This window comes from Colias eurytheme, chromosome 12, assembly GCF_061535395.1.
Source record: "Colias eurytheme isolate Ceu_HAF_F1 chromosome 12, ilColEury1 Martin Lab GWU primary, whole genome shotgun sequence".
NCBI classification, from domain to species: Eukaryota; Metazoa; Arthropoda; class Insecta; order Lepidoptera; family Pieridae; genus Colias; species Colias eurytheme.
In genome coordinates, this window is record NC_142991.1 from 11,124,629 (window position 1) to 11,196,717 (window position 72,089).

General features: G+C 35.0%; 3 protein-coding genes, 2 long non-coding RNA genes and 4 other non-coding genes across 10 annotated transcripts; 5 read left to right on the forward strand and 4 right to left on the reverse strand.

Moving 5' to 3' along the window:
• Positions 1–10,847: 10,847 nt before the first annotated feature.
• TRNAG-UCC (transfer RNA glycine (anticodon UCC)) lies at positions 10,848–10,919 on the reverse strand. The gene has a single exon. It is a non-coding gene; the product is annotated as a tRNA-Gly (tRNA).
• A 13,007-nt stretch (positions 10,920–23,926) lies between these two features.
• Positions 23,927–24,000, reverse strand: TRNAN-GUU (transfer RNA asparagine (anticodon GUU)). The gene has a single exon. It is a non-coding gene; the product is annotated as a tRNA-Asn (tRNA).
• Positions 24,001–24,253: 253 nt separating this feature from the next.
• On the forward strand, positions 24,254–41,161 carry LOC149904267 (BTB/POZ domain-containing protein 19). Of its 2 annotated transcripts, XM_090107813.1 has the most exons (10): positions 24,254–24,684; positions 33,449–33,605; positions 33,926–34,088; positions 37,984–38,117; positions 38,763–38,922; positions 39,344–39,470; positions 39,739–39,816; positions 39,898–40,015; positions 40,280–40,452; positions 40,854–41,161. In XM_090107813.1, exons 1-10 carry the CDS (start codon positions 24,509–24,511, stop codon positions 41,029–41,031), a joined length of 1,464 nt encoding a protein of 487 aa, XP_089963939.1. In that variant the 5' UTR covers positions 24,254–24,508; the 3' UTR covers positions 41,032–41,161. The 2 variants fall into 2 exon arrangements, with proteins under 2 accessions (XP_089963939.1, XP_089963940.1); XM_090107814.1 differs by lacking the exon at positions 40,280–40,452 and having other exon boundaries at positions 40,854–41,047.
• Positions 24,707–24,778, reverse strand: TRNAE-UUC (transfer RNA glutamic acid (anticodon UUC)). The gene has a single exon. It is a non-coding gene; the product is annotated as a tRNA-Glu (tRNA).
• Positions 26,855–27,831, forward strand: LOC149904269 (uncharacterized). The gene is made up of 2 exons (XR_016457352.1): positions 26,855–27,003; positions 27,363–27,831. It is a non-coding gene; the product is annotated as an uncharacterized LOC149904269 (long non-coding RNA).
• TRNAG-UCC (transfer RNA glycine (anticodon UCC)) lies at positions 34,161–34,232 on the forward strand. The gene has a single exon. It is a non-coding gene; the product is annotated as a tRNA-Gly (tRNA).
• SmE (Small ribonucleoprotein particle protein SmE) lies at positions 34,448–34,936 on the forward strand. The gene has a single exon (XM_090108039.1). The coding sequence runs from the start codon at positions 34,535–34,537 to the stop codon at positions 34,820–34,822; it is 288 nt and encodes a 95-aa protein (XP_089964165.1). The 5' UTR covers positions 34,448–34,534; the 3' UTR covers positions 34,823–34,936.
• Positions 36,397–37,442, reverse strand: LOC149904272 (uncharacterized). The gene is made up of 2 exons (XR_016457328.1): positions 37,095–37,442; positions 36,397–36,694 (listed from the first exon to the last, which is right to left on the reverse strand). It is a non-coding gene; the product is annotated as an uncharacterized LOC149904272 (long non-coding RNA).
• A 459-nt stretch (positions 41,162–41,620) lies between the features above and the next one.
• SA1 (stromal antigen) lies at positions 41,621–58,850 on the forward strand. The gene is made up of 17 exons (XM_090107728.1): positions 41,621–42,377; positions 42,707–42,877; positions 44,110–44,314; positions 44,643–44,868; positions 45,131–45,254; positions 45,415–45,593; positions 45,892–46,111; positions 46,475–46,726; positions 47,067–47,438; positions 47,979–48,143; positions 48,845–49,021; positions 49,443–49,599; positions 53,399–53,529; positions 55,475–55,645; positions 55,963–56,166; positions 56,435–56,567; positions 57,813–58,850. Exons 1-17 carry the CDS (start codon positions 41,901–41,903, stop codon positions 57,869–57,871), a joined length of 3,423 nt encoding a protein of 1,140 aa, XP_089963854.1. The 5' UTR covers positions 41,621–41,900; the 3' UTR covers positions 57,872–58,850.
• Positions 58,851–72,089: the final 13,239 nt, after the last annotated feature.

Consider the following 72,089-nt stretch of genomic DNA (forward strand, 5'->3'; position numbering starts at 1 on the left):
AAAGGTTTATAAGTGACCCAGTTGACATTAATGTTTGAGCGGGAATAAAATATAATAAATATTTTTTTATTTATCTTGGAAGCTCGTGTCTGGAGATAGTTCGGTTGAACTATTTAACATAAATACGCTATTTATTATATTACAGGCAGAATGTATTTCCTAGAATTTTCATTTAATGTTGTTTATACATGTTTTCGTTCTCTAGTGTTTTTTCGTTATATTCATAAACAAATTCGTTATTACAGGTATATTAAGAAGAGCTGGAACGTCAACACATTTACACATTGCACATGTTAGGCCGGGAGATACTGACACAAAATTTCGGGTCATTTGTAACAGGATGGCGGTCTAGAGGGGTCTTAGTACGCAATGACAAAAAGAAAAATGATGGTCAGAACGCTGGTACCGGCGGACTAGTCGCGTGGGCGTTAGTCACACTCGTCGGATAAATAGCGAAAGTCCAACGATTTGTAAAACAAAAATTTTAGAATTTACCGATAGCCCTTAAAAAAGATGTAGGCGGTAGTGTCATGCCATACAGTTACGATGTGATTTACAGTCCGCCATACCGACGTGAATGCGTTGATTTAAAAAAAACAATTCAACCATTTGTACCGGGCTCACTTTTGCACAGGTAACCATCGTCGTGCAGCCATTTACTAAAATCGCCATGCCATACTTTTCGGACGATTCCAAATGATCGCCATACCGCGGAAAATCTGCAAATTTTTGAATTTTTTTTTCTCGCCAAACGATTTGTAATACCCTACATTTTTTTTTTCAACAACTCCTGAATGATTATAAATAGAAGTGTGATAATGCCATACCTGTGGGAGGTGGCGAATGTGTATAAGATTTTTTTCTTATTGTAAGATTTTATTCGTAGTTTGAACGATTTGTAGCAGTATGGCACTAATTTTTCCCTCTATTAAAAGTATGGCAAATATAATAATGGTCACGTTGCATCATATACTTTCCAAAAATGCCGAACTTGTACAAATCGCCAATTCTTTTCATTTTTTTTTTACGTCTTGGCTTAAGTCTTACAATCATCCGCCCCATGTTTGCAATCTGCGATATTTTTTTCTAGGTAGAATTGTATACAAACAAACAGAATATAATAATCCCATACTGTAAAAAGTTATTTTACGTATTGTACAGTCGTATTTTTGAAACGTGACGAATAAATTAATTTTCAAGTATGGCAGCACTTTTTCCCCCTACTAGAAGTATGGCAAATATAATAATGGTCACATTTTATCAAATACTCTCAAAAAATCCAAATGCAATACTGGTACAAATTGTTTGGCGAAAAAAAATTTTTTTTTGCAGATTTTCGGTGGTATGGTGGCCATTTGGAATTGTCCGAAAAGTATGGCATGGCGATTTTCGTAAATGTCTGCACGATGATGATTACCTGTGCAAAAGTTAGCCTGGTACAAATGTTTGAATTGTTTTTTTTTAATCAACGCATCGCGTCGTTATGGGGGGCTGTAAGTTACACCGGAAAAGTATGGCATGACATTACCGCCTAAATCTTTTTTATGGGCTATCGGTGAATTCTAAAATTTTTGTGTTACAAATCGTTTGACTTTCGCTATTTATCCGACGAGTTCGACTAACGCCCACGCGACTAGTCCGCCGGTACCAGCGTTCTGAGTTCTGACCATCATTTTTCTTTTAGTCATTGCGTAATAAGACCTCTGTAGAACCGCCATTCTGTTACAAATGACCCGAAATTTTGTGTCAGTATCTCCCGGCCTATGTATGTGTCATATTTTGCAATTGTTTATAAATACAGGGTGATGTAATTGGTGTAGTACGAATATCTAAAAATCTATGAAGAATTTTGTGATACAGTAAATGGAAGAATTATAGACTATTTTACAGTATTTAATAAAATCATTTAATTTTTTGTTCATTTTCATTAGAAATGTCAATTTTTATCACCAAGGTGGAAATTTGGATGATAAGGATCTTGTTAGAAAAATATAAATTTTGACTAAAATCGGCATTTTTTTTTTCAAAAATCAAATTACTAATTAATAATCAGAGTTATCACGTCATTATTAAAAAAAATAAGCCAAACTATACACAATTTTTACCTACTTGATGCAATCCTCAAAGATCATGGACATAGTGTATTGCGCCTTCCACCATACCATCCAGAACTCAACCCAATAGAGTTACTAAGGGGCATAATTAAAGGGCAAGTAGCATCACAAAATGTGAACTTTAACTTGAAAACTGTGGAAGAATTATTTAGAAAGGAAGCAAATGCTATTAGTCTGGATATGTTTAGTGACGTTTGGAGAAAGACGCGAGAACATGAGGAAAAATATATTCAATTAGAACCAAAAGTAGATAATTACACTGACTCATTTATAATAACATTAAGAAATTCATACAACAAAACATCGAGTTCTTCGAGCGATGAAAGTTACAGTGAAGTAGAAGATTACGATTATGATTAAATAGATTCTTCTTCTTCTCTATAGATACTGCTTTCTTAATTGGTGGTAAATGTTAAAACTGTTAAACTGTTATGACGATTCAAAAGTGCTTCTAGAAGAAGTCTAATTGTATAAATGTTTGAGTTTGAGTTTAAAACCAATAGTGTGAAAATTATACAATAAACATGTAACACATATTTGTTAGCGCGTATTGGTAGGTATTACGTACTTACTACAAATATAATATTTCTTAGATAATATCTTTACTCGACCAAAGTCAGGAATTTAATTATTATTTGATAATTGAATGATTATTAATACTTTTATCCAATTGATTATTATTAGAATAAATAATTAACTTCATCAATTGATTTACTTTTAAATTATAATTTTAAAGGTAAATTATGAGAGCTTTCATAAGTAATTATATTTGCATATGTTATAGTCAAAGTCCGATACACAGTCTCTTCGCGGAAGGACTGGTTTATCCTAGGTTTGGCCAAAGCCATTAGGCAATCCCCGAAATACATTTCAATTTCGCCCTTTGCCTGAAGTATTTTTAGTTAAACCCAGGAGCTCCTAACTTTTCAGTCAAACGTCGAAAGTAAATTATTCTGTTTCGGTTTTGGCCTAGTCAATCCTAGAAGCGACTGCAATTCTCGGTCAAACGTTGATCTGAACATGTTTAAACAGGTTCATAATGTCTCTCGCGGACCGCGGTGTTCCTCTTGCTCTTCAAAATTATGCAAATGTCGAAGGTCTAATGTATTGTGCAATTCTAAATGTCATAATGCCTCACCATGCCAGAATAAAGATTAATTTTTCATTTTAATTACCTAAGAAATTATTAAAACAATTAACATTAAAGTTAATGCCTCACCATGTCAGAAAAATGATTAATTTTTCATTTTAATTACTTAAGAAATTATTAAAACAATAAACATCAAAATTTTAAAAATGTTATTTTTTTATACTTAATCTTATACAAACTAACCTCCGTATATTCCAAAGCATTTATTTATTTATTTTATACTTTATTGCACATCGTACAAAAGGCGGGCCTAATGCCACACGGCATTCTCTCAAAGCATCTCAAATATAAAAGTGAAAATCACGTAAGCTGACCAATCAGGTGTCAGAACTGGCAGAGTTAAGCGGTTCTTAAGACTTGAAAGCTGCTTAAATGATAAAATGCTTCCAAATATACGAAGATACGACACTTCATACCTATATCGGAGTTTGACTCGTCAATCCCCGATTTAATAAAATTGTGTTTTGACGTTTGCCTGACCAAATTAGTCTCTCCCAGGTTTGACGAAAATTGTTTAGTCAAAGGCCGAAAATTTACATTTGTTTGGGCTTTGACTAAGTCATTCAGTCTAACCTGAGGATTGACCAGTCCAACCTAGGAGCGCCGGAGCTTCGGAGTTTGCCTATAACACATATATATATCTACAACGCACCCATTTTACAATTCAAGTCTAAAATGAAACTAGAGTCGCATTTATTTTTGAACATACTGTAAGTGAAATTGCATAAGTGTGAGTACTGTGAACATGCCAGCTTTCCCTAATTGACCGATACGACGAATTTGTAACAAAAAATGAATTAATATCAATAAGTTTTTATGAATCAGATTTTCTGCTATCTAGGTAATCATGTTATACATATCAATAAATTACCAATAACTAAAATCTTTTTATTTACGTAAAGCGCTGCATCCAGATTTTCGAAAGGTCGCATATAACGTTGATTAAAGGGTGTTCTCCCTGACCTCGTGTCTGTATGTACTAATATAGATAGAGGACCTGTGTTTCAGCGATAACGGGCTTAGCCTAGTTCCCAATTAAAGTGAGCTATACGATGGATAGTGGCTAGTTAAACCCGAATTTTAATAAACAAAATGTGGTCTATGGCATAATGCATTTATTAATATTTAAAGCTTATTGATTATAGGTAATTTTATTGTTAAAAATTCTCTCTGAAATGTGAAATTGCAGATAAATGTTCGTTTTATAATGCATTTTGTTAAATGTGCAATGTTCAATACTGCATAAACTGATAACATAATCGCTATCAATTTTAAAGACAAAACAATGTAAATAATTGTTTGTATAAAACATGAATCCATATTTTTCAGTTAATAACAAACTAGCTTCTTAAACTATCCTAAAAATGTCTTGCACAAGTCGATCATTGCCACCTATAAAAACTAGCTTTATCCCCTAAAAGTCATTCATCCAAACCATGCTATTATCTATTAAAAAAATAGTTACAAAAAGTACGCGGCACAACCCCCGAGCCTACACTTAACGTTTTTCCTTCACAAAGCTTCTCTCAGTGGGTTGAAGTATCTGCCTGAACGACCCGCCTCTGAGGCTGTCACACCGCGCTTTTGATGTCGATGGTATTAGAGGATGTGGACGAATTAGTTGCTATATTGTTTGTGGAACTATGTTTTGTGTACGATGCTTCAAAAGCGCTCATAAGAAAACCTATGTATTATTTAAATGAATGGCCAAATGCGAGCGTAAATCTCGATGACGGGTATACCTACATATTCGGCTATATGTTTAAAAGGTTTAACGTTTTTATTAAAACTCAAAGAGGTTACGGAAAACACAAAAAAGGAGCAATAGGGCAGAGCAAGTCCGCTGAGCAAGTGTTGAATTAATGAAACTATAATTTTCTATAATCAATTAAAAAATACATTCTGGATGCTGTACTTCTCTATATTTTGTATAAGTCAAATAAACAAAAAATAGTATAAAACGATTCTAATATTTAAATAGTCATAGGATGCAGACTATTTTGTAAAAACTAAAATAAAAGCATTTTTTTTTTACTTTAAAAGACTGTACGTAAAAAATGGCAGAACTAAATCTAAACCAACAAACGATATTTAACAAAATCAAAAGACTCGGTAAAAACAGAAATGTCGATATTATCCTCTTTGAATTTAGACGCCAGAAGCTTTCCAACTCAATAAGCAACTTGTAACGTCTGTCTGTCTGTCTGTCCCTCGAGGCTAGTTAGTCTTTTAATAATAATTTCAGTTAAATGGAATGTTAACGTTAGTATGAAAAATCGCAGCTTTGTTTTGTATCCGAGTCATTAATTGCTATGCTTTGGTAGAGGCGGTATAAATTATGGCGTACTCGCATTATTGTACACGGAAAGTAAGGAAAATAACAACGTGTTTTAGAAAAAAAGTTATGTTTTTAATATTTAAAAAACTCTGAATGAAATCGATGATCAAACTTGAATAGAACTAGAAACAATGCAACTATACGTACTTTTGAGTACTAGCTATTTAAAGCGTAATTTTCAGTAAATATAAGTCGTTTGATAAGTTTGAATGTCATCTATGAGACTATACTACTACTATGTATATATATCTATACTCAATGTAGTTAGAAACAATATCTGCAAAGCTACTCCAACGGTAGAACCAGTCAACAAATCAATTGCGGAGCTCTTTCAAGCTATGTCTACTTGTGTAGTGAACCCGAGGCACGAGGCGCGAGGCGGCCACTCCGCCTTCCCAAGCAGCTCCCGTTTACAGTACATTGCCAAACACAAGTATCGAGTGCGTCCACTCGCAAATTGCTTCAGCAAAGCCCGAACCGAATCCTGAATAAAAATATTCCAATTTCACACAGAACGCACTCATTGACGGAATAAACATAAAAACGAAAAACGTTTTTTGATAAATTCGCCGATTCGCTGCAATACAAGTATAAGTGAAAACCGTTCTATTACGTGGCCGGATCCTTTTACAAAATTGAACTATCAGTGAAAAAATATTTAGGATTGAAAAAGGGCGGAGGGAAATATTTTTTAAATGTAACTCTAAGCTCGAACGGGCAATAGTTTTAAGTGGGCAGCCGAAGCATCGCAATCAAAACGGGAGCGGCACATCAAAGGTCTGGTAATGGCTTTTAAGCGGGGAGGCGAGGGGGTTGGAGTGGCAGGGGCGAATTGTTGCGTACACTCGTTTTTGTTTCGGCCTCGTTGTCTAATGAAAGTCACTTGTGCAGTTCTCAAAGACTAGCTATCGGCCGTGAGCGTGTGCGGGCGGCACCGGGGCGACGTCGTTAGCTGGAGCTCTCAATGCCGATACGTCACGGCACAAACGCGCTGCCGGGAGGAGCTCACTCATACCGATGTATTCTTTCTTACCTGACGGTTTATATTCAGCAATGTCAGATACACTGACATAAAATTGTTTTAGAACGAACTAAAGCCGTAAAAGTATACTTACTACAACTAACAAAGTAACAATACAATGCAAAATCAATATTTACGAAATTAAATACAAATATAGTATAGTCATCAACTCATCAACGAATTTATTAGGACAACATGTATTATACTGGTGTCTAAAATAAATTATATAAGCTATTTTCATAAGAAGTAGAGTTAGAGAAAAAGGTAGAGTATGAAAGTTAACCGTTTCATTGTTTTTTATTTTATTCATTTCAGAATTTAATATTGATTTTGCGTATTTAAGCCATCTCTCGCTCATAAGTTTCTTCAAAATCATCAAACTAATAAAACAAAATCAAATGAACACAAAATAATAGAACATTGTACTTCAAAAATATGTATCAAATGCTACATGCTACGTACACATTTCAATCTAGCTGTATTGCATTTATATGCAAATGAAGAGACTGGAAGTTTTATATTTTGTAGCGTATGTGCTGAACATATTCTCGTGAAATTTACATGAATAGTAAACGTATACCTAATCATAATGCTAAGCCTAATCAATGGTTACATTTTAATTCAAGTCGCAAAAACAGTATTTTATATTATGTATACACTAGATTTCCGCCCGCGGCTTCGCCGGCGTTTGCAAAGGAAAACCCGCATAGTTCCCGTTCCCGTGGGATTTCCGGGATAAAAACTATCCTATATGTTAATCCAAGTTACCCTCTATATGTGTGCTAAATTTCATTGTAATCGGTTCAGTAGTTTTTACGTGAAAGAATAACAAACATCCATACATCCATACAAACTTTCGCCTTTATAATAGTATTAAGATTAAGATTACTTAACATTAAACAGTTTTTATCGAATCTCAATATAAAGATTCAAGGGATCAAAGTTGATTTTTCAGGAATTAAATTATTTTTTTGTCCCTTGATAATTTAGTAGTTCTATTTGTGAAATAGTTTTAAATCAATCCTGTAGTGAATCTATTTCTATACTTTAGAAACATTAAATATTACAAAAAGATCATTTCTTATTTCTTAACAATACAGAAAAAAACTAATAACAAACAATCAAATATTTTATAACTTTAATATTAACAAATAATTTTACTTTTTAAGTTCTACAACGCGTTTAATAAAGTCCAAGCTGATTTATCCACTTCTGAAAAATTCTAAACTCGTAAACACAAGTATTACTTATAATAAAAAGTCGAGTTTTGTGAAATCAAAGCGACACAGCTCACAATGACCTCCCTGAAGCCTACGAGTTGTTTGCGAGAAGAAATTAACTTTCAAGACATTCGTACTTATTCTGGTTATCTTGAGTTTAATATCATTTTTAGTTGAAAACTTCAATTAAAAATTTTATAGCTGATTAAATTTTAAAATGAAGACAAGTTTGATACAATTTATGATACGAAATTAGTAATAACCATCACCTTATTTTTATTTTAATAATCTCAGCAATGTACCTACTTCGAAAAAAGAGATGAGTTAATTTTAATGTTTCTTCAAAAAGAAGAGCTATTGTGTTATAATATTTGCAAACTCCGCAACTATACGGAATAATATGGACTTAACTAGTTCAACCAGTGGCCCGTACTTTATAAAGAAAGGAAAAAATAAATTGATTAGTTTCAATCATTATCCATAAGTTTACAAGAGGCTCAACGCATACAAATAATTAAGAATTAATTAACACCAACTCATTGGAAGCTGCAATGTTTAAAAGTGCGTAAATAACTGAAAACAACATTGGTCCAAAGATTTAAAACCCATCCAATTATAACTATTTGAATCTGAAGAGCGTCGATTGGTTCGAAATTATTAATTGGACGTGATTCTTATTATCATTTCGTATCGAAAACTCGATAATTGTCAAAACCGTCTGCGCTCTCCCATATTATTTGGGATATTCGATTTAAAAGTTAAATCCTCGATATTTTTATTGCACTCAGACGATTGTGGCCATTGAATGCAATCAGAAATATTAAAAGACTATGCTGCTTTGCGAGATACATTTTTGTGTCGGAATACTCGTTTAGGTAATTCACTTAGTTTCGACGAAACAATAATGTTAATTTGTTCGTGACGGTATCGACGTCATTCGATTAATTCGATCACATTATTTTGAGGGAATTGCAATTTTGTCGATAATCCCAGTAGGTGGATGCATTTTCGTTAGTTGGTAAGTATAGTTTAACATCATGAAATGTGTTTACTTTATATTTGTAATGATAACTATTTATAGATAGATACACAAGAAAACAATTATTTTATATATGACATTATTATAACTTTTGTTGTTAAATACTTACATGATATCTAAGCATATATATAAGAAAATCATCCATCAAAGTATTGCAGTCTCGCGTAATTTATTGATGTGCAAATTATCTTTTTAAGTTTACACTTTTTCCAAACGTCCTATTGTCAAACAATACTCTATCTTCATATTATCTAAACACCTATTGTACTATGAACACCATGTACTGTTTACAACAACCCATAACAAATATTAAAAAGCACAAAAATACACCCAGAATATTCTCTCAGGCATCACGCGACCCACATCCTTTCAGCTCATTTACACTATCTCTATTTGCAGTCGCAATGTTGGAGATACCATCCGACATCTTTGAAACTTTTCTCCGCTATAAAATCAGCTATGGAGTTGACAATATGATGATATTATGGTTGAAAGAAAGTTTAATGAACTTGTTATGCATGGATATAAAAGCTGCAAAACATGCGTATTGAATAAACAAGACATCTGGGAAAATATGAGCAATTTATTGAAAGATTGTTGAGTATGCAATAAATTGACATAGCAATCGTGTTTGTAGATATGTTACACCATTCTACCTTTAAAAAGTATAAACAAACCACTAGGATACATTGTCTATCGTACATCCCTATTGTAGACAGTCACTGACGCTTGTAACACAAATATACCTAGCTCGATGGTTTATCTTGTTTTGTAACAAATATTATCCAGGATATAACATAATTGTCCCTTGAAATCGTATATTTGCAAAATAAACTGCACGTGTTACTCTACCGTCCAAACGGCGTCACTAAACATGAAAAATGTCCAGTATTTCGCAACCTCGCGCCCCTGTATGACGAAGCTCGGCCATTTGTTGGTGTCCGGGCATATGTCCACAGCATGATAAATGGTGTGGCTGCAGAATTGATTGTAGCCTGGCGATGGTGCAGGCGTTTAAGGATAGTTTAGGACCTAGGTTTTAGGGGATTTGCATCGAGTAACTATATTGTTGGCAAAGTATTTATGAATAACTAAAAATAATAATTTTTTTATAGCACATTACAAAACGAATATTTAAATGGTAAACCTGTGTGGCAATTGTGGCATGTATGGCAACAGTTATTTTTCTACGACTATGCGAATTTTCTTTTTTATCATTTTGAACGAAGCTGCGAGCACAAGGTAGTAGACTATATAAAACCACATTTTCCACTTAAACTCATTACTTCCCAATATATTATTTACTACATCATTAACTAAATACACAAATACATGAAGCGCATAATATCCTAATTCTTAGGGCAACAGTACACAATGCTGCAATTAGTCGCAAATTGCGCGGAATCGGGTCGTATCGTTCGGAAATTGTTTTCACTCAATATTAGCCAAAGCCCAAAACCCTCTGTAAGGGATTCAATAGGGATGGGGACTGTACAACGATGGTATAATGGTGTTAGTGTAAAAATTGGGCATCGTTACACTGTGCTTAAAAATTGGTTCAGTATTATCTTGTATTTTTGGGAAATTGACTGTAACAAACTAAAATCATATACAATAATATTATTATGTATAATGTATGTTCAGATATCCGATATAATATAATATATGAAATGCTGAATCCCTATATACCTAACACGTTTTTCAATAATTCATTTCATACAATAAAAGTCTCTTGCCATTTATAGAGGATTTTTAATTTGTGATTTTTAATTACATACATGAGCGTACTGCTCCCGCCATCTAGTGTCGAGTAAACGTATTAAATAAATTTTATTAAACAATATAATCTTTATTTTCCAAACGATAAAAAATATGTAATGAGCATTATGCCAAAAATAAATTAAAAAAATAATTATAAATGAAAAACGAGTAAGAACAAAAAATTAAAAATTAGCAGCAAAAGTGTGCGTCGGCCGGGAATCGAACCCGGATCAACTGCTAGGAAGGCAACTATGCTGACCATTACACCACCGACGCCGTTGAATGAAGTGTCGAAATTAATGATCATATCCGCATATGCGCATTCTAATAAATACAATTATTATTTATTTACAATATAGCGTTAAATAATTTCCTACATTATGTTCACATGTTTTACAAAGTAGGTATGTCTGACGTTTTCAACTAACACATCGATAATAATACATACTAATGGTACAAAGTATATATAATATTATACATACCTTACTGGAAAGTACTATTTCTATAAGCTGTCGTATCCGAAACATATTTTTAAATGTTAATACAGATACCGTAATAGGTAGGTATGGTTCATAATAAATATAAAAATGAAAATGCAGTTTTTTTTCTCCAACTCGATTCAATCGACTCCACAAAACAAACGAGTGATAACACAACCTCCCAATGCATCAAAGTAAGAACACTCTAAAATACAATACAGCGAAAGTTCATATGTCAGTAAATAGCGGGCTAATTAATGTTGCAAGTCTTAACCCGCGGCCGCTGCAGACAATACCTCACATCTGGAGTGCGCCGTAATCAGAGCTAATAGAAGCTTTGATGTCGCTTCAAAGGGAGGCTTGAGACACGACACGGCGCGCCGCGGCCGCGGCTGGCGACGGACTTTTTGTAGCATATTTTTTGATGTGCATAGCTTATTGGCTTATATTTAAGGTGTGGAGCGAAGTAATTTTACAGTAAAATAAATATAGGTTTAAATATACGTAAAAACATGGAAATGTTTCGCTGAGATAAAGTTGTTATGGAGTATGGACATTTTTCATTCAGCACATTATTAGGTTTAAAATCAGGGAATCCCTAATATAACATAGCTCGCTCAAATCATTTTTATAAGAGAGCATTCATATTGTGTGATCTATAAAATTATAAGTTAATGTAATACATACCTACAAAAAAGACAAATATTGAGCAAAAACGTCAAGAAAATATCGTAAGATATAAATATTTAACTATTTAACTATTTATTATTCATCATAATATTATTTATTTAAAAAAAAGCTCGTTCTACACTAAACTAGCCTTACATCCAAAGGTGCCCTGCAAAAGTTGAAGAGCATAAGCGTCGCGGTGCAATTGTTTTCTTTCTGAGTTCCGCGTCACCGCGCCGCCGCGTCACCGCCGTCACCCGCGTCATCCGCGCCGCCGCCTCGCCGCGTAATAGATTCTTTTGTGAGCAGATCGGTCCTTCCGACCCACCGTTCGTGTACAACGGTTAGGTATTTCACTTTAATTGGATTTATTGTTGGCATTCTATTAATGGAATTGTGTTCGACAATTATTTGGTAATTTCGTGGACAAACAAAGCGGCGTTGGGAATGACGGGCGATGCTTAATTAAAAGTAGGGAGATAATTGGTTTGATGAAAAATAATAGTATAGAGATAAATACAAAATGAATCATGAAACTCAGAAGGATAATACCTATTATAAATTTGTTATCTTAATCTTAATTGCTACTCTTTCACGTAAAAACTACTGAATCGATTACAATGAAATTTAGCACACATATAGAGGGTAACTTGGATTAACACATAGGATAGGTTTTATCCCGGAAATCCCACGGGAACGGGAACTATGCGGGTTTTCCTTTGAAAACGCGGGCGAAGCCGCGGGCGGAAATCTAGTATGTAGATAATTCATATCAAATACGTTAGGTACTTAATACTTAAATAATAAAACAATGATAGTTGTAAGTAGGTATTTAATAATCTGTGCTACTAATAATTAAAAAATATATATATTTATTATAATACCTACTGAATAACTGCTTTCTTGATTGACCCTTTTCTTGCAGAAATATTGTGTCCTGGAATAACATAATGCAAAATATAAACTACACTCTTCAGAAACAAATCAACCGAAACCGCCGGTTAAAACTACATTATTATTTATTAATTACCAATGTATTAAATCCTCGAACAATCTCTATTCACATAAAATCTGGAAAGTGAATAACAAATATTGATTTTGCATCAATAACCTAGATCTATTTAAAGGACAATTTACGGTAATTTGAAACACGAGACATACAGATACGTAGGTAATTAGGTATGCTTGTAATTTTATTAGTAAAGCTATTATTTTTTAAATTAAATTATACTAGTCGTACCCCGGCTGTTATGGGTTAAGTCAGTATAAAATATTGGAAACTTGCTGAAAATGTAGCATCTGATAGATCCACAGACATGTATCAAGATAGACTAAGCGAGTGTATGTACTTCCCGTGTCCAAACTAAGATTATGAAACTTACTTGACGCTGGCCTACACTCAGTCCGCGCTTGCAGTTCGCCAAGGAAAGACGTGAAGCTGAATAAAGTAAAATGCCGAATTACGCCGTTATAAATTGTAGAAACTCCACAGCTGTGAGTGGCCGAGTTAGCAGAGATGTTTCCTTCCACCGGTAAGTAATTTTCTAATCAGAATATGCGCTATTTATTTTAAAATCAAATAAAGAATATCTGTGGAAAACGATCGTGACAAACACGGATACCAAATCATACGAAATGATTCGGAATACATTGCGGCTTTTACTTGGCACGGTAAAGATCGAGTCGTATGATAACAAGCAATGAATAGCGTCTTCTCATTTTTCTGTTCTCATTTTTCTGTCCAATTTTGTGGTTAGTGATGTTCATTTGATGCAACAGTTCTCGATTCTAATCGATTTTATAATAGAACAGAAAAATGATAATTTGAAGGAGCAATTTTTCAGAAAAAAAGGCATAGATTTTTTTTGTCATTTAATACGACTTGACCTAGATCTTTTAAGTAGTTTAATACAAAGGTACTAAAAATAAATATGGACGCCATTAGTTAAAGTGTCATCTTGGGAGTTTTTTAAGAAAACTCTTTATTGCTTAGACTATGTTTGTTTTTTCAGTTTTCCAAGTAACCCGAACATAAAAGAAAAATGGATTGATGCAACGGGACATAAAGATTGATTGATTGACAGTTTCATTACTTTCTTTCGATGGCCTCTCTAGTACGTAGTACACGGTAATTCAATGGGCATATGTAAGAAAAAGCTAAAACACATTAGTTTACTTGTTAGAATATTAAAAGGTTTATAAATTTATTTTATCATTCCTCTGTCTATGGTAATTATCATTTTTCTGTCTTGAATCGATTTAGTAATCGATTACGATTCATTTATTTAATTACCTCTTAGACATAGATCTAGTTTGATCTGATTTCTTTCGATTTACTTCGATGGGATAGGACGATACTAGAATCGCCGCGCGAGTGGCGTCCTAATCGATTTAGCGTAAAATGAAATTACCATCACTAAAAAGCGCTCGTGACGTCATAACGCGTCAAGGTCAGTACAAAAAATATGACACGCTTGGTTTTCATACAGATCGCGGTACTTGCGTAGTCTATCTATGTCTGTGGATAGATCAAATATTTTGTTGAATTGGTCATGTATAGAAACTACAAAACCAAAACTGTTTTACCTATATTTTTAACCGTCTTCAAAAAAAGGAGGAGGTTATGACATATTTCGTCGTGGGTTCGATTCCCACCCGGGGCAAATATTTGTGTGATGAACATAGATGTTTGCTCTGTGTCTGGGTGTTAATTATCTATATAAGTATTTATTTAAAAATTATACATGTATGTTTATAAGCCATCTGGTTTCCATAACACAAGCGAAAGCTTAGTATTGGGATCAGATTGTGCCGTGTGTGAAAATTGTCCTGAAATATTTATTTATTTTTAAATATTTATTTGTATTAGTCCATACGAGACAATATTGTGCTTTCCAATTTTTGTCTATACTTTCAATCACATTTCCTACACCACACAGAATTCCATTAACATGTTTAATCCCTACAGCAGAAATGACGATACACATCCCAGTTCCCAGTTATAATAACCGCTTATTCAAACAGTAACATTTCAGTTACGAGTAAACATCGAATCAATCACTGTCCGCACTAGCGATACAGCGTGTGTTTGCTCGCGATAATCCCGTACTCAATACCTGGATTATTTCCTTTATAGATACTGCGTATTTGCTTACACGTGTTTCGATAACCGACGGTCATTATCTTGTACAAATTTTGCTTGAATCAACTTCCTTTTACGTTTTTAAATCAGATTTTATGGGGCTGATAAGAGTAAGCATGTATGTTGGATATTATCACAATATGCCTGATTTATACTCAATAAAACTTTTATTGGTACCTAGATCGAAAATATTTTGTCGTAGGTGTACTAAATATAGTACTTATTATAATCACATGTAGATTTAAAACATGATTGTTATATTAAACTCATCTTACCTTCTTTGTCGAAAAAAGTAATTGTATTACACCTAAGAACTTATAATTATGTTTATTTTGCCAATTTTTTTTTCTCCTTAAAAATTTGACTGAAATCCTTAAACTTACTCCGAATAAATTTCTGGAACCAATAACGAAATTCAATTAAATCAGAGACTGCGGAGAGGCACAGAACATGCTATACATCACGCGCTGAAAAACACGCCATAGCACTCTACGTGCATTCAATAAATTATCAAACGCCTAAACAATTCCACTGCAACAAGGTCCATATTAACCTTGAACCATTAATTTTCCAATAAACACAAACGGGACGCCGTAAAGCCATCATCGTGCGATCAACAAATGGACTAAATGGAGAGAATTATTATCTTACGGTTGTTGCCTGTTGGGTGACGTGCAGGAAACCAGAAGCGCCTATAACTATCAGCGGCCTGTGAATACAACTGAACAAACAAACACGCACTTAAATTATGATTGCTTTACGTTAGGACGCGTTTAACATGCTCAAATGAAAATCTAATTGTATTAACAGAGATTGAGAAACATAAGTTCATGTGATGAAGGGAAACTACTTAATCTTTCTCCTTGTCTCTACACTTGTATCTGTATTCTGTAATATATTGTACTCACAATAAAAACTTCCGGTATGTAGGTAAAAATATTAGTGTATTTACAGTTATGAAGAAAAATAAGTACACATGAAACTAGTTAGCTCTGTATCTACATTTTTCTTAAGTACCTAGGTAAGTACACGTAATAGAAGTAAAAACTACTTAGCTCTCGTTTGGATCTCTACATGTTACTCTACATTGTTTGTCTTTCCTTTTACTAGATACTGAATGGAAATTGGCCTTGAACGATGATCAGTCTTAGATTACCTTTGAAAAGGTATCTATATTCTAAGATCTTGAATTCAGATTACTGAAAGGACACCTGGATACTTTGATAGCATAAACATTATTTCTATGAATCATTATACTAATTTCTATGCATACCTATAAGTTAGTTTCATGATCAAATCGTTTGTATAGGTACGTAGTATATTATTATTAGTCTGTGGTATTAGGTATTATATTGTTTATGAACGTTGTGTTAATACAATGTAGTACACATAAATTTAATAATTATTGTAGAGAGTAGAGACATCATGAGTAATACCTAATTTCTTTCCATCTAAGTAAAACCGTGATCACATAATAGTTTCCATATTACCAATAACTAATACGTAATTACCATTAATAGTTTAACCACTATCAACAGATCATCAAACTTTATAATAAAGCCAGTTCCCATGAGGACGAGCCCTTACCACCACTACACTGTACCTCATTGAGCGCAGGTAAATTGACCATTAACCTGATATTAGCCAATTCAGAAGTGTTTTACGCTTAAGCTTTGCGCCACTTTCTTCACGAATTATTATAAACAACAACGTTATTTAGATATTAAGTAAACGTGTGAGATGTAATATGTTAGTTTATCAATTTTGTAGATTGTAATATGGAAAATTGTATTTCATATTGAGTTTATTTACTTCAAATAATGATGTGTATTCAAAATTTTCATCAATAGGTACACGCCTGTCGATATTAGTGATGTTTATGATTACGTAAGTAAGTATATAGAACAAAATTAAATTAAGTTTAGGTACCTACCTACAATAATTTTATGAACTGCAGTATCTAAACACATAATTTCCAGAAAAGGTATTTGTCTCATAAATCTCTGTGTTAACCTAATCTAGAATACATTTATAAAAATATGCTTATCCAGAAAGTCCAGACTATAGAAAATCTTCTAAGTATAAAAATTAGGGCATTCAATCTCGAAAAATGCAGGCGTTTTTGATTTCGTAATGAGTTATAATAGTTGCTGAGAAAATGAAAACAACATCAGACGAGTGTATTAAATTTTAATATTCAAAATAATTTCCACTAAATGGAAGCAAAATCTAACGATCTGCATTAATTTCAACTGTTATTGCTTTCGAAGTGCATTTCTGCATCGCTAAAACCCGTTACCGCCTGCCGCCATGTTGGTGAAAATTAACACAATATGGCGTCAGCGTTCCGTTCGGATACTCTGTATAGCATTCTTGCAGATAGCACGTTCGAAGGACTGTTGACGGCCTGCAATTTCCGAACTGTCACTCCGCACTTCCTGAGATCGGGCGACCATGTCAAATTGTACATTTGGAATTATCCATACATCTTCATGGAGTGCGGTGCAAGTGATATTAGTTCTTATCACCGTTTGGGTAGAATTCAATTCGCTTGAGCATGTTGTACGTATTGTCAAATGCAGGATTGCTATTTGCTATCGCAAGCCACATTTGAGCCTACTATTTCAAAATGGAATTTGAATCTTGATACTGCGAAAATCTATTTTAGTTTGCGATGGGAATATAATATGGGATTAATCAAATTATCTTTTAGTTTCCTTTTACTTGAGAACTTGTTGTCCAGCTGTTTTTTTTAATGATTTCATTTGATACTGTATTCTCTATTTCTGAATTTCCTCATAAATTCATCCGACGTCATAAAGAATAAACGGTAGCAAGATGAAATTAATGTTTTTTTTAATGATTTCATTTGATACCGTATTCTCTATTGCACGCCTCATAAGCGAAGCGTTTGCACGCCTCATAAGCGAAGCGTTGAGGTGGGTACTACTTGTATACGTAGTATATATTTATTATTAGTCTGGTCTGTGGTACTACTGTCGCTTCGTGCAAAACATCTGATTTTTCAAACTTAAAATGTCTCTATGTATCATACATTGCACTTGTAAGATAATACATACACACACATATTAAGAAAAAACACTATTTTTAACATTCATGATATTTTTGATGTCATTTTTGTTATTTAAACTAGTTAAAAAACAGTTTAAAAAAGTTCTGTCTTGGACGTCCGTGTGTCTGTATGTGCGGAGGATTTTCTTGTTAACACGATAGCGACCGAAATACTTTACTAATCGAGTCTTTTTTTTTCTCTTACGCTTGAGTATGCTCAGGAATAGAACCCTTTCATTTTTCAGGGTCTGATTCGATGTGGTTTAATTGTTATTAAATAAACAAAAATAATAATTAATAAATAATTATTAAAAAAAAATTATGAGGCGTGCACTTTTGGATTTTCCAAATTATTTTTCTGAATTCCCTCATAAATTCATCCGACGTCATAAAGAATAAACGGTAGCAAGATGAAATTAATATTGAAAGATGACTAGTCACTTGATACTTAATATCTCTTTGGAAATTCATAACCACATATATTAGCTGTGTTTTACCTGAAAATAAAACACATATTAAATACTTACCTATATTTGAAGCTTACTTCATTGAGAAGGTACCTAGCTTTTTCCGCCTATTTTTCCCTCTCTTTCCGTTGTATGTATGCTATCTCTCTCGCACACCTCTCCACCAGGTGGCGGGGCGCACGATAATGTCGGGCGCTGGATGTTTTTCATTGAGTCGAAATCCACAACAGGTGGACGTTAAGTGTAAGCTTCAAATATAGGTAAGTATTTAATATGTGTTTTATTTTCAGGTAAAACACAGCTATTAAACACTTGACCGTAATTTGAAGCTTACTTCATTGAGACCTGTTTGTTACCCACCTGGTGTACAATATATGGACGCCAATGTGAATTTGAATACATAAGTAATTACTTATTTCTTTATTTCAAAGAGTAAGGTGTGCAGATAGCATACCTACCAATAAATCACACAAATTTTTATATTATATAATATATTAACAATCCCAGATGAAAAGTTAATCAAATAAGAACCAAAAAGTTAATCATAATGATTAAAAGTATTAGAACTTATGAGATTGGTTCAAGCGTACCTTAGTTAACCTTTTGGGCTTGAAAAGTTAAAGTTACTACAATTTTCACTATCTTTAGCGTAAATCTGCGAAAGCGCCAGTAACGACTTTCAATTACGCATTTAGATGTTACTTACAAAATGAAGCAACAGCTGATCCCGACGAGGCAAAAATAACTCAAACCTTTATTTATTCAATTAGAACTCTGTAGAAGCACAATTGAATCATCTTAACATAGAATTACCAACTGTCTCAACTCACACAGTTTTAACCTAACCTGCTACAAGCGGACAAGAAGAGAACTTGGTCCTTACTTTTGGGGTCAGAAATAAATTTAAAAGGTCACCCCTTGAATAAGGCAATAAAATATCAAAACAGGTAAACGGTTTTAATTATAATACAGATTTTTAACATCCAACCAAACCGTGCGCTATTAATGTTTAGAGCCAACGCCACCAATCATAATCTAAACATGGCTAGTACTTTCAGTACAATGCATGAATTATTTATTTAAAACTGATAGGTCATAAACTCTGTACTGGAAACAAATATACTGAACTTAAGAGACTAAAATGATAAGGAGCTTATCTGTGTCCCAAAACTGCAATTACTACAGCCAAGTACGTTACTTTTAATCAATTCGGTTTTAAGATATAATTATGATTTACATAAGAACTTATATACCGAAAGCCTCGGGACTACATAACGTGACTTATCTTCTTATATATAAAAATGAATCGCAAAATGTGTTGGTAAGCGCATAACTCGAGAACGGCTGAACCGATTTCGATAATTCTTTTATTATATTCCTTGAAGTACGAGGATGGTTTTTATGTAGAGAAAACGTAAGTACCACGAGCGAAGCCGGGGCGGACCGCTAGTTTATAATAATAGTGTTTGTGCACAACACTAGGCAGTCAACAGCTATATGAACGTCAGATAGGAAAAGAGCCAAATTTATCCAGTCAGTAACAAAGGATTTTAACTATAGTTACTTTATTCTAATTCAACCAACTACTACTAGCTACTCCGTATGTCTTTTGGATAGACGGAGGCAAATAGGATTTTTATTCCAACTATATCATTTGATATTTTGAAAATGTACTCCACATTTTCATACCGTCAGAGTCATTTTGCAGATTATAGTGGTGCAGCACTGAACACTGTCTATTAGGTGGCTGATGCTGCTGACCGGGCCTTCAGTTCCGCTTTCCAGAATACCTTCACCCTTCTAGGTGTTACTACTACTGAAATAGCGGTACTCTATCGCGTCGTTCAGGTCTCTAACTGACTAGGATTTCTCATATTATCGTAACAACCCTTGCTCGTTCTAACGAGGATAAATTATCGCCAAGGAATTCTGCTGCAGGATAATGGCAAGAGAGATTATAAGCTTAACTATGCATTATTATGTTAAGGAATATGGTGGGTTTTGAATACTATCGTCGTCTGAAAGTATCTCCTTTCGATTAACTGCATTAAGGATGCAGATCTGATCCCATCTTTGTTCCGTAGGAATGCTACGACAGTCTAAACGTTACACTGAACAAAGAAAATTGCCCTGAATATAGTCGGTTGTTCCAACATCCGTAATATGGCTAGCCTAAGGTTAGTTATCCCTTGATTGTAACTGCTACCAATGGAGGCATTGCTCTTGTGTTGTCCACAGTTGTGCGAGTGCAAAAATGAAGAACTGAGCTCGTGGGGAGCTATGTCGAATGAATCTGTGTTAAGATTATGACAGTATAGGACAGTTAGCTGTGGATGCGAAGACAGGACATTACTTTATTCATCCGTAAACACGCGAGGCAGCCACGGACAGCGATATAGCAAGAACTAAACTAGCAAAGTTTAGTTCGCTTACCAGACTTTGTCATGTTTTAAATGCAGTATATCCTCTGAATAGCATTGCATTTATGACTATTGATAAACTTAATTCACCCGTAAACACGAGAAGCAGGCACGGATAGCGATATAGCAAGAACTAAACCAGCAAAGTTTAGTTCGCTTACCAGACTTATATTTTAAAAGCCGTATAGCCTGTACATTTCATTTATTGCCCCCCCCCCCCTCAAAGCAAAGAAATGAGAAGTCATTTGGCAGAGCTTTCTCGTTAAGGGTAGGGGTTCCAAGTAATATCTAATAATAAGAGGCTTTTGTTTGGAAAGATTGACTTTCCGTTATTTATCCTCTATCCTATGTAACTCAACAGTCAGTATTCTCAGCATTCGTTGAGTACTTAAACGTTTTACGTTAATAGTTGTATATAACTTTATTATACAATATAATAATCCTGGTGGGATGACAAAAAACTTGTCTAACAAACGATTATCCTAATCCCTCAGCGATTTATTGTTTGAGCCCCGAAGAAAAATCTCATGGGTGCAATAATGAGGTCAAATGGGTTGAAAAACGAGTCAAATAAATTGCCTACAAGACCGGGCAACTAAAATAGGCCTATGAGAGGTCAACTATACGTAATCAATCGTCATTTGTTACATTCAATCGCTTTGCGATTAAAAAATCTCTTCCGATGTTTGTATATGTAAATTGGTCGGCTAGTGCCATTTAATTACGATACCAAACATACCGTTGACACAAGGCTTGGTGACAATCCTCGAAACCACCGCCACAAATCATCTGCGAGATGATATTTGATCCGACTCGCCTTCCTTTGTTGTGATTAGGCTTTGCATTGGTAAATACAATTTGTTCAATTCCAATTTCCATAATTGGTAAACCAATGGTGGTTTCCTGATTCCTGAAGCGTAAACTTTTAGGATACGAAGTATCAATTTCATGCGCCCATTATTTGACGTATCTAACCTTTATTGTATTTATTAGGTCATTTACTATACTGCCCACTGTGAAGTAGATTTCAAAACCTTTTTCTACCTACCTTAGAAGAGTGAAGATCCGATACGGTCATATCCAAAACTTCTTTCGTGGGTCCTCGTTGACAAAAGCAAATATCTATGATCATTTTAATGATCAATCCTTTGTATATTTGCACCAATCGCCATTAAAGCCCCGCGAGGGCTGATATATATTTGCACCATTTCCCCGTGGGGACGGTTGTTATCAAAGCCCCGCGAAGGCTGATATATATTTGCACCATGTCTCCGTGAGGTACTGTTGTAATCAAAGCCCCGCGAGGGCTGATATATATTTGCACCATTTCTCCATGAGGGACGGCTGTAATCAAAGCCCCGCGAGGGCTGATATATATTCGCACCATCTTTTCCGTGAGGGACGATTGTAATCAAAGCCCCGCGAGGGCCGATATATATTTGCACCATTTCCCTGCGAGCGACAGCTGCGCGAGGGATGTTTGTAACTAGAAATAAGTAGGGCCTGCCAAAAAATGCTTAAGAGACACCCTGCGAGGGTGAATTTGACCTGGCTAACCCCTGCGAGGAGTAGTGGCCACATTTATGTATTCTGCTTCGAGCAAGAATACACCTTAGTGCTAATATAAAAATAGCAGTAAATAATCATTTAAATAATATAGCAATTAACAAGGTCCTTTAACTTATTTTCCAATGTTAGCGACATTTAATAAATTCATAATTCAAATCAATTCACTAAATTTTAAAATGAACTTCGATTCATATTTATTTTTGTTCATGCAATCGATGTAACATTTAGTTGCTTTATATCCGTTAACATTCCTTACGAACGCAACCATACCGTCGTAGGACGTTATATTTAATTGCACAAAATAATCTCCACTCACCCGCAATTTTGTACTTTTTGTCAAGGTGTACAAGTTTATAATATTATTCTAAAACGTTAGAAGTGAATTGTAAATCATTTGAAATAAGTGTATCTAAATCGAATTTATATTAAGATATCTCGATAATTATTATACGATAACCCTTTCAGCACAAGTTCAGTAAACCAAAGAATTTAATTGTAAAATTTTTGGTACTTACTCGTTTTAACAAAAAAGTTGCATCATTTGAACATAGGAAACGTAATTTTCAATCAAATTAGCCGTGTGTAATATTTTCACATAAAAACGGATCAGAATAATACTCATAAAAGGACACGTATAGACTACGGGGATAGTTTTGAATGTGTGGAACATTCATGGTACGTATCTACTATACATGAGCGAATTCCATCATTATTCAGTTGAGCGGTAACTCCCGTACGATTTATAAAATAATATCACAACATGTTCTGACATGTCGTGACTTCTTGGAGCTGACTCATCTCGTTCGATAATTTTTAGTAATAAACTATGATAGGAATTCCGAACCGTTCCTAGCGATAACGACAATGTAATAAAGTCGTAGCAATGGATTGTATGCCTGTAAAGCTTTGAGTTGGCTCATATCCATACTAAGTATTAATTGTAATTTTTCCACGAAAAATTCACTTGTACCCTTGTAATAAAAACACATTATTAAAAATGAAATAAAATATTAAAAATATCTATATACAAGAGAGGGTATTTGAAGTCCAACGATTATACCGTTGACTTTAAAGATTTTTACTCATTTTTAAGTAAAATATTATTAGAATAGATGTAAAAATAACTCACTGTACCGATCCGACGGGATACACTTTTTAACACTTTTAGCACTTGCTTTAAGCAATACTTAATACTTAATAGCACCAAGGTTGTAGTCTTGTAGACAACCTTCTCGCGGCGGAAGCTAGACGCCAATGAAAAACATCCAGCGCCCGACATTATCGTGCGCCCCGCCACCTGGTGGAGAGGTGTGCGAGAGAGATAGCATACATACAACGGAAAGAGAGGGAAAAATAGGCGGAAAAAGCTAGGTACCTTCTCAATGAAGTAAGCTTCAAATTACGGTCAAGTGTTTAATGAATAAAAGTATGTATATCAAAAAAGATAAGAAAAATAAAAAAAGGCCGCCCCCGGGTGGGCTCGAACCACCAACCTTTCGGTTAACAGCCGAACGCGCTAGCCGATTGCGCCACGGAGGCACGTGATAGGTGCTATGAAATTATAAATCAAATTACGCCTCAACTAATTCACTACGTAAGAAAAGGAAGGTTATAAAATTAAGTTCATTCTGTCTCACCTAAACCTGTTTCAAGCTTTTATGAACACGCTCAATCTCAGCACACATTAAAAAAACTAAAACGGTGTTCCAAAGTTCCTTAGAAATTTAAAGACACAGTGTATTGTTGGAAAATGAGTTTAGTAACATACAGAGTTGTTTGAAGGAAGCTAAGTTATGCGTTTGAGGTTATGTTGACAAGTTATGTTGATAGTGTAAATTAAGTAAATAGCTAAATAAGCGGTTTTAAGTTATCAATGAGTGTGTATTGTGATAATTGTGTACTTGTGAATGAGTTTTAATTATGGTTTCAGTGACAAAACAACGAATGATAGTTTAATTTGTTTTTATGTCATTTTCTCGGAGATAAAATAAAAACACAAAACAAAATAAATCGTTGTTTTTAATGAATAATTAAGTGCATTTGTGAAATGGCAAACCGAGTATCTAGTACTTGCTGTACTGCATCCGTGGAACGAGCCGGTTTACCTGGCTTACTTCGCGATTTACAAAGATTATCAGAAGATCAAGATTCCGCAGACATTGTATTCATTTTAGGGACCGCCGAGGAAAAAGTCTTCGCACACAAAATAATTCTCATAGCAAGGTAAAAAATATAAAAAAAGATTTTCCCGTACCGGGAATCGAACCCGAGCCTCCTGGGTGAAAGCCAGGTATCCTAGCCACTAGACCATACGGGAGTTATTGACTGAGTTGAATTTTTAAATACTAATCGAACTATTATTTTACAATTAGTTATTACCAACATACTAGTTGTTTAGTCCGGCTCCGCCCGGGCGGACTTTATTTTGCAAACATACTAATCCAAGCGAAAACGATTCATCATAATTGATTTAAATTTTAAAGCAAACAGATTTAAAGCCGATCTTGAGTCATAGGCAACGTACAATTATAATTTATTTTGATTACATATTTACTGGAAAATATAAATCTTTCTCATATATTTTCAGGAATAGGTATAGGAACGTATTTATTTAAAAAAAATGTAAAAAAAATAAGCGGTCCTAACTCCTAGGTAATACGACCCGGAGCAGGAGCGGAGTCTAGTTGGGGCGATGGGGCGTTGGGGTGAGCTATTTTAGTTTCGTTGATTATTTCATTTTGTATAGGCCATAATATGCATTACCTACGTTAATATTTTTTTAATATTAACGAGGCTGAACATTACAACCGAATCACTATAGGTGCCTAGAACTGTCATATAAAACTAGCCAAACGCAAAAAAATATACAAATGGAGAAAAATAATAAGTCAGTATTAATTATTAAGACGAAGTTCGTCTCGTTGGTAAGCTAAAAGCGAAAATATTTCAAGAAACCAACTTTGGTTATCATTATAGATAAAGTTTTACCGTTTAACATATCAAAATCCCGCCGGCAACGCCGAGTTTCATGAAATGCAGTAAACTTTAAATATTTAAATTACGCGGAACTTAATGGTAACAAATTATCACCTTTATGAATGCACATTAATTTGGCGGCATGGTGTTTCTCATGCAAATGAATCGACTCGGTGACGGCGAAACTTATAATTTGCCTAATGAAGCGCACCTCAACTTCACTAATTATATAAGAGGTACATTTATTAATTATGTATACATCTTGATAATTTATTATTCAGCGCTTTGTTTGCGCCCGAATGAGCTCACTTACTGGCTGCAGCTTGCCGAGGCTCAAATTCTAATTACACGTGCGCCATCTTGTTTTCCCGTTCTAATCGAACGTTGGTTCCGCCCGCAAGATGGCGGTAAAATCAATGACTGTATTCATTATTTTTTTCAATGATATTTTTTTGATAAATGAAAATCTAATTATAAAAAAATATAAAGCCAAGTTCACTCATTTATTATAAAAATATACTTTTTAAACTCATTTAGGTACTTTCAGTACAATTCACAAAAATCTTTTATAATGGTTACATTATTAAGTAAGTACCTAAGTAGTTACCTAATTAAATACTGTAGATAAAAATTTCAATAACAAAACAAACAAATATAGGAATAATCTATTATAAAAAAGAGCTAAAGTGAAAAGAAATGACTTTATAAAAATGGATGGAAGTAATATCAGTAACAATAACTTCCACAAACATTTTTCGTTTCAAGGCGGAAAATATGTTAAGTTAAGATCCCCTGTTATAGAATTATTCCGACTACCAAAAAATAGGGTCCGAGATGGTCTCGCAAAAGCGCTCGAATACAATTTGCATAAAAATGGCCCGTAACATGTGGCGAAAGAAGTTTCCAACTCGGTAAAGTTATGCGAAAACTTTAGTATCCCCGTATTTGTGAAAGATATCGGAGAATAACTAAATGCTATACACAGCGGTGATGTCTGCAACTATGTTATAATTTATTGGAATAAGTTTTCTTTTTGTCCGGTTTTATTAATGACCATGTTTATCTGATGTTGGAAATGTTTAGGTACTAATGGTATTTGTTATGTACAAAGTGTATAAATAATGACGATAGGTACTTACATAAATAAGAACATTAGGTACTTATCTTATATATAAAAATGAATTGCAAAATGTGTTGGTAAGCGCATAACTCGAGAACGGCTGAACCGATTTCGATAATTTTTTTTTATTATATTCCTTGAAGTACGAGGATGGTTCTTATGTAGAGAAAACGTAAATAGGGTAAACTCACCTAATTATGTGACTCACTTAATTCGGAGATACAACGTTTGGACTCTTTTATAGCGTTATAGGAGTAAAATCCAATACATTAAAATTAACCCTATGGTATGGTAATAAAGCTTCTTTTCGTGTACAAACTTTTGTTAAAATCGTGCGGGTGAGATAGTAAGAATCACGAGATTTGTCACTGCGCCCGCCATGTTTGACGTTTCACCGGTAGCGTGCAACTGTGCTGTCATTATTTAATTAATTTTAAATAGAAAAGGTGAGTGTAAGTTCATGATACTTTGACAATTAATTGTTAAAAACATATTCTTGTTGATACCGATAAAGGTTTTAGTAAATTTTCATTTGTTTTTGCATAATACCTTATTTCCTGGGTTCAAAAAGTTAACGATTTTCAAGATTGCAACTCAAAACAGTGTCACCGAATTAACCAAGCAAATTTTTTTTATTTTCAATTCGTGTATAAATAATTGTTTTTAGTACGTATACGTTAGTCGTTTAAGTCAGAAAATATTTATTTTTACTCAGGTTTAAAAGTAGGATCGCTTTCAAGCATTTTAAAAAAGTCCGTTATTTTTTTTATCACATAATTAAGTGAGTTATTTTTTTTTATTTTAGACAGCATGGAGGAAGACAAAAATAAAAATAGAAAGTATAATGAAACAACGCTGACATCCGCAATTCAAAATATTCTGCAGTCAAAAATGAGTCTGTACACTGTTCACACAAACAATTATAATGTCCAATATTAATTTTTTATGGTTCCCCTCTTTTGATAATTTCTCATTGATAAATAAATACATAATTATTACTTTCAATATGTTTATATTTTTATTAATTGTATTTTTTTTTACTTTTGTGTTAAAAAATAATAAATACTCACTTAATTCGGTTATAACAGAATTAGAGAAGTACTATCACCGAATTATGGTGATTGTCACAGAATTAGACAAGTCATCGCGGTTTGATTAAGCTCATTTTACGCTGAGTTAATTCATATGTGTTAAGATTACACTTGCTCCATTTGATAAATAGAAGATTGATTAATGTTCCTATTAAAAATAAAAATAAAATTTATAAAGTTTAACCTGTTTTTTTTTTCATATTCTGTTTTATCACAGAATTAGATGAGTTGACTATATTATGTACCACGGGCGAAGCCGGGGCGGACCGCTAGTACATAATATATTTGAGATTTCTTCAACATAATATGTTAAGCTGTAGGAACTATTTGCTCGCAATGTAAAAATATTACATGGTCAGATTTGAGGTCAATTTCAATTTCATCATATAAGTACCTACTTATACTTATTCATAATTCAAAACAACCTAAATGAACGTTTCTTATGTGCCCATCAAATTAGTGTTATTTTTCCTTTACAAGTAGATAGACGCTTAATTATCAAACTTATATCCAACAAAAAGGTTTTATTAGCGAATTTTCTTGTAAATGTACTGAAAGCGTACACTGTGACGTCATCAATCATTGCCCCTCTCCCCCCACGTCCCGCCCAGCGCTCCAAAAGAGTAATTAAGCAAAAACCACAACTTTACGTGAATATAATTTGTTTATGGACGCTTTTATTATCCTGTGATTTAAGTGCAGATTTGGATAATAGGTTAATAAATTATGTAAGTACCTGAACTTTGGGAAAATACAAAATAATGTCTTATAAGGGTATAACTACTATATTTTTTCACCAGGAAATTTATAAGCACAGATTGCCATAGTTTAAAAAAAATATCTTTATTTCACAACCATACATGATACAATTACAAAATAAACAAAACGATGGTCTCGTACTAGACTATAACACACTATACATAGTGTGCTATACGTGCTATAGTATTACCGGTACCGAATACCGATGTATAGTACAAGTTACAACCAAAGTTAAGTGTACAAGTGTTCAACTACCATACATATATTTTCCCACTCCTGGACGCCTTACCTGGACGATTAGAAAAAAAATGATACTTATGTAATATATTTGCTAATCTATAGAAGATATACCTAGGCTGAAACAACATCAACGATAGAAGAAACAACAAAAGCCGTAATAGATTTTTGATCAAAAATTTTATCTACTTAATTAAAAAACACTCTTCTTTAAATAACTCACGTTTAACATAAATAATTAAGCATTAAATTAATTAAATTACTGATCTAGTGAATTGTCCAAACGAGCGGTTTGCGTGAATCGAAATTGCTACGTGTTCCTGGTCGCCTGGTACATACCTACTACACGCGCTGATTGGGTTTGGGCTTTGGCAGAACTCAATACAAAATAATTAACTTTATAAAATATGTCACTAAATGCTCTCCTGGGTCCAGCCCGTTTAGAACTTTTCAAATTTTTAACCTCTATTAATATTATTATTTATCTACTAATCCAAACAGTCGAATCATCAAATCAGTAATTGCAACGTAGATTTAGATTATTGTAAAAAAATAATGTTATCTGAGTTCCTTTTTAATTTCTTATAACTTTCCCTTATATTTTCGGAGATATTATGCCATTCAATATTCTTTATTCGGTACATTGATCGAATTATCATCTACAGTAAAATCACCCTAGATCCATAATTTCATAAAGCACGTAATAGGTTGGTGAATAATCTACAATCTACACGTTTATTTACTTCGTGCTTCATAAACAATCACGGCAAAACCAAAACGCAAGCGAATTCAAAAACAATTACCGAAGCAACAAAAAGCAGTTGCTCGCTGTATTTGCATAAGCATTTCTTGATAACCGAGTAGTTACAACGGGCTACAATTTACATACCTAAATCGCTGGCAGCCAGAAATGGTTTACTTCGCGCTGGAGATTTTATCTATTTTACAACTTTTTCAAAGTTTCATAAAATTTGACGGCATTTTAAGGGATTTCAAAGATAAACTGTAAAACCCTTAGAGCATTAAAAGGTAAAACTTCGCTCAGATTAATGAATCCCTACCTATCAAGAAAATTTATTAAAAAAAAACATAACACAGTAGTTACAAAGAAAGAATATAATATCCAAATTATTCTCGAATCTTCAGAAAATCAAAAATAAAATGCGACAGACGTCGTCGCTATAAAAAAATGTCTGTCTGTATATGTAAAAACGGAAACAAGCGCAAAAGTCGCATACTGATTGCCTCGACTCCTATAATTAGGATAGAAACATCAATCATCATTACTTCAGCAGTATTCGACTGAAAACCGAAGGAACGTTCATTACTCCGCCTGTAATTTGTAAAGCTTCAATGCTAAATTACAATGTTGGCAGCTCACATTGAGCCCGGCATACACTATACATTAGTGGGATGTAACTAACCCCAAATACCTACTTTTATTTGGTGTTAGCAATTTGACTCCTTGTTTTATTTTGTAGAGAAAATGTTAGATACTTATTTTTAAAGCTCGTAAAATACTATAATGGAAATAAAAATTTAAAAAATGAAGCTATAACGATAATGTCATTATATCGAAATTCCGTGTTTTTTCGTAGTAATAAATACCTACTTCTACATTTACCTACCAAGAACAAATTTCATGAAAAAAGCTTTCGCTACTCAGCTATTTCTCTGACTTCAAAATCACTGTCTCTCTCCAAACTCTACACAAAAATTATTATGAATTCAAATGAATTTTTCTTGTATGGGTCACAAAAATTATGTTTTTGATTAATAGTGGAGACGTCAAACTGTACCACAGACTATAGCGTGGCATTAATCGTCGAACGGTGCTGGTGGACACTTCCGAGCGACGCGGATGTGACGTCATCTATCATGACGCCGATACAAATTGTGTTTGAGAATCCTTGAGTGATTGCTTTCGGTAAGCTTTCGGTACACTGAAATTTTTGTACTCAGAAGCAATTATCGTAATTGACATTTTTCAATATTTGCTTTGCTTTTAGTGAGATTTTAGGAAATTCAATGTTAGAATTCGAAAATTCCCGCATTTATTCGTTTGTTATATTATTTTTGATTTGATTATTATATTGATGAACCGAAATAAGTTGGAACATAATCGATTTGTCCTTTTCTACCAAGTACCTACCTACCTATCAAATACAACAAAAGACTGGCCTTTTTTTAAATAATAAAAGACCTTGTAATTACAAAACACGCTTGTTTTAAGTAGAATTAGGTACAGTGTAGTGTAGCGTGTACAAACATAAACAATACCGATATTACCATTAAACTTTCAGTTAAACAAACAAAGCCACATCATTTGTACCGTGTGTCGGTGTTGCCACTGAACTTTGTTACTTTGACATTCGCTTCTTGGGGATTTACCGCGACAGTTTCATTAATGAGACAAAGTGTCGCATTTAAAGTTTTAACAGCGCTTACTTGCGTTGAGTGTATTTTAGAATTGAGACTACAACATACGTGAGTGTTACATTAAACATTATAAGATATCGTTAAGGTACATTATAAAAAGGAAAGTGGAGCCGTGCGTTGATATGAGAATGAGGCGCTGACTCCACGAGCGAGAGAATCGCGGCGATATTATCGTCGTGCCACGTATTTCTATACACTCTCTATGGAACCGTCTCCACACGGCGATATTATCGCCGCGATGCGACGAGTGGCAATGAGCGTGCGAAACGTCATTACATCGTCGCTAGCCCGCCGCGACTAGCAACGGGCCCGCCGCGCGCTCGCGACGATCGCGCAGCGGGCGCGCTGTCAAACGCAGTGTCATTTCAGCGTTGCCTCTGGTCTTCTCGTAGTTCTCTTCAAGGAAACGTGGCGATACCGTAACGAGTCGCCGCGGAAACGCTGCGATTCCGTTACGACTCGCGACGATACGCGGCGGAATTATCGCTCGTTCGTGGAGATTATCCGACGATATAAGGGCGGACTCGTCGCGATTCTCTCGCTCGTGGAGTCAGCGCCTAAGGATTAGGGTTGCTGTAGCAAAATTCGGCTAACTTTTTTAGACACATTGTTATGTACTTAGGATACAAAAAATTTAGTCCAGTAAAAAAAGTTCGAAGAAGAAGTTTGTTCAGTACCGAATAACTTTAAAAAATACACTAAAATCTCTGGTAATCTTGATGCATTTACGCATACTGTAACAGAACCCTGGAGTGTTTTTATTACGATCAACACAAGAAGCATAGACACAGCTAAAACCATCAAATAAACATGATGAAACTGACGAAATGATAACATTCCCGTACCACAGACTAGCGGAGGATCTCACTATAAAGCACACAAATTGCGTACATTCAGGAAAGTCAAATACAAGTCAAGCGGTGGCTATCTAATGAATGGTGGTGCAGATTAGACGCCATGATTACATCCAGTCTATTAATCACATCTCAGGCTTGTAATTAATTCCCGTCGCCACCGAGCCCATCCGATATTAATCATTTATCTTATTCCGTTCTATTGAGAACATAGAAACTGTCAATTTAACTACAAAGCTTTGGTGGACAAACGGGCAACTGCTTTCTCTTAGTCCGTTAATAGATATTGATGTATATTGATGCGTGCGATTAACTGGAAATAAATACATCAAACGTTATTATTAGATTAAGGTATAATTTCTTAGGAAACTGACAATTATTCTGTTCAGCCAAAGTAAGAAATAAAAAGTCATCAAATTATATGAGTCAATGTTGGGGAATTAATTTGAAATGTCAGCGATACACACTTATTTTTTTTTTAATAAATTAGAGAGTGAGAAAAACACTTCTTCAGAAATGCACTTAACATCTTTAATTCAGTACGTAGTAATAATATTCTTACATTATAACTTTTATGAATAAAATTTTCTTATTACTTTCTTCTTACCTAACCAGAACCAGACTACTAAAAAAAGCTACACAAACGTGTTAAAAGCGTGCAAAAACAATAATTAGCGGAATTTAATTATTGTTTCTTTATCAGCGCTGCACTGCGCCCCGCATAACTTGAAACTTAACAAATTCTTAATAAGTTCGCACAAAGCGCTCGGCTCCGCTTGCGCGATTATCGGTTTTTAATTACACGATCCAACTTTAACTTAAACTTGAGAGCTTTCAAGATGCTTCAAGTTTTTATAGTTTATAATTAATGTGCGATACCCTGGGACAATATGTAAATACTTAATGCGCTGCATAAAAATATAATCATAAAAGATAGTTCTTCCGTGTTACACAACTCTAACTCGCTTAAGATATTTAAGTACAACAACAGAACAATTCGTAGGTAATAATAACTATAAACCGATGAGTACAATTTGGAGGTCTTCAAGAGGAGAGTGAACAGGTACATTCTAGGGAAGCGCGCTCCATCTTAGGCCACATCTCAGCTTACCATCAGGCGAGATTGTGGCCAAGCGCTCCCCTATTGTACAATTATTAAAAAAAAAACTTACCACAAATCTACCAAGGATTTTTTATTTGCAAGATAGAATTATTCAATCGTCGCAGGTAGTAGAAAAAAATATATACTTACAGTACCTACTAGCAATATGATTAGTCATTATTACATCGCAATTATTATAACAAAACTGTCAGAAAACAAGCACATTGAATACAATTCCACAACCGTCCTACATTCTGTACCGACATGGGTAGTTTTAGAATTTCTAGTCGTATAATTCTGAAGCGATGACAATGGTATACTGCTGCCATGTTCGCAAGTTCTATTAAAGTAAAGCAATAATTAAAAGTACTCAACTCCGTTTTCATTAACTTTTGTTTTTTTTGTACAGATGCAGAAGTTTTCAGAACACAAAGCGCGGCGAGGTGTGTCGCATCCCGGGCTGCACGGTGACGCCATCTGTTGGCGCGCAGCCAACACCGATACGCATGCCGCACGTTCAACCAGAAACATTTCGGCTATTTATCCAATATGTTTATACTGGAAAGGTAATCTATTTTAAAATGAATAGAAAACATTTAGAAAACATATTAGTAATATGTGTTTTTATATAAAATTATTATTTCATTGAACTGATAGTTTTGAATATTGCGCCATCTTGTGTCGAATAGCTAAATCTTTATAAAATTAGTAGCAAAAAGCATGACATGACCATGACTGTAATATTATTATAAAAATTAAATATATATTTTGCTTATAAAAAAAAAGCAATTGAACGAAAAACTAGAGAACATTCAAATAAAAAAACTCAAGTATATGAAGATAATTTATTAATATTATCAATATGTATGTTTTAATATGTTTCTAGCTTCTTTTACAAGACTCGGGTGTATTTGAAATGATGACATTAGCTGCGGATCTTGGGGTAGAAGATTTGCGGGCAGCTTGCGAAGATCACGTTACATCCACACTGAGCGTGGAGAGCGCATGTACTTTACTAGCTGCTGCTATGGAAATACAAGACAGACCGGGTAATTTTATTTGTATTCTAAAATAATGTAATACGTCGTTTCCATTTCACTATTTCGTCACCGACTTCAACAGCGATGGTGGTGTAATGGTCAGCATAGTTGCCTTCCAAGCAGTTGATCCGGGTTCGATTCCCGGCCATCGCACACTTTTGCTGTTTTTATTTATGTTTAATTTTTATGGTATTAATAATTTTTTTCCGTTTTTATTATGTTTGTGCCACGCGTATATGAACTTTTCAATAAACTTTATTTTATATTTACACTATTTTATATAAATTATTCATAGACAACGGAAATTATAATCTGTGGATTGCATAGTGACGTACAGTCGTCAGTCAAGTTGAATGTTTGACATTTCTATCCAAAGACAACCAAAATCGACGCCGGTTGTGGCGGGTTGAGTTTAGCTGTGAATTTAGTGTTTAAAATAATAATACATCATCAAAATGGCATACAAAGGACCACCAAAAGTTCAAAAGGTGATGGTGCAACCCATCAACCTTATCTTCAGATATCTTCAAAACAGAAGTCGTGTACAAATCTGGCTGTACGAGAACGTAAATCTTAGGATCGAGGGTCACATTGTTGGATTCGATGAATACATGAATATTGTTTTGGACGAAGCCGAGGAAGTGCATATGAAGACCAAGAATCGCAAACAAATTGGTCGCATAATGATGAAAGGGGACAATATTACTCTCATACAGAACGTTAACCCGAACGCGTCAGTGTGAAGTTAGGTTATACGAAAATGAACATTCCTAGCTAATAAGTGCGGCGGTTTCTAAAGTATTATGTGGTATTCACAAAACACCAGTGATTCTGTCATTAAATATAAGTTACCCAAATTGGCTTTCATTTAATTCCAAATAATATCAACATAGAGACAAACTTTTTTAGTCTAAGTAATACTAGCTAGTAATCTTAAGTTGCAGATGAATCTCGAATTCAGAAATGTGTAGTCACGCAGTCGTAGAGGGAGAATGTACTAGAGACGACATCGGCGTATACCCGAACGAGATGGCGAATCCTTACGTCAATGTTGCCAACTATTACAAAAACTTTTTATCCGAAAAACTGGCAAAATATCTATAAATGTTTGGGTATTTTTTTGTAAGATAGGTTTATGAAGAAAAAGACAGATTTGAAAAGATTTTGTTATTTATTAACTTAACTAGCGACCCGCCCCGGCTTCGCACGGGTGCAATGCTGATACTAAATAGTAAATACACTACAGAAAAACTGTGAACGTTGTATATAAAAACATAGCGGCCCGCTCCGGCTTCGCACGGGTATAAAATATATAGCCGGGCGGCCGGCCGGTACAAGCGCGGATCCAGGGGGGGGGGTCATGGGGGTCATGGGCCATGCCCCCCCCTGGGCCATGTGCACGACCTAAGTGGACCACTAATTTAATATTAACTTTTGAAATTAACAAAGTAATATTGTTCAACATGATTTTTTATTAACTTTTGAAACATAAAAGTAATATTATAGAACAATGAAATCAATTTCAAACGGAAGAGAATATAGGTAACAAAAATTAGAGGAAAAGTTATTTACGATCGATCTGAGATCGGGATTAAAAAAACTATAACTGCGGAATAAAGTTTAATGGTAAAGTTGTAGGTATTTAAAATATTTATTACAACTTTTGCTTTTACACTTCTCGCAATTAACCACAAATATCGAAATATCCCAGTTCATATATTTTTTATAAAAAAACAAGGCTAAAGTTTAGATATCATTTCAATCAATGGTAAATAATAATAGAAAATACAGTAAAATTAGGACAAAAAAGATCAAGTGCGAGTCGGACTCGCGCACCGAGGGCTTCGAACAAACCTAATTGTTTTATTATGTTGTATCTTTAAATGTTGCTTGTAGCAATTTTTTCTTTGTCTGTGCTATAGGACGTGGGGAGTACCTTGTAGGTTGTGATTCCCTTGCAAGTAGTTGCTAGTTTCAGAATATGCGGTTTTAATTGCTATTTCTTCTGATTCAGATTCAAATTGAATTTGAATCAGAAGACAGAATAATATCTTATAAAACAGATACGGGAATAATTACGAAAAACATGAATTTTTTATTACATTATATAAAAAAAAAAATTAATCTTATAACCCCTTTACTCATGAACGCAAATGTAATGTAGGTATTCAATAATTGATATTCACATCAAAAACTTAGGTCTATTATACCTTTAAGCAGTAATAAAATCAAATTTCTATGTCAACGCAATTAGAAGATACAGCCGTAAATGTAGTCTAATAAAAACGTACTGGAAATAGTTCAAATTAAAAGTAAATTAAACGAAATACATTTATTTGAAAATGAACAGCAAAATGACGGTAGAAATAAATGGGCAGAGGGTCCGCGATAATGTGCGCGCGAGTAGCAGACGAAAATGGACGACTCCGCCGCTCGTTCGTTCTTATAAAGGCGCGCCGCACCTCGGTGAGGAAGGCGCGGGGGGTGGCCTTCCGGATTTTACTCCAACACCGCCTCTCCTGACGGGGCAGGGTCCTCGCTGCCTTCAGTGGCAGCTGCAGCTCGTGTGGAAGGGCCAGCTTCGCAGTCTTCAGCGTTATGATGTGCATCGTAACCTGGAATATACAAAAAAACCGACATTGAAAAAAAAAATACTTAAACCAATGCAAATGAGGAAAGCTGAACCGGAAAACCGAACCGTGTAACAAACTTTACACAAACATTAACATTTAATATTAAAAAAACATTTCACGATTTTGGGGAAAATTTTACCCTGTACTGGTATCCCTAATGTTAATCACATGATTATACCATAAATTTGAAACTACGTAAAAACAAATGGCGTCCTGAACAACAAGAACACTTCGTAATTTAGTCGGATAACACAAAAAAATGTTTACGTCTATTTCGATGAAAATATTATATATTTGTAGATAATTTCACATTAGAGTTAATGAAAATGTATCAACTATATCCAGTTCTATAAAACAATATACTTCAAATAAGTTTACTTACGTGTGAAAGGTAATATTTGGTAATCTTCGTTCCGGCCGATTTTTACAACCAATCACACTACAACGCACCATATTTTCACTTAAAGTCGGATTAAAACAGATCACTGTCAACGTTTATTAAACTTTGAAGTCACTTAACAGCGAGAAAAAACAGAAAACTAGCAAAACAATGGACTGTAGCCGCTTGTTTGGGACAAACTGCCTTTGTCCCCAACAAAAGAAATCGCATAACATGAGAGAAACAAAAAACAATGTTTCTGTCTCTCTTGCTCTTAGCTTTATAGTCATAAGTGTATTTCTCTCACGCATTCCTTGTCATTTTAGTGCCTCCTCTATGGTTCATTCTCACTCTACGCACGCAGTTAACTATATCTCACTCTATATGTCATGTTGAAAATTAAATTTTAAAAGTATCATGTTGTTTACTCCATAGTTTTATGATTTGCCATCTGTTCCGAAAGAAATTTCTACAGTGAACAGCAAGTAACTTAACAAAACATGACAATTTTAAGTTTTCATATTTTGTATGTATAATATTATCATTACAATGATGTCAAATCTACATGCTGAACCCAAAAAAAAGTAATCTCAAAAAGTAAGAATTGAATAAATCAAATTTTTTAGTCATTTTACTCACTACATTTTGTTATGAGTCAGATATAATTTGAGTTCAACGTCCAATAATAAAGAATTGAGACTGATGCAATAAAAATCAATATTTTTAGACATATTGTTATTTTATTTATTTTGAGCGGTGTCATGGTAAAGCTTCCTAATTTACACTTAATTTTATGTAAAACAATACAAATGTATCTTATGGTAAGTGTTCAAATATTTGATATAGTTTCCTTTCTCATAATGTCATAAATAACTCTAATAATTCTGAACAGGTGGCAAAAGTGCATCATCCTTCATGGAGCGCTGCATCACTTTCATTGGTGACAACGCAGCGGAGTGTGTCAAGTCTAATGCATTTCTAAATCTGCCCAAAGAAGCCCTCATAAAGCTTATATCTTCTGATTTTGTAAGTTTGTTACAAAAGTTATAAATTTTCTATTTACTACAGGAAACATAACTATGACCATGTTATAGGTGAACAAGAAAAAAAGCCCAAGCCTAGCCCTATCTATGTTCATGCTACAAAATCAACTTAAACCATATTACATATAAGAAATAATAACTACATGAATGATGAAATAAAAACATATTAAAACAGGCAGTAGATAAAAAGGAATGCAATTATGATCTTGGTTTTGGCCATGATAATTAAATCTTGTTAAAAACTTACCACATTTCATACAAATTCTTTCTACACCTGTCTTCATTTAGGTTAATGTTATTATAACAAACATTTTGCAATGGTGCCATCAAATGACATACAAATTGACCAAAGCCGACAACATACAAGACCAAGTTACTGTTGATTTCTAATGTTCATTTAAGCTTTAAAATGTGCTCTGCGGTTTTACCCGCAGTGCTCCGCTCCTGTTGGTCTTACCAAGATGATATATAGCCTATAGCCTTCCTCGATAAATGGGCTATCTAACACTGAAATAATTTTTCAAATCAGACCAGTAGTTCAGAGATTAGCGCGTTCAAGCAAACAAACTATTCAGGTTTATAATATTAGTATATATACTATATGTAAAACCACTATATACCTCCGTAGCTATGTCTGGAGGAAGAGGAAGTATGGCGTTGTGCGCTCGCGTGGGCGAAGCAGCGCGCGGGCGTGACGCAGCCCACCGCGCACTGGACGGAGGAGGAGCGCGCTCGGGTCTGCCACCACTTGGCGCCGCTCATGCATCATATACGATTGTTGCTCATTGGTAAACTATATAACTGTCTTCAAGAAGAGGGGGTGACACTGCCCACCAAAGTGTGCATCCACTTGATTTTCTTTCTTTAAATTTCTTAAACAAATAACAATCAGTTTATTTGTATCTCATTGCAGCTGATAATAATGATGTTTTTCCAAAGAAAAAGTAAAAAAGACGTGTGGCACTCGGGGTCTGCCACGGTAAAGCTATTGCATGCTATGCCTTCAAGCCACACCTCCGCGCCTGTCGGAGTGGGGAGCGTGAGGTTATTTCGTTACGGAATTTCTGGATTCGGTCCCCGCGCTCAAGGCCCGCAATAGAAGCTGTGCATTAGCTTAAAAATCCTCTATGCTACAAATATTCACTAATATTATTGTTGTCTATGTCAAGTGAAAGTACCCTTCTCTACAAACATTATTCTTATCTCTAGACAGTGCAGTATTCGCGGAGGAGGTGGAGCCAACAGGCGCAGTGCCGATGGAACTGTCGCTAGAGCGCTACCGCCGAGCCGCGCTGCACAAGGCGCGACCAGATCCTGACAAACGCACGCAGCCTAGGTACACACTACTCTACAATACATCACTACATTAACACTGCACTGATTTTTGAAATAACTTAAAAAAGAAAAATAATTGATCAGGAGGTGGGCTTCGAACCGAACATGGATGAAAAATATGAAAAAAATAGATAAAATTTTGAAACAGAGTTTCAAAATGGTATCTATCTTTAGCAATAGATAAAATAACACAATAATAAAATTGTGTAAATTCTTACATGACTTATAATAATTCTAATATTTGAAGTAATAAATCAATTTGATTTCAGATTAGCAGTTAATATGTTTGCTGGTTCCGTGATATTACAACAAGAGAAAAGTGCATTTCAGTCAGTCATCAATAGCTGGTATGTACCATGACCATCAACTATAAAAAAATAAAGTTCTATCAAAAAATTACCAGAGTACTTGAATATAATTTTGTCTAGGTGTGGAACTCCAAAACAATCATGGCGACTGGTATTTCGCGCGTCGACGCACGGCTTCTCTGCGCAGGCGTTCCATTCGCACTGCGATGGAATATCACCTGTATTATTACTTGTACAGGTACTATACTTGATTTTTATACAGTAGGTATTAATTGAATAAAGTTTAGTCCTGTCCCATAGCATCATCCACTTTTCTTGAGGCTGGAAAAGTAGTGCCATCATAATTCACATGCAATTTCAGGTATTAATTAAATTGTTAGTTCCCTTTTTATATCAGTACATTGTTAAATTTTAATAGTAAGCATTATTAACTCTTTGGTGTGAGTTTCTTTAACATTCCCGCTTTTTTTAACATCAGATTATTATTTTTTATTTACCACAGCTATCCCGCGGCGAAATAATAGGCGGTTGGTGTGAATCCGGCTGGTCAGCAGGTGGGAGCGGTGGTGCGGGGGGATACGTGTCCGCCGAGCGTGGATTACTGTTCTCACTTACAGAACCGCCCGCATTGTATACGCTTAGCAAGAAAGCCTTTGCGTTGTGTTATCATCCTGAGTGAGTGTGTGGCGGTGGCTTATAATGATATCAATGTATAATGCAAAAAAGAGAAGAATATAATATTAACTATCATCATTAGATGATAATAATATATTCTTCTCTTTTTAATGGGCTCCACTGAGCAGACAGTCTTTGGCCTCCGCCAACATCCAGTATATAAATCACTATAACATCAATTTGGTTCAGTAAATCATTGCTTATGGTCATAAATCTTATCCTATGAGACAAACATAAAATTGTATCATTCAGTACACCACTTGCATTAGTTTAAATAAAGTTAGTAAGTACCTTGGCCAAAAAATTGGCAGATGTAAAAAAAATAACATTTATTTCGCTTAGAAGACCAAGTTTTGTCTTTTTTCGTTTTTTATAATTATTAATATAATGTATTTTGACAGCTGCGGTCCAATATTCGGCGCGGGCGCAGATCTGCTGATCTCCAACAACTGCAACAGCAACACTGATAGCTACAGCAACCTGCACTCATATGGAGACTCCCTATCCCCTGCCTCGCTCGCACCAGACTATAGTTTCACTGTACGCGACTATGAAATATTCACGATTAAACATAATTAATTTGTTTTTATTTTATTTTATTTACAAACTCAGATCTGTATCTGTGGTATGGCGGCTTCCAGTAGTAACTAGTGTTGTGCTTAATGTTTTTTTTCTTTTTGTAAAACTATGTATAAAAAATAAATCATTATGTGAATTTTTGTGTTTTATTTTCTTATCCTACCTCTATTTGTATATGTCGCTGTAAAACTATAAAACCGTAACATAATCAATAACAAATATATAATCAACCCACCTTTTAAACAATAATCTGATCAGAGCTGTGTCTATGATTTCTAGATTATTCTAGATCTTAGAACAATAATTACATAATTTTTAAATTTTTTTCTCCGCCTATATGAACGCTTATCGCGTAACAGACGAACCCTTCAGATTATACTATTTTTAGTGATGGTTTACAGTACTATTTTTAAAATATGCTAAAATACTATTTTAAACACATGTTTAATGTTAATTAAAACCTACACCTAAATTTAAAAAATATAATCTATGAAAGAAATTTCTAGAGAAGTTTTATTATCTGTCAGCGTCAAATTGTAAACGTCTAGCGTCTAGTGTCTACGTCATTTGTTATCTGTAATTTGTTTTGGTGAAATTGCGCGCCGCGACGCGTTCTCATTTTCGGTCTCGCTCAGTTATTGATATTTATTGCTTTTCAAGACCTATTTCCACTTTTCTTCAATGTACAAATTCGTAAAATAAGCGAACTATAGTATTCATTCGTGTTAATTTATCATTGGAGTGTATTTTTATTAAAAACAATATGTGATAATGTTATTATGTCTGTGTAATTCATATTGACACTATCCGTGGTGTTACTGCTGTTTCTAGTTTTCTCAAACTAAAAGTTCTATTTTATTACAAGCAAAATGCATCGACGTGGAGGGAAACGCATCCGTATGGATGATCCTCCACCCGAGTATGTGAATCCTATGACTCCCGCCACTCCTATGACTGATTATGGCGGGCAATCAGTGCATGAACCTGATTCTCATGTTAATTATTCTGGCTTTAATGCGGGGGCGGTTGTTAACTCTACGGCAGTAGAAGCTCCTCGTGAGGAACATGAGGATCATGAAGAAGAAGCCAGATCACCGTCACCGGCGCCGACTAAGCGTATTACACGTAGTCGCGGTCGTGGTGGTGATGGGGGCTATGTTGGGCGGTTAGCAGAGTCGCCGCCGCCTCCACCGCTGCGCCCGCGCCGTGGTCGCGGTGGTAGAGGCAGGGGCAGAGGCCGAGGTGCGCCGCCACCGCCAGCATATTCACCACCACCTATATTGTTACCTGGTGATGATGAAAACAGTCTCTACAACCTGTTGAGGTTCAATAAAACAGCTATCAATGTAAGTATTATAATTTTTATAACTTGATTCTTTATATTATGTAATTTCAATTAATAGTTCTGATGAATTAGATATCTTGCTGATATGTGGCTTAATTTCGACCTGTTTCACAAATGCTCCTGTTATGTTTATCTATATTGACATAGTTGAAATTAAAGATCACACAGTGCTTAAGAAAATTAATATAAGTAATTTTTACTGCTAAGTTTAAGAAAACTTTAATTATTATAGGTTACCATATTTTATTATGATAAATCATATGAAGATAGTAATATACTCAAGTATATATTTTTACCAATTGACTATGTGATATTATTTTCAACCAACAGCAAGTAGTAGACATGTGGATAGAAGAATACAAGAACAGCAAGGAGAGTGCACTGGTGCAGCTGATGCAGTTCTTCATCAACTCATCAGGGTGTAGAGGCAAGGTCACACCCGACATGGCACAAATGGACCACACACTTATTATCAAGAAAATGACACAGGAGTTTGATGAGGTTATTCAATATTAAGAAATTTTCTTTTGTTTAAAATCATTAAAATTGGTTAATGTATTGTTATAAATTTATAAAGAATAGAAAAAATTCGATCACGAGGCGGGACTCGAACCCGCATCCTTCGCGCCATTCCGGGGCGGATGCCTGACCAACTCAGCCACTCGTGACCCGCCAGAGCAATCGAATTTATTCTATTCTTTCAGTTTTATGTGTCTGAAGGGACACACCGCGCGCCATCTATTGAGATGATTAACAACCATTTCAACCAATATGAAGCACTTTTCAGTGAATACAATATTGTAACGATGGAACACGAACTTTTTTTGTTGAATTTATATTTTTGGTTTTATGGCATTCAAATGCTTTTATAAATATAAATTTATAAAGAATAGAAAAAATTCGATCACGAGGCGGGACTCGAACCCGCATCCTTCGCGCCATTCCGGGGCGGATGCCTGACCAACTCAGCCACTCGTGACCCGCCAGAGCAATCGAATTTATTCTATTCTTTCAGTTTTATGTGTCTGAAGGGACACACCGCGCGCCATCTATTGAGATGATTAACAACCATTTCAACCAATATGAAGCACTTTTCAGTGAATACAATATTGTAACGATGGAACACGACCTTTTTTTGTTGAATTTATATTTTTGGTTTTATGGCATTCAAATGCTTTTATAAATATAAATTTATAAAGAATAGAAAAAATTCGATCACGAGGCGGGACTCGAACCCGCATCCTTCGCGCCATTCCGGGGCGGATGCCTGACCAACTCAGCCACTCGTGACCCGCCAGAGCAATCGAATTTATTCTATTCTTTCAGTTTTATGTGTCTGAAGGGACACACCGCGCGCCATCTATTGAGATGATTAACAACCATTTCAACCAATATGAAGCACTTTTCAGTGAATACAATATCGTGATCGAATTTTTTCTATTCTTTATAAATTTATATTTATAAAAGCATTTGAATGCCATAAAACCAATAATGTATTGTTATTTATATTTGGAGAATAATGTCATCATTTTAGATGATTTTTCATTTTGTTAAAACTGCAAAAATGAAAACGAATCATCAAATGTATTTCAAACACATAACTTAACCAATTTATATCTTCTGATTTAATATGTAAAATTTTTTAAAACCTAACAATTTCATCTTTTTAGCTAATATGATTAGAATCATTCCCATATTTATCACAATAAATAATACTTTACAATATATTTTAGGAAAGTGGCGAGTACCCGCTCATAATGTCAGGACAGACATGGAAGAAGTTCCGTGCTAACTTCTGTGAGTTCATTCAGACGCTTGTGAAGATGTGCCAGTACAGCATCATCTACGATCAGTACCTCATGGACAATATCATCTCGCTCCTCACTGGACTGTCTGATTCACAAGTCAGAGCGTTCAGACACACAGCTACACTAGCAGGTAAACTAATAAATCTAAGTAATTAAGATATTAATCTGTCAGTATTTTGTTTTCTTCATCTTTTTAAAACTTATCATCATGTTTGTCAAGTCTTAAAATTAAAAAAAAATTCCTTACTAATATTAATTTTATTATTAATTTCAGTTAGTTCTTACAAGTGAAGGCATACAATATTTTGCATTGTGTTCGCTCTTAAAAAGCCGTTCAACTAAACAACGCACACAGTATCCTTGTATTATCATCATTTTACTTAATATTTGCAACGTCCAGTTAGTGGAAAGAATAAAAAAATGTTTCTCGAAATTTTAAGTAAAAATTTCCATTTCAGTGATGAAGCTAATGACAGCACTTGTAGATGTTGCCCTACTTACAAGCGTGAACTGCGACAACTGCTTACGTCAATATGAAGCTGAACGTCTGAAAGCTCGTGACAAGCGAGCAAGTGATCGTCTCGAAGTGCTTGTCGCTAAGAGGCAGGAGTTAGAGGAAAATATGGAGGAAATCAAGAATATGCTTTCATATATGTTTAAATCTGTGTTCGTGCATAGATACAGGTGTGTATTGTTAATGTATTGAGACATAAAATTTTACTTTACAGGCTTTTCTTATTTTTTTTTATTTCGTATTGTTTGTGATTTTGATCAGATCTATTTTTTCCAAACTCAAGAGTGTTTTAAAACTTTGTGGTTTATCCATTTTGATAATATTAAATGCTGCTATGTCAAGCATCACCATCATTTTCTAGTATAAATAGCAAAATCTATAAAATTTTCTTGTCTAAAGATTTTACTCAAAAACTAATTGTTATGTTTACAGGGACACACTACCAGATATTCGCGCAATAACAATGTCCGAGATAGGAATATGGATGGAGAAGTTTCCTGCGCATTTCTTGGATGATCTGTATTTGAAATATATTGGTTGGACACTTCATGATAAAGTAAAATTATTTTCTCATTTTTGTACATAATTTTTCTTCATAAGTTTTCATAACTTTATTACTTACTTTCTTTTGAATAGCCTTATTTATACTTATTATAGTATAAATTTTATTTTTATGATTATTAAACTACATTAAATGCTTTTTTTTATCATCTCAGGTTGGCGAGGTACGCCTACGTTGTCTGCAAGCACTACATCCACTTTATGAGTGTGAAGAATTAAAAAGCAAATTGGAACTTTTCACATCAAAATTTAAAGACCGCATTGTGTCCATGACTTTGGATAAAGAGAGTGAGGTTGCTGTACATGCTGTCAGACTGGTCATCGCCATCCTCAAGTAACTATTTAATGAAATTGGAGACATGGGCTAACATGATACAACCTGGTGATGGAGCTTACTAACACATTTCTCGATAGCTGTAAAAATAGTTAAAATATGAAAGAATGATTTGTTTAAAATTTTTAATGCATGTGTCTAAATAAAAGCGTGTAATTAAATGTGTGTGTAAAAAAGTTAACATATGAAATGTGTATCAAACTTCATGGGTTATATCTGATAGCTCATGAATTGCATGTCCTCGTGTATGTTATCCGTGTGAGCCGTTCTCACGGTCCGTTGACCGCTACATGTCCAGGATGCACCCCGACGTGCTGACGGACAAGGACTGCGAGAACGTGTACGAGCTGGTATACTCGTCGTGGCGCAACGTGGCGGCGGCCGCGGGCGAGTTCCTCAACTGGCGCCTGTTCCGCAGCGAGCCGCCCGCGCCGCCCGCGCGCTCGCGCCGCGGCAAGCAGCGCCTGCCCAACACGCCGCACGTGCGCGACCTCGTGCAGTTCTTCATCGAGTCCGAGGTGAGCGTGCCCCGTACCCCCCCCGCACCCCCCGCACACACAACTGGCGCCTGTTCCGCAGAAATTTTCCACACGTATAGAAATTTTCCTGGCGTATATAATTTTTCCTGACTTATACAAACATTCCTGACGTATAGAAATTTTCCTGGCTTATAGAAATTTTGCTGGCACATAGAAATTTCCCTGACGTATAGAAATTTTCCTGGCTTATCGAAATTTTCCTGTCTTATCGAAATTTTCCTGGCGTATGGAAATTTTCCTGACTATAGAAATTTTCCTGACTATAGAAATTTTCCTGACTATAGAAATTTTCCGGACTTATGGTATAAGTATGGATAAAATGCTTATATTAAACCGTTACAGTTGCACGAGCACGGGGCATACCTCGTGGACTCTCTAATCGAGTCCAACCCAATGATGAAAGACTGGGAGTGCATGTCGGACCTGCTCCTCGAGGAAGCCGGTCCCGGTGAAGAAGCCCTGGATAATAGACAGGAGTCTTCGCTGATCGAGCTGATGGTCTGCTGTGTGAGACAGGCGTCTACTGGGGAGCCGCCGGTTGGCAGAGGGCCGGTGCGGCGGCATCATCATATGCTGTCTAAGGAACAGGCCAAGGTTAGTTGTCAATGCTTATTATTTTTATTTTTATGAGAGTTACAAAAAAATATTGTCATGTTCTTTTTGTCAGCAATAACATTTGCACTTGTTAAAACCGTGAAAAAGTTTTTGCAGTGCTGCAAATTAAATTTTATTGAATCAATGGTAACTAGCTTTCATCTTATGTTAATTTTGTACCTGTATTTCTTAATAAATCATTTATGCCATATATGTATCTGCATTGCAATACGAATTTAATAAATAATACATCCATTATCATTTCTCATGATAAAATATAAAGTACAGTAGATTAAACACAAAAATCAAAACACACATTAAACTAACAAATACATTACAGCAAGTCAGCGACGACCGCACAAAAATGACGGCACACTTCATGGTCTCCCTCCCAGCGTTGCTCGACAAGTTTAGCGCTGACCCGGAAAAATTGACCAATCTGCTCTCAATACCGCAATACTTTGACCTGGAACTCTACACGACTCAACGGCAAGAAGGGAACTTGACTCTTCTACTGAATAAAATAAAGGATATCGTCTCCGCTCACACAGAAGCGGAGGTGATAGAAACGTGCGGCAGAACGTTAGAAGTGTTGTGTAGTGAACAGTGCGCGGTGTACACGAGGTGCAATGTGGCCCGAGCCACAGTTACGGATATGTGCGTGAATCGATATAAGGAGGCGATTGATGATTATAGGAGCCTTATTGAGGGGGTGAGTCATTTTGTATTGAAGATTTATACTTGAATTTGTAGTGATTTTTTTCCTTGGCATAGGTTTGGATTTCAATTTCCAGTCAAAGCGAGTGAGGAATAAAATTTGTAGTAAAAATTAATAACTATTGATTAAAATGTGTTTTTTGACATAAAATTATATGATTACCGAACTAGAATATTTTCAAGCAATATTTTACACTTTCATTTATTGTTGCAGTTAGTTAGTAAATTAAATGTGAGGCCGGGTAAAATATTAGTTTGAAATGTAATCAGAATGTACTGCGATTCTACACAGCTACCTAATGGATGTAGGTAGTTGATAACAAATCGCAGCAAGTAAACGACTATTAATAAAGTGATAGTTGGGTCAAACGTCGTATAAACCATGATTCGTACGAATGCGCCACGATTCAAAGGAAAGCGGCAATTTATAGTTTTCGACAGCTAAACATGTTTTGACAGGAAATAGTAACAACTATTCATCCACAAAAATATTAAATCAAAAGTTACGTCTAACAATATTTTCATACATTCGCAGGGTGAAACACCAGATGCAGATGAGGTGTTCAACGTGGTTAACTCACTCCGGAAGGTGTCCATTATGTACATGTGTCACAATCTGAACGATACTAATATTTGGGACTCGCTTTTTGAAGATCTACCCAAGTGCCTTAAAGATAACGATTCGCAGATGCCTACACAGGTAAAATAGTTTTAATTTTCTGTAATAATATGTCTTTTTCATTTAGAAGTACCAAATATTTTATTTTATTAAAAATATCTGAAAACTATGTTGGTTGTAAGGATACAACGTTAAATAATGTTTATAGGCGTGTTTGGTTCGTTCGTAAAGTCCAGCGCCAGGTGTAGGGTTCACTTTAACAGTTACAGGAAAGATGCTGCATCTTGACTTTTTATTTTATCTATTTATTTACATTTTTATGCAATTTGAAATGTTTTATATGGAAGGATTATATTCTATTTTTTATGATATATAATCAATTTATGAGAGCTTGCAATGGATTTCAATAATTTTTTTTTTCAATAATTTGTGAAGTTTGTTAGGTTTACTGCGCTAATATCAGGATCTTCTATTTTGAATTGAAAAATACTTTTTCTGTTATTGACAGTCCATTTACCACGGAAAGCTATGTGTTATAATTAGTGTGGTTAACTGCTAGTTTCTACAAAAAAAAAAAACGGGTTGCATTCCGGGAGTGCCGGCAGAAGTGAAAACTTGATTATTAATGTTGAGCATGTTTGATATTTTGGAATGGTATCCGTCCTACGCTTTTTAGATCAGGTCACGTGTCCTGACGCGAGTTTAAGATTTTATACCCATTACAGAAAAAGTGCTCAACGCCGCTAAAGAAGTTTTCACTTCAAAAATCCATACAATTCCAGGCGTTAGTATACGTGGTCCGCTGTCTATTCTACTCGCTGCTATGGTCGCTCCATGAGCTGGAGGAGCGCGGTGTGACGGCGGAGGGAGTGGCGGCGCTGAGGGAGCGGCTGCACTCGTACGTGGCGCTCTGCAAGCAGATCGTGGAGCTCGGCCGGGACACGGAGCTGCGGGAGGAGGTGAGTGGCGGAAACAGCACGAAATTCGATTGAAATTGAGTAAAATGCTCGATAATATGAATGTTATGAAGTAAATAAATAAAAATATCAGCAAAATTTGTTATGAAAATTAAGTAAAATAATCAGATAGGGATCACGGATGGCTGAGTTGATTAGGTATCCGCCCCGAGCTGGCGTGAAAGGATGCGGGTTCGAGTCCCGCTTCATGATCGATTTTTTTCTATTCTTTATAAATTTTTATGATCAGAAAATTTAGAATGTAATGTTGGCTGTACTTCTTATTGGCAAATAAAAGTAATATTGTTAGAGAATGTCCGCAAGCGTGCTCGTTATTGTGTTCAATACAATAACTCGTACACTGCAAACGTATGCCATTAAAGTATTGATTATAATCACGTCACGATGTAATATCTCGTGTCAGGCGTACGTGAGCCTGTGCGACCTGCTGCTGTTCTTCGCGGAGCCGGCGACGCAGGGCCAGCCCGCGCTGCGGCCGCTCGTGCTGGAGCCCGACGCGCCGCTCGCCGACCTGCTCAACGCCGCCGTGCAGGACTTCGTCTTCACGCACCAGAACTACGGTACGGGACGTGACACGTGTAACACGTCACAACACGCAATAACATGACCGCTCGTGCTGGAGCCCGACGCGCCGCTCGCCGACCTGCTCAACGCCGCCGTGCAGGACTTCGTCTTCACGCACCAGAACTACGGTACGGGACGTGACACGTGTAACACGTCACAACACGCAATAACATGACCGCTCGTGCTGGAGCCCGACGCGCCGCTCGCCGACCTGCTCAACGCCGCCGTGCAGGACTTCGTCTTCACGCACCAGAACTACGGTACGGGACGTGACACGTGTAACACGTCACAACACGCAATAACATGACCGCTCGTGCTGGAGCCCGACGCGCCGCTCGCCGACCTGCTCAACGCCGCCGTGCAGGACTTCGTCTTCACGCACCAGAACTACGGTACGGGACGTGACACGTGTAACACGTCACAACACGCAATAACATGACCGCTCGTGCTGGAGCCCGACGCGCCGCTCGCCGACCTGCTCAACGCCGCCGTGCAGGACTTCGTCTTCACGCACCAGAACTACGGTACGGGACGTGACACGTGTAACACGTCACAACACGCAATAACATGACCGCTCGTGCTGGAGCCCGACGCGCCGCTCGCCGACCTGCTCAACGCCGCCGTGCAGGACTTCGTCTTCACGCACCAGAACTACGGTACGGGACGTGACACGTGTAACACGTCACAACACGCAATAACATGACCGCTCGTGCTGGAGCCCGACGCGCCGCTCGCCGACCTGCTCAACGCCGCCGTGCAGGACTTCGTCTTCACGCACCAGAACTACGGTACGGGACGTGACACGTGTAACACGTCACAACACGCAATAACATGACCGCTCGTGCTGGAGCCCGACGCGCCGCTCGCCGACCTGCTCAACGCCGCCGTGCAGGACTTCGTCTTCACGCACCAGAACTACGGTACGGGACGTGACACGTGTAACACGTCACAACACGCAATAACATGACCGCTCGTGCTGGAGCCCGACGCGCCGCTCGCCGACCTGCTCAACGCCGCCGTGCAGGACTTCGTCTTCACGCACCAGAACTACGGTACGGGACGTGACACGTGTAACACGTCACAACACGCAATAACATGACCGCTCGTGCTGGAGCCCGACGCGCCGCTCGCCGACCTGCTCAACGCCGCCGTGCAGGACTTCGTCTTCACGCACCAGAACTACGGTACGGGACGCCACAACACGAGATAACACGTCACAACATGCAATAATATGGCAGTAAATGCAATAACACGCCACAAAATACTGTAATAAATTATCGTAGGCTGCGTCACATTACACACACCACAACACACCATAACAGACCACAGCCCCAATATCACGACACAACACGCAATAACACGCGACAAAACACTATTATTACATTGTAAATGTAGTTTCGTAAACTTTGATAATAATTTGTGATCGTTATTCTATTTAAGTCTAAAAATATAGACTATTGATGATGTTTGTGATAATTAAATCGAAAATGAGGAAAAATATGCATTATTCTTGAAAAGCGCAGATTTGGGAATATACGGTGACTTTTTATTACGTAGTCTCTTCCCGTTCCGCTAATTAATTTTAGGTTAGTGATTTTTATTGTCCAACATATGATATCATTAATAAGGTATTTTTTCTTTATAGTTATTTTACCCTTTTTATAGAATATACAATTTGTTGATTCCAAAAAAATGTCTGATCTTCTCCAGAGAAAATAATTTATTTCTGTATTCTAAGGGCGGCCGTACACGGGCAGCTTGAGCAGTTATCGACTGAGCGACGTAGCGACGCTCAAACGGTCATGTGTACGGCAGTGAATTAATGCCTATGGTTCACCGCGATGTCGCGGCTTCAAGCTGTCGGCCTTAACTGCGTGAAGCGGGCCGTGTGCGGCCGCTCTAATTATTTTAAAGCACTTCTAAACAAACTTTCGTTAACTCAAACTTAAACATTTATTTATTCCATTAGACTTCTTCTAGAAGCACTTTTGAATCGACATTACATATTTTTTACATTTTCCACCATTCGGAAAGCAGTTTCTATTGAGATAAATAAATAAATGTTTGAGCTTAAGAATTTATAGGTCTAAGAATATATGGGCTTGGATTATTTTTGGGTAAAAATGAAGGCTTGATGGTATTGGTGAAGTTATTTTTGGTGGTGTAGGGCTAACGGAGCTGTCTGTTGCATGTGCGGCGCGGCGCGGCGGTGCCGGTAAGCACAAGCTTCGCGCTAGCTGTATCACATTCACGGATTTTGCCTTAGTAATGCCGTGTACTGTAACAATCTGTCGAATTCTTGTCTCTGAATTGAAAAAAATTGAAAGTTTTTAACTGATCTAAAGATATATGATAGTAGTCAAAGTCTCTTGTTAATATCTCTTATTCTATAGAAACGAATAATTATATTTACGGAGCTTTTCTCCTGTCCCTAACTTCTGTACTTCGTCCCATAATGACGACGACCAATCATAGCTTCGTCTTGTCTCGGACTGTGACAACATTAAAAATTGAAATGAGGGTAGTTTCCTGTGCAATTTTTTTAATAATGCATATTTTTACCCCGACTTAGCGGATGCGTTTTGTTCTAACATTACTAAGGGAAAATTCGCCCGCTGCTCGCGACACGATACTGACGGCGGTGTTGAATAAAATTACTTTATTAAGATTTTTTTTTGTTATTTCAAGAGTTCATGAGAAATTTAAATAAATTCCAGAACTAAAGATCAGAGTTATGATTTAATTATTATTATTATAGATACAATAAGATCGTCGAAAATAAATTGTTACTTTCTTGAAGTCGCCTGCAGTATCGTTTCGAGATCAACACGCAGATATATCCTTAGCAATTACGATGCAATGATCATTTTAAAATCTTACCAATTTGCGTATCCGCTTTGTCGCCTGCACGATATCAAATTTGGTGACTCAAGAACATCATCGATGACACAATCCATTTCACAATTTGGTCAATTAACGAATTGAGCCTATATTGTTGCGGACAGTGCATGCATCATGCATGTTTATAGTGAAAATGATTGAGCCTGATTCATAAGATTTGAACTGTTGATTATAATAAATTAAACAATTACGACGATGTTTCAGTGAATTTAATTGCCCTGTACCATTCATCTCATCAAATGACAAACAGGTTGCGCATACTTCTTTTTGTAAAACGAAAACAAGATTGAAAAATAGAAGTTGGTTACATTGTTTTGTCAGTTATAATGTTCAAATACAAACAATCGATTCATTCATATTACGCCAGCAGTTTAAAAAAATATCTCAATCTCAAGGTCTGAGTAGTGTAATTAATTTTTTTAAATTTGGCGTTGTTATTTTCTGCAGTGGAAGAAAATTAAATTTTGCTACCAAATTATCAGCTAGAATTAAAATATGAACTGCACTGTTGTACAAGATCTTGGGATTGAGACACAACTAAATTACAATCTTCTGACGTCACTGTCAACTTTATTCATTTCGACCATTCTTTACAACATTTTTTCCACCATATCAATTAATCACATATCAACATATCCTTATTTATTTCCCCACGTTAATATGTTAATAGGAATAATTTCTGAATTTGCTCAATGTTAAAAAAAAGACGGGTTGCACTCCGGGAGTGCCGGCAGAAGTGAAAACTTGATTATTAACGTTGACATGTTTAGTATCCATCCGTCCGCTTTTTCGATCAGGTCACGTGTCCTGACGCGAGTTTAAGATTTTATACCCAACGCCGCTAAAGAAGTTTTCACTTAAAAAAAAAACTGACAATTGAATCTCGAATTTTAGACGGTCAAGACGAGAGACGCATAGAGGAGCTGCACAAGCGGCGCAACTTCCTCGCCGCGTACTGCAAGCTCATTGTGTACAACGTGGCGCCGATACGACGCGCTGTGGACGTGTTCAAGCATTATATTAAGGTACTAGCGGTCCGCCCCGGCTTCGCCCGTGGTACGTTATATTTACGTTTTCTCTACATAAGAACCATCCTCGTACTTCAAGGAATATAATAAAAAAAGAATTATTGAAATCGGTTCAGCCGTTCTCGAGTTATGCGCTTACCATCACATTTTGCGATTCATTTTTATATATAAGATCAGTTGATGGAAGATCCGAAAATAAGTATTTTTTCTGCTTTTGCAACTTTTTTCGTTGCAGAAAAATTAATTTTTGAGTTTAAACTAGTTGTTTCTTTAGTTACTGTGCTCAATAAAAAAAAATAGTTTTATAGTGTCTGTTTTATTGGGCTGTTGAATTGTGATTGTTTTTGGAGTGCTAGTAACATTTCACGATTTTCTCTTTAATGCCTCAGAATAGAAAATCTATTGTGTCGTGGCCAATGATATTTTATGTATAGATACGTTATATACTCACAATTTAACCAAAAAAAATGCTTCATATGCAGTGTCAGGCACACACAAATACAATTTTCATTTTACTTAATTTATTACATTGACAGACTGTATAAGAGAGATGGCTCTAATAAAATGATATAAATAAAAAAGACAAAGATAGTTTGTCACTTCCGCGCAGGTGTAAGCAAAAGTCATAAGAATTCACCAATTAAATATAAATAAACAAATAGTTGCCATGGTAATTGGCATAGATAAACGACACAGAAGGTTCAATGTTATAGATGTTAGGTTTCCTGCACAAGTAAATAAATGTGACAATTTCATTTACTATTTTATGATTATTATGATGTCGTATTAAAATGAAAAAAAAAAATAAAAAACTTTTTTGGAGATATAACTGTAAGTATTAAGTATTTATTACTAGCTGTGGTGTTCGTTTAAGTCATCATCATTTCACCCGATAATCACCCACTGCTGAGCATACTGCATATAGTCCTCCTTATAGAACTCCATAAGGACCGATCTTACGCTATTCGTTTCAAGGCAGTTCCCGAAACCCGTACAAGGTCATCACTCCAACTTGTAGGATAATTATAATAATAGCCTAGATGAAAAAAAAGGATGAAATAAAAGAAAGGATGAAGTATAAGCCTTTTTTATCTAAAACACAAATAAAATTTATATATGTTCAATAGCTATTTACAGAAAAGCAAATAGCCTTTTTCATCAGTAGCGATAATCTTTTCTTCAATGTATAGTATATTCAACATTATTTTTGCAAACAAACATTTTTGCCATCACGATTTCATTGTATATAATAAATAGATATATTTGTTAATTATATGCACTGTGTGGATTTAAATATAAAATTAATCAAGTATTTACCCAAATAGAAATTAATAAAATAACCGTTCTATTTTCAATAATCGTATCTACATGATAATCTTTGAACACAGTGTACGCTAGCTTTGTCACACTAGTGATTGAAGCAATGTTTTATCCCTTTCATTATTTCAATACACGTGTCAAGCAAGTGTCATTAATAAAGAATTGTAAATTGTTATTTTTACTCTTAAACTGTAATAATTTAATATATTTTGCTGTGATATGATATTCCTTTATCTTTCTTTATTTTTTTGCACAAATACGTGCACTTTCTGAACACACAGGAAGGCATTTTCGACAACTTTAATGTACCTATAGGCACATGCGCTCACTGGGACCGGTGACAATCTGACTGATTGCATTGGTCCCAAATAGGACCAATTCACGGAATCAGTTTTGGTGCGTTGATGACGTATCTACCTCTTGTTTCTCTATATAATATCATTGGTCGTGGCCCGATCGGACCGCTCGGTGGTTAAGGGGTTAAATTGATTCTGGCGAAGTGAAAAACATATTGTAGCGTAATTATCATAAATTTGCCCGTTGTATTGTATTTGTCCCTTTGCACTATCTGTGACAAACTGAAACCACCTGTATTTTTATAACAATATGTGTCATTTTTCAGTGCTACAATGACTACGGCGACATAATAAAGGCCACACTCAGCAAGGCGCGCGAGATCAACAAGCTGAACTGCGCGCTCACCATGGAGCTGGCGATGCAGGCGCTGTTCACTGAACTGCGGAACAAGCACCCCAATGTGCAGCGAAATATGACCGAGTTCACTGAGATCAAGGTATACATTTAATTTTTACTAAAAAAAATAGTTCAACGAATATTACTTTCTTTATTAGAATTGTAAACAGCTATTTGAAATGAATCTTTTTTAGGCGCGTTGGGAGTAAAATTTAGCAACATGGCGGTACCGTCACGTAATGGAATAAGGCAACAATTTTGGTATTTTTGAATCTTGTCAAAGAAGTTTTACTTCTGACACGTGTGCTCAGCACACACGCTCTTTTTTATGATTTAAGCGTGTTAACTTCACAATTTTTCCATTTAGAAGCTTTTTGTCACATTGCTGCATAATGTTTGTGTCGATTGTGTGCGCAGGAGCTGGCGAAGCGTTTCTCGATGATGTTCGGTCTGGACGCGGTGAAGAACCGCGAGGCGTTAGTGGCGCTGCACCGCGCTGGCATCGCCTTCGCCGCGCTCGAGCTGCAGCCGCACGTGCCGCCCCCCAACCTGCTGTTCCTGGAGCCGCTCGCCGAGTTCTGCGCCAAGCTGCTGCGCCAGGACAAGCGGCAGGTGCTCAAGGTGAGCGCAGTGTAACTGCAGCATAGCATCCGGAGCATCGTGACACGACGAACTATCTATACACACTACTAACACTTGTTGATAACAAGTAGTGTTTAGCGAGTGTCATATCAATTTATTCATATAATTTTTGTATTAACATATTAATAATTTTGGGTATGTGACATAATTAGCATCCATAGCAAGATGTAGATCCAATTACGGGCGAATACAACATGCATTTTTTATTTGTCTCAATTCTGTAATGTATTTTGTCCTCTGTCCCCAGTTCGTGGACAGCAAGTTCGGCGCGCAGTGGGCGGAGGAGTGGCCGGCGCTGCTCGCGTACCGCACGGCGCTGGTGACGGACGCGCCCGACGAGCGCGCGCCGCCCGCCCGCCGCCACTACGCGCGCAGGCACAGTGAGTACACACCGATAGCTCTTAGCAGAATCATATGTAGCTTGCCTTCCTCGATGCATGGGCATGACTTATAGAAATTTTTGCGGCAAAGAGAAATTTTCCTCACGTATACAAATTTTCCTGGCTTTTAGAATTTTTCCTGACGTATAGATATTTTCCTGGCTTTTAAAAATTTCCCTGAGGTATAGAAATTTAATTTAATTTAATTTTTTCCTTTTTTTTAAGCAGCAGTAGAATAATTTCCATCCATTTTGGATTTCATGTAAATGTAATGGATAGATCCAGGGCGACCATAATGACGAACATATTATTATGTCATTGCATCTTGCGCATATTCAAGCGTATGACTTGGGCTACCTGCGTAGGTCGCCGATAAAATAGCACCTAAGCACCTAAATAAGTTATTATCTTAGATGTTATTATATCAACGCAATATTTTTGAAGCAGTCGACGAAATCGCAACAAATAATTGTCAGAATCTTTACATTTTTTAAGATTTTTTTTAAAATACTTAATCGAACTATCCTTCTTGGTTAGTTTCGTCACCGAAAATACCTTATCAATTTCTGAAAGCACGCGTAAACACAAATATTTGAGGAATTTTTATGTATCTACTTTAATTGCACTTTTCAATAATTGATTTAAAAAAAATACAGACAAAAGTTTATTCACCCTTTTTACTTTTTAATTATTTTACACAAAATACATTTTTGAACGCATGAATGTCAAGCAATATTTAGCGTATTTGACAGGATTGACAACTAATGTTTGACAAGTACGAAAATCAAAATTATTTTTATATTTTGAAATTTAAATACACGATGTTATGAGCAAAGTTGATATTATGTTGTCGATTCAAAAGTCTTTATTTAATGCGTTCTTCAATTCGAGTGGAACTGAGAATACAAATACCGTCAAATGTTTGACAGAAAGAAGTGCTCAACTTTTACATGGGAAAATGGTATTGTCGTCTTACTCTATCTTACTCGCAATTTTTCCTTATTTGCTCACCGTTTAGACCTACCCTGGACTACGACAAATATTTTAAAACCAAAATGAGCTCAATTGGCCCAGCCGTTCTGGAGTTTTAGCGAGACTAACGAACAGCAATTCATTTTTATATATATAGATAGATAGACAGATAGATTGGTATAGATAAGCTAAATAATCATTAATCCATATAATCGAGCTAAGGAACAAATATTACATCTTTACATTAAACTACAATTATTTCACACATTACAGAGGGCCAAACAGAGGAGGAGGAAGGCGAAGAAAACGCAGACTCGGAGCAAGAGGGGTGAGCCTTATCTGTGCTCTAGATGTGTCATGTATACAGGCACGGGGGGAAACTTTTTGTCTTCTAAGTTCTTAAATCAATTATTTAATAATATGTACTCGAAATGTTAAATAAGTCAATATAAACAATTTAATCGAAATCTATTCAGCTGGTTTTCTTTTCTTTCAAAATACTATAGTATTTATAACAAGAACGGTTTTGTGTTTGATTTTACGATAGTACATTATAACTTATAGACTTTTAAAGCATTCAGAATCCGTTCAAAGTTTTAATTTATAAACATTGCCATACTATAAAGAACTTGACTTACAATCGCCACTTAAAATTAAAGCTTATTTCTTGTCGATACGATAGTATCATTCATCATTCGAAAACTCTGCCTAATAAACAGCTAGGCAGACTTTTGCTTCGGACAATTTTGATCGTGATTGTGAGTCTAGTTTTTATGCCAATGTTTATAAAGCATCATGTTTTTTTTTACTATTTTTTAAATAAATTTCTCATTTATAAACCATTTGAATGCTATAAAACTAAATATAATTAAAAGCATTGTATATTTAATTCATTAAATAATTAATTATATGTTGCTTTTAATAGTGTCTCAATTTTCTGTATAAAAAGTTTCCCGCCCGTGCCCTCGTTGTAGTTAGAATGTCGATGGTGAAGGAGTTAGATTATTTTAATTACTTTATAATTATTTAATAATTTACATTCATTATTATATTATTCACTATTATATTTTACTTTCAAGAATATGAACGTTTTTGCGGGAATATGATGGACTTGTTCAATCAAAGATTTGGATTTCGAAGGAAATCTTAAAAATACATTTTCTCTGACAAAAATGTTGTTCAAATTAAGTTAAGATCCAGAATTATAATATATAATTCCTTATTTTTTATTTGTATGTAGTTTTCTTAACTATAGTGATAATTTATATCAAAGACACATATATGCCAACATATTCCTCTAAGGGCCGATTTTTCAATTTATATTTATATATTTAAAATTAATAAAATTACATCTATAATCTATATGTATTATTATAATAAATGTTGTTATGTGTAAGTTGTAGTGTAGTGTAGCATTAGTTGTGTTGTAGACAGATATTGTTAGAATTATATTTTTTATAATAAATAGATTTTTTTTATAATTGTTGTAATTTATTTACCCCATACCCCATACGTGTGTGTGCGTGTGGAATCTTGCGAGTGTGAGTGATGTATACGATCTTAGTTGTGCGTATGTGTGAGTGAAATAACGTGTGCGTGTGTGTGTGTGTACGTGAGCGCGTGTGCGTGTGTGCGTGTACTATTCGTGTTAGTGCAATTATAGCGTGACTGTATGAGTGTAATTTATTTTGTATGGATGTTCTATTTTAGCAGGATGTGTGTAACCTGTACGTGTGAAAGTAAGGTAGTATAGTCTATGAAATATTAAAAAAGTTTTGTTGGTCGTACTTTGGTGAAGGTAAGTACTTTGGTGAAGTTTTACATTCAATGAGTAAATGGAGTAATAGTATATGTTAATTTTAGTGTTAGTGTGGGTACTATAGGTAATCCTTTTTTAATAAACCTAGATTAAGCCAATATGTGTAAAGTGTGCAACGTCAATCAAAGTGTATCTGTGTAAAAACATAGTTTTTAAATAAATATATTTTTCATTTTCAATTGTTTTGTTATGTTTGTGTAATTGTTGCATGACTTAATTCTAATCTAATGTAGTTTAAAGTGTTCAAGATGATGATTATTAATATGTATATGCGTGGTAAAGTAGTTAGCATTTGAACATTACAAATATGGGTTCGATTCCCAGTCTATTTACTGAAGATAATTGATCAGTGAAGCAGGTATGAAATCGTTTCTATCATGATTAATAAAAACAAGAAATGCTTATTGATGCAATTCGTGTTTTATTCGCTCATATCGATGTCTTGTTGTTATCTTGTTTTTAAAAAGTACACTAGTGCACGCATGCATGTTCGTGTTGCACTGTACGTCTTGCCTGGTAGAAATTATTATGGCGATAATGCTGCCATAATATGGTACAACGTAAAATTTCAATTTTATTAATTCAAAACTTACGCTCATACACCAGCAAACTCGAAGTTAAACATTTATTTATTCAACTAGACTTCGTTTAGAAGCGCTTTTGATTCGTTAAAAATTCAGAAAAATAATAATTTGCATAGTTAGGTTCGGAAAGCAGTTTTAGAGACGCGGGTTCGAATCCAGCTTCATGATCGATTTTTTTCTAATTCTGTAGAAATTTTTCAACATTATAAATGGTTCCTAGTGAAATCAAACAATACTTTTACATGCCTATCCAAAATTGAGCACCGGACGTCTATAACCAATCAGACCTGACAAGAGACTGTAGAAATATATCTCAAACAATTGAAAAATCTATAATCTCTAATTTATTCATTTATTAGCTGTGCTACGCGGTTTTACCCGCAGTGCTCCGCTCCTGTTGGTCTTAGCGTGATGATATCTAGCCTATAGCATTTCTCGAAGAATGGGCTATCTAACACCGAAAGAATTTTTCAAATCGGACCAGTAGTTCCCGAGATTAGCGCGTTCAAACGAACAAACAAACTCTTCAGCTTTATAATATTAAGGACAGATCATACAGTACCAGCAATAATATGAAAAGCATGAACATGGCAAGTGTACAATAGGCGGCCTTATTTCAGGCAACCATAAGAATAAAGATAGCTATAATTTGATACAACTCAAAAACGCATGTTGTATTTGCCTGTAATTGGATCTCTACATCTTACTATGCATGCTAATTATGTCACATACTCAAAATTTATTATAAATATAAGATGTAACTACATCTGTTGGCAAATCAAATAAATAAATAAAATAAAATAAAGATCATGTACGATGATGTTAAAAATCTATCTATAATATTACAGTTGTCGCACGTCACGCGTGCTCCGCCGCTCACACCGCACGCGGCGCGCGTCCAGCGGCTCCAGCGCGACCGCCGCTCACACCGACGAGTCCAACGACGACCGGCCCAAGAAGAAGCCCAAACCCACGCGACTCGACATGTCCTCTGATAACAATACGTCTAATACTAATTAAGTTTGTTGATTTATTAAAAAATATAGGAAATTGTATATTGTTTCATTTTTTTTACCCCTGAGGTTGTTGAGCAAAGATGGTAAGGATCGCGAAACTTTGCGTACGAATGTGCAGTTTATAAATAAATGTTGTATCGTCAAATTGATTTTGATGATGACGTTCCCCAAAATATTGTGCTGCGTGTAATAAGTTCGGTCGATAGATAGCAAATAATATAAATAGACATAATTTAACGATATTTTAACGAAAAGCGTCAGATAATTATCGTAATACGTTGAAGGAAGTACTTAAAGATGTTAAAGATTTTTTTTATTTTTATGTCTACATATTGATTAAAAAATGCCAGATTATTTTTCGAATAAAAATATTTTCGTGTGAGCTTCGTTTTTACTATCGCCAATTTATAATTATGAAAGGAGGAAATAAACTTAGATATTTTGTTGTTCAATAGACATGTAAATTATTAGCTCAAATAACCCAAATTATCGACCGCATTCTGTGGCCATGTAGGCATTGTATTGCTATCATATTGTTATTTTGACTTCCCTCCAAACATGGTAACATAACTGTGCATAACATTAGTAAATAACTAAATTAGTGTTGAAATGTTATTTTTGTTGTTATTTAAAGAAATAAACAAAATTCCTATACTAAGTTGTTGTATGTGTATTTTAATTTTCCTTGGGCATAATTTTTACAATATTTCAATTATCTTCTTATATATAAAAATGAATCGCAAAATGTGTTGGTAAGCGCATAACTCGAGAACGGCTGAACCGATTTCGATAATTCTTTTTTTATTATATTCATTGAAGTACGAAGATGGTTCTTATGTAGAGAAAACGTAAATATTATGTACCACGGGCGAAGCCGGGGTGGACCGCTAGTAAATGAATAAAATATAGAATAATATTGCATCATTGAAAAGTTGCGCAACATACGTCATGTCAGAAGTATGCATTGTTTGTTTTGTTTGTGCGTTTAACGTCAATATGTTAGGTATTCTAAGTGACGATACATGTTTCAGGATGGTAAATCCGTAATTGATAATTATACAGTTTTTAGGTAAATATAGTTTAATCAAAGGTCCATTTTAATTACATTTTCAAATGGAGACTAATTTCGAGCTTCGTACGAGTATTAAATTTATTTGAAGCTTCGTGCAATTTTCAGTTTAAATTGATCTTATTTTATCGTCCGTTTTTGCCAATCACCACTAGATGCATTTTTTTAATGGCTCTACCACAGGGCTCTACCCAGCATAGGAAAAGTCTTTATGAATTCAGTAGGTATGACATTATTGAACAATAATTGGTATAGATACAATTTTACTAGTGTGTAGCTTTGTAGGTTTTTTGTGTCAATAAAAAGAGCTATTCCTTAGTTAGCATCGCTAACGACATTAACAACTCTTGTTTTTTATTTCACGTCGTATCGGAGCGATTTTATGTGGATTTTATGATGATATGATTTTTCTCTAGAGTTGGGCTGAAGAGTGACAGGCTATTTATTTTTAACGCTTTGTACCTAACAGTCCATTCCTACAGGAATTTCTCTTGACTTCTCGGGTGAAACCAATTTTGGAACGCCATTTTATAATTCCACTAAATAGGTACCTTACAAGTAAAAACTAAAAATATCGCATTCGGAATAATCCGCAACTTATCTATAATAGATAAGTTAATTTGGTTTATGTTCAAATCTGTTAAATTATAAGGCGTTTGTCCCAATTAAGGGCACATCAACCTCGTCGTACCTTAATGTTAATTACACAATTACAATTATTGTAAAAACAAAACAATGAAAATGCTTAGTCAGCACAAGACAATTACTTACATTGAAATCATCCAGTATGCCAATCAGTATCTGTAATCCTTCGTTTAGTACGCAATGATAAAAAGAAAAATGATTGTTAGGTATTGCCCCTACAAATGACCTAATAATTTTTGTCACTATCTCCCGGTCTATATCATTTTTAATAGGAATTATTTATTTCCAGTGATATTTTAGTTGTAGGTAGGTATGTCTTGACAACGATTTATGATTTATCTATATATATGAGCCCGTTTTTCAGTTAGATGAATAACTACTTTTCTTTCAGGTATAGGTAATCTCACCAATCACATAGAGTAATGTGTATCTACCTAATATAATAAATTATTTACTTACCTAGCTTTTATTTCTACAAAAAAAATCCATATTTGTGAATTAATTATAAATACTTATAGGTAATGCAATGTTGGTTTTCCTTTTGCGAAGCGATTACTAACATTTACTAATTTAGTAAAACAACAGAACAACAGAGCCTCCTTATTTGAATCTTGTAAAGGGCACATAGATGGGGTATGGTTAAGATCATGTTAAGATATATTTCGCAATTGTTTTTGTATCAATCTGTTATCTATCTAGTTGTTCTAGATCTATGTGATAATTTTTAAAACAATAGTAAAATATTAAACTCAAAGGTATCTATGATTATTATTTATTGAACCTACTACCTAGCTCTCAATGGAATACCTACTTGCTAACCATTTTACCGATGTGTCAAGGCAGCTGTAAACAAACATACAGATTGTTGACAGTTGGCGCTCACCAGTGACTTAGGTGTACCTAAGATCCTTTATGGGTAATAATTTTACTATTCACTTAGGTATAGTAGGTACGAGAGCTCGCAGTAATTTCCACTTTCCATTTATTTAGGTATGTACATGGTAGGTACCTACAACTCTTGCTCTAAAAACGCTATTCTCATTTTTTGTAAAATCATCTGACTGATCTTATGACATGGAATTTTATATCTATTAGGTATTACAGATCATAATAAGATAAAATATATCATTTTTCGACGTTTGAAGCTGTGAATATTTTTTTAATCATTCATATTTTTTAATTTGATGATTCATTCTAGAACCATTTTGACTTAACTGTTAGGTATAGAAGAAACGTCTGAATCAGCAAATAAAATTGCATAACAATTTAATACTTAGGTACCTATTCTAAGAAAAATTCTGATAATTTGCAAAAACTCTATCCCTATCTCTACATTACAACCTAAAATTAAGTTGAAATTATTTTTCGTGCTTTAAAATACAATCTCTTCTTGGAGTAGTTGGAGTAAACTAGTAAGTAGGTTAATTAATGGTCTCCTTAACTCATAAGTAGGTACCATAACTTACACCATAAAGCTATGCCACTTGCCGTGACGCACGCGCCTGCTGGCAACAAGGAAATGTTTCTACTGACGTGGCTATATCAGCGAAAAAATCTTCGTTAGGTACTACTACCCATTATTTCTATTACGTCATTAAAAATATCATATTTTTATTTCCTTCCGCTAATATTGCATCGTAACTTTAAAAACTGAAACTGCAGAGCTATAATTTTAAAATGAGGAAATTTCTAATTTTATTCTTATTATACCATATCCTAGGTACCTACCTGTTATGTTTAAAAAATAAAATTTTTAAATGGAACACGTATTTATATTTAATTTTTAACCGACTTCAAAAAAGGAGGAGGTATTCGACCGTATTTTTTTTTGGATTTGTTACCACGGAACTTTCGACTGGGAGAATCGATTTTGATCATTCTTTGAAGGCGGTTTTTAGTTTTTTTGTTGTAAAATAACTATTATTTTACCTTAGCAAACGAGCAACTGAATGTTAATTACTTTGAGGTAGGGCAAGGTCAGTTGAGTGAGCAATAGGAGTTGCATAATCTTACACGTAATTATGGAGAAAAGGTTTTAAAAGTGCCTGCTAGAGAGCGGTAGGCGTGGAGACCGGTGGGCGGCGCCTCCACGCCTCCCAGCGCCCGCGCATGCTTGTAATTCCTTGTTTACTTTCACATTACAACGATTTTATATAAAAATATAAGTGCCAAGTAAATAGCATTACTTCCATAGCCTTGTCAACATATCTTCGAATTAAATTCAAGGACTTTCTTTTCAAACAATGTATATAAAACTCAGTTGGCAACTGTGATTACGTAGTCGTAAACACTTTATTTAAGTAGATAGTGTTAAGCCCAGGTATTTAAGTTTAAAAGGTTACAGAAACTGATCGTAATATGACGTATCCTTACCGAAGATTTATCTACTCGTAGAGAATGAAAGTCATTCCTTATTATTTTTCTTACATAATCTGAGAAAAATTATCGATGCGTAGGTAGGTACTACCTACACTATAAATAAATAGTTAGTTACCTACACCTACCTATATTTATACCATGGCCACTTTTACCCTATTTGAAGGTACCTACTTATGTAGGTACTCGAGATAGAGACAGATCACAGACCATACCTAATTATAAATTATAATTCTAGTATGACGTTAAATTATAGATAATAATTTTATTCCAGTATCCTCCTTTTCATTTGATTATTTTAAAAAATACTAGTGTTGAGGAAAGAAGGTTTTTTTTTAATGTCAGAGCAAGCAAAGGAGCAGGTGGGCCATCTGATGTTAAGTGGTCACCACCGCCCATAAACACTTGTAACACTGTGCTTTGCCGGCCTTTTATGGACAAATATAAGCTCTTTTATTGAAGGCCCCAATGTCGTAGTTGTTCGGGAACACCGCAGGTGGCAAATCGTTCCACAGTTTCACCGTACGCGGAAGGAAGTTGCGGGTGAAGCGGACAGTGGTGGAGCGCCAACCATCCAGATGGTGCGGATGGAGCTGTTTTTACGGCGTGTGGTCCGGTGGTGGAACTGTGCGGCTGGTAAAAGGTGTAGGTAACAATTCCTCAGAGCACTCCCTATAGTAGATTCTGTACCGTTCTGTACTAGGTTTATAATAATATAAAATAATAATATGTAGTATAATAATAGGTATAAGCCTATACCTAGTAGAAATGAGCATTGTCTCTACTCTATCAACTCTTCCTTCTAAATCAACTTTTATCTGAGTGTTATCTTTGTTTCTTTTCCTAATTGCCACTGCTTTACAACCAATTAGTGACTACAAACAATGACAAGTGAAAACACATTGTATAGTGTTACGTAGTACTATAGCAACTATACCTAATCTCTGACGTGGTCACTACGTAAACAGGCTCAAGACGATTGGCCACATTCCAATTTACTCGAAGTCATTTTTGGAGGATAGTGTCCAAACAATCTTATGACAATGTTATGTGACGTTACCACGACTCTTAGTGACGTGGTCTGACGCAATGTAGCAAGAGATATGCTAGTTCACCAGAAGTAAATATCATGTTTACTCCTTGCCATGTAAAGTGTCAGGAAACAGCTGAAAATGCATACATTTGTAGTATCGTGACAAAAAATTTTAACAACGTCAAAAGAACAATGAATTCATGTGGTATTATGTATTACAATTTACCTTCTAGTTGACCCGTGCCTATTTCGGTTGGCAAATACTTAATAATATTCTGATAAAGATTCATGTTTGGTTCATGAAAAAATACTTTAAATAGTAAACGCTCTATCTTCTTTAGTAGATAGATCATAGAGCATTACCACTATTCTCCGGTTTAATTTATATTTAAACTAGCGGTCCGCCCCGGCTTCGCCCGTGGTACATATGAAAAATAGATGTTGGCCGATTCTCAGACTTACCCGATATGCACAGAAAATTTCATGAGAATCGGTCCACCCGTTTCGGAGGAGTATGCAGACTAACATTGTGACACGAGAATTTTATATATAAGATATATTATGTACTTACATACATCTGTACTACCTACCTAACAATTTTTACAGAATTGTTTAAACATTCATTAAAAACATAAAGATAAAAGCCCACTGTATACCCAGTTCCTGTCAAAAAGCTCTACCGTTAGCTTTCTCTATGTAAAAGAATTTTCATGATCGGATTAGTACTTCCGAAACTTACCCCCCACAAACAAACATACACAAACAACGTTACAATCTTTATCTCTTTGTCATATCTGATAGTCAGATAAAAAATCGTTTCTTTATGATTTCATAATACCTAGTACCTACCTCGGTGCCAATAAGCGAAATAAAATAATTCAGGGTAAAAAAAAAAAATCTATTTGTAAAGCTTAGAATGATTATAACACGTACTTAGCGTCGTCACAGGTTAAATAGTTTATACATAATTAACTTTAAGATACCATATAAGGATGAAAAACTAATCCACTGTGCAAAAAGATGATTCATACGAATAATATCAAGGCTCGTATATTTACTGGATTAAGGTAGGTATACTTTATTATACAAATTAAGATTTTAAAAGTGGTTATAAAACAATTAATTATGTATATTATATGTATCTCAAATAATCTTTATGTCTCTTACACATTTGTAAAGATGCCTTAAGTACCAAACAAAAAGATTTTTTTAACGATTTTAGTACTCTATCTTCTATGCACTCAATCTTATGTAGATAGGTGTATTGTGTATTGTAGAAGTATATTCACGATTATAGAAAAACTGTTACAAGAATCCATAAAAAATAAGAGGAAAGATATTTGAAATAAATATAATTAAATTAGTTGAACGGAAATGACCAAATAAGGGTTTGAAGACTCATCCATTTATAGTAACAGCTGAAATAACACGTTCAAAATAAAATAATTAGTTTGTTGTCCAATTATATTAGGTATATATGGCGAAGAATCGAATTCATAAATTCTAATAATAATCAGTCTATCCTTAAATTTCAAATGCGTATGAAATTAATGTTCGTTCCATACAATAGATAGATATATACCTATCTACAAGCCTTTACAGATTTTCCTCCAGAACATATGTTTTACGTTAAGGATTACGGATAAAGATATTGTATAATATAACAACAGGAAGGTTAATTAAATTGTGTGACGTATTAATTCATTCACAATTTCGATGATCATAATAACATTATGTATCTATTACACTGCTGCGAACAGTTTGAATAGGGATATTCTTATCGTCAAAACATTATCAACGTGATGCGTTATTAAAGAATTACCTTCAGTTCTGAACAACGGATTTTTATAATCAATCCATGTGAATCATTTTTTTTACATTATTACAATTTATAAATTAAATTAGAATGTAATGGCCCTGATCTCTCTCCGGTGGTCTCACACTTCATACTTAAACACCTGCAAATATACATACATATCCTGAAAATGATGAAGGAGATCATTTATATACTGTATACTATACCAAAAACAAATATGGAGCTAAAATAGGTCCTTGCGGCCGAATACCCATGTTTATCAACGCACCGCACCGCAAGTGTCCAGTCTCCATTAGCACCATTATTCTGTATCGTATTATTCAGAAGATGTGAAGCTATGAAATTCCGAACTACACCTTTAATTCAATAGTAAATAATTTTTCGCAATAAAGTGGAATGTTCTACGCAGTCAATTGCTTTGGAAAAATCACCAAAAATCCCAAAAGCATTCGTCACTCAAGAATTCTGGAACGGTATATTTGTGTTTGTACATGTTATTGTTTTCTATTCTTATGGGTGTTTATATGTATTGTCTCCTATACAGTTAGTGGTTTAAATTAAAGAAATACATTAATCTAATGCGTAGAAAAAAAGATCTCCAAGATTTCAATCTTTTTAATTCACATCTTTTGTAATAAACGGATTTAAAATTTAAATTTACAATATTTACTTATTTTGAATACTCATTCCAATCAGTCCACAGAATCAGTCCTATCACTCAGTTTAGAATTTTGAAAAACCACGATATGTTCATTTGCTCTTATTTCATTGAAAGGAGTGCAAAAATGAAAATAATTTTCGGTGATGTATATAAATTCTGAATTATAAATTTTTAAATGCCGTCTTGGCAGCAAAAAAAAAACTACAAAATTTGATTAAGAAACTTTTATTAAGCTTTGGAAACAAAACTCGCTGAACCTGCTTGCAAGATTCATCAATTTTTTAGATACCAAATTCAAATGCGTTATTATTATATACTAGATTTCCGCCCGCGGCTTCGCCCGCGTTTTCAAAGGAAAACCCGCATAGTTCCCGTTCCCGTGGGATTTCCGGGATAAAACCTATCCTATGTGTTAATCCAAGTTACCCTCTATATGTGTGCTAAATTTCATTGTAATCGGTTCAGTAGTTTTTACGTGAAAGAGTAACAAACATCCATACATCCATACATCTATACATCCATACATCCTTACAAACTTTCGCCTTTATAATAGTATTAAGAAGATTTTTTCTAACTGTAGTAGGTACAGTTTTAATCAATAAATAGTCTACAAAAATTGTTTATATGTGCATGTGAATAATTGCAGTACAATTTCCAATTAAAAGAAAATATAATAAGGAATAGAAGAAGACATACACTACTCTCCAGCATGATAGCTAATAGAACTGTTTATCTGAAAACAAAAGTTGGGGAATTACAGAGGTCGAACGCGGCGTGAGCACGAAGTAAATAAACAGGATAATGCATGTATGGATTTGTACGGAGTCTATCGACCACCAATAATAACATATTTTCAATGAAGAGACAGTACTTTACTAGGAGATGTTCAGATCTAAACCTACATATAAATTATAAGTAAAGTATTAATTGTATTCATTAGGAAATATTCATTATTAAAATAATTAATCAAATTGAACCTATCAAATTAAAGTGAGAAATAATAATATTCGCTCAGTCATGTGATAAATCTTTAGCTAGTACAGAAACAGAAAATAAAGAGTTTCCGATAATACTGTTTATTTGTAAGCTCATTTGTTAACAAACGTAACGTGACCCTGGGCCTGGGGACACTTGCGAAAAATACATCCTGTACATTATGTATAACGTTTAATCTATTGATTGACAAGCGTGTTTATACGCAGATGATCTGAAGGCATGACTCTGCGGGCGCGGCGTGGGCTCGCTCTGTACCTACACAACCTACGATCCTGCTTGCACGAGAAATTAGCGCAACGACAATTGCCTTACGTGAGTGGTAAATTAAAAATATCAACATATGAAATCCCAAGTCGGCACGGTTCCCGCTGAGACGGTGTTTGTGTGTCAATAGGACCCGTGTCGTCGGACAAGACAGAGCTACCTAGGTACATCCAGCCAAAAGTGCTAATGTCGTTATCAAGTACGAGCCATTACTGTCTTATCAGTGCAGTCCCGTTTCGAAATTAAGGCTTTGTGTCAATTTAATAAATTCGCAAAAAACCACAGTCAGAAAAACCAAAAAGATATTTATCAGTGTTATCACTTATCAACGCAAAACCACCGTCAATAAATGACGAAACATCTCTAACGTGGTTTTCGCGAATAGAGCCACAATAAAATGGTCCATAAAAGTGTCACCAACCATTGTGCGAACGCATATTTCATACTAAGACGTGCTGAATATTAAATTCAGTGAGATTGTTGGGCCGCTGAGTCACGAGAGGCCGCGGCCTGCGCTGTACTTCATAGAGACCCTTCGAACTTGCGAAGTATACGAAAAATTTAAAGTATACGAAATACTCGTATCATACAGTAATGAAGCAGTAATGTGATAAGGTCGTATACTAATATAATAATTATTTTGATTATTAGCCACGTGAGTCGTGATTACAATTAAAGTTAGGGTATAAAAGCCATAGACTCAAGTGGGCTACCATAAACGTATGAGACGACGGTGTAACCGCCTGGTGTCGTTTTCAGTATAATTTGCGTATAGATATAATAATATTCTCTTTCAGATTATCATTGTAAATATTTTAAATTCAGTGCTTGATATATTTTTCAATCTTGTGTTAAGCAGGTAAGTGTAATTATAAACTATTTTTAGATAAGGCTGAAATACAGTTTTGAAATTTACTTACGAATTTTGTGCCATAAAACGAATCTTATGCCTTTATTTTAATATGATCCATTCACTTTAACCCGGCGTTTCGAAGCCATTTTAATTGAAAATATTAATTTAAGGTAGGATATGTAGGTAATTATTAGTTATTTTTAGAATTAATAATTGTAAAATTAAAAAATGTTCCACATGGTAGAGATGCTCTTTGCATAATCAGTGTCTATGCAAATGTGAAAACCGATTTCGATGAAAAAAGAGTGATCATGAATACATTCCAAATACATTCACATAACTTCCATACACGAATATAGTTAAGAAAAGGATGAAAAGTGTACGTCAGGAAAAGTATTTTTAATAATACAGCCAGTAATTTTATAGGTATTTTAAAATTAAAGTTTTCGGACCGCCCAAAACACATAAAATTTTTAATTATTTTAAAATACTTAATTTGCCTGTTTAAAAATACTAATGTTACCACAACCATGTTACTGAAAATGTAGGTCTTTACAATGAAAATCTTCACGTTCGCGTTGGTTGTAAATTCTTCACATGTTTGACAACTAGGAATATAGTTATTTCCATGGGTAAAGAAAAGAGTTGTTTTAATTATTTTCCTCGTAATTTTTACGTTTTTTCTCTCCCCCAAAACCTTATATTTCTAACGACAATATGAAAAAATGCCGAATCGGTAGAGGCGTTCATGAGTCTTGCGCGTAGCAACACAGAGTGCTATTCATTTTTATTTTTATATAAAGATAGATTAAAATATAATAGTAGGTATATCTATTATATTTTACAAAAGATAAGCCCGTAATTGCGTTTCGTGTTTTTTCGTTTCTTATAACCTTATTATAAAAATATCTAGTTATGTGAGTGAAAAATATAGAGTCGGCATATCGGTAAGTTCAATTCATTTTTATTTCAATACTATTGTAGTATGAAAGATATAAATTCAGTAAAAAGAAGTGTAAAACATAATTTAGTAGATAATTAGTTAGTATATATTATTATGTAGAAATCATTCTATAATTTTTTCCAACAGACTATTTCACTATATTAAACTTACGGAATGATTTTTTAATGATTTTTTATTTTATAAAGACAGTATTGTAATTTATGACACATGTTAGTAGTACCTACCTAATCTTTGCTAAGTGGATTATGTTTTATATGATTTTTATAGTAAGTTTACGTACTACCGAGATGTCTAAATTACTAAAAGTACCTATACTTCAATAAGGAATAGCCTAATCTTTAGAACTAAGAGATAGTTCTAGGTGTACTGTCGTTATGTCAGACCTTAAATGGAATTATCATCCGTCCTTTTGGGATTGGGAAGGCCATAGACAAAAAAGAAAGAAATGGAATTA

Excerpts from the sequence above, each read along its gene's own strand:
- LOC149904267 (XM_090107813.1), top strand. The coding sequence starts at position 24,509 with ATGGCAAACCGAGTATCTAGTACTTGCTGTACTGCATCCGTGGAACGA. Across the intron at positions 39,471-39,738 it reads GACAAACGCACGCAGCCTAG|ATTAGCAGTTAATATGTTTG; the intron begins GTACACACTACT and ends ATTTGATTTCAG. Across the intron at positions 40,016-40,279 it reads CTGTATTATTACTTGTACAG|CTATCCCGCGGCGAAATAAT; the intron begins GTACTATACTTG and ends TATTTACCACAG.
- SA1 (XM_090107728.1), top strand. The coding sequence starts at position 41,901 with ATGCATCGACGTGGAGGGAAACGCATCCGTATGGATGATCCTCCACCC. Across the intron at positions 44,315-44,642 it reads ACACACAGCTACACTAGCAG|TGATGAAGCTAATGACAGCA; the intron begins GTAAACTAATAA and ends TTTCCATTTCAG. Across the intron at positions 45,594-45,891 it reads CTGGTCATCGCCATCCTCAA|GATGCACCCCGACGTGCTGA; the intron begins GTAACTATTTAA and ends CTACATGTCCAG.
- SmE (XM_090108039.1), top strand. The coding sequence starts at position 34,535 with ATGGCATACAAAGGACCACCAAAAGTTCAAAAGGTGATGGTGCAACCC.